General features: G+C 41.2%; 3 protein-coding genes and 1 long non-coding RNA gene across 5 annotated transcripts in view; 2 read left to right on the forward strand and 2 right to left on the reverse strand.

The window, feature by feature from the left end:
* Positions 1 to 3,197, forward strand: part of LOC146362351 (uncharacterized) — a 17,005-nt gene extending 13,808 nt beyond the window's left edge. The window contains exon 5 of the mRNA XM_084919949.1: positions 2,471 to 3,197. Within this exon, the coding sequence (XP_084776075.1) occupies positions 2,471 to 2,477 (7 nt within the window). The 3' untranslated portion in view covers positions 2,478 to 3,197. The remainder of the gene's footprint in view (positions 1 to 2,470) is intronic.
* Positions 3,198 to 13,099: 9,902 nt separating this feature from the next.
* Positions 13,100 to 15,205, forward strand: cart4 (cocaine- and amphetamine-regulated transcript 4). Its single transcript, XM_084919784.1, has 4 exons — positions 13,100 to 13,208; positions 13,281 to 13,443; positions 14,050 to 14,133; positions 14,908 to 15,205. The coding sequence occupies exons 2-4, from the start codon at positions 13,303 to 13,305 to the stop codon at positions 15,013 to 15,015; spliced, it is 333 nt and encodes a 110-aa protein (XP_084775910.1). The 5' UTR covers positions 13,100 to 13,208; positions 13,281 to 13,302; the 3' UTR covers positions 15,016 to 15,205.
* Positions 15,206 to 28,012: 12,807 nt separating this feature from the next.
* LOC146362353 (dynein axonemal heavy chain 6-like) lies at positions 28,013 to 49,689 on the reverse strand. The gene is made up of 31 exons (XM_084920118.1): positions 49,613 to 49,689; positions 49,407 to 49,527; positions 48,230 to 48,381; positions 47,907 to 48,059; positions 47,542 to 47,784; positions 47,264 to 47,392; positions 46,970 to 47,083; positions 45,788 to 45,931; positions 45,472 to 45,627; positions 45,229 to 45,279; positions 44,665 to 44,757; positions 44,442 to 44,561; positions 43,967 to 44,153; positions 41,675 to 41,771; positions 40,698 to 40,923; positions 39,753 to 39,887; positions 39,460 to 39,608; positions 38,546 to 38,653; positions 36,756 to 36,882; positions 36,409 to 36,621; positions 36,025 to 36,312; positions 35,798 to 35,887; positions 35,512 to 35,709; positions 35,132 to 35,365; positions 33,915 to 34,050; positions 33,537 to 33,703; positions 30,736 to 31,037; positions 30,103 to 30,224; positions 29,715 to 29,866; positions 28,436 to 28,658; positions 28,013 to 28,209 (listed from the first exon to the last, which is right to left on the reverse strand). The coding sequence occupies exons 2-31, from the start codon at positions 49,480 to 49,482 to the stop codon at positions 28,106 to 28,108; spliced, it is 4,689 nt and encodes a 1,562-aa protein (XP_084776244.1). The 5' UTR covers positions 49,483 to 49,527; positions 49,613 to 49,689; the 3' UTR covers positions 28,013 to 28,105.
* A 6,439-nt stretch (positions 49,690 to 56,128) lies between these two features.
* Positions 56,129 to 57,471, reverse strand: LOC146362354 (uncharacterized). Of its 2 annotated transcripts, XR_014799310.1 has the most exons (4): positions 57,305 to 57,471; positions 57,142 to 57,230; positions 56,644 to 57,060; positions 56,129 to 56,508 (listed from the first exon to the last, which is right to left on the reverse strand). It is a non-coding gene; the product is annotated as an uncharacterized LOC146362354 (long non-coding RNA). The 2 variants fall into 2 exon arrangements; XR_014799309.1 differs by lacking the exon at positions 56,129 to 56,508 and having other exon boundaries at positions 56,573 to 57,060; positions 57,305 to 57,470.
* Positions 57,472 to 58,780: the final 1,309 nt, after the last annotated feature.

A 58,780-nucleotide genomic window follows, 5' to 3' on the forward strand; every position in this document is an offset into this window, starting at 1 on the left:
TTTTGTTTGTTTTTAGTTTTAGCTATTTTAGGGGGATATCTGTGTGTGCAGGTGACTATTACTGTGCAGAATTATTAGGCAACTTAACAAAAAACAAATATATACCCATTTCAATGATTTATTTTTACCAGTGAAACCAATATAACATCTCCACATTCACAAATATACATTTCTGACATTCAAAGACAAAACAAAAACAAATCAGCGACCAATATAGCCACCTTTCTTTGCAAGGACACTCAAAAGCCTGCCATCCATGGATTCTGTCAGTGTTTTGATCTGTTCACCATCAACATTGCGTGCAGCAGCAACCACAGCCTCCCAGACACTGTTCAGAGAGGTGTACTGTTTTCCCTCCTTGTAAATCTCACATTTGATGATGGACCACAGGTTCTCAATGGGGTTCAGATCAGGTGAACAAGGAGGCCATGTCATTAGTTTTTCTTCTTTTATACCCTTTCTTGCCAGCCACGCTGTGGAGTACTTGGACGCGTGTGATGGAGCATTGTCCTGCATGAAAATCATGTTTTTCTTGAAGGATGCAGACTTCTTCCTGTACCACTGCTTGAAGAAGGTGTCTTCCAGAAACTGGCAGTAGGACTGGGAGTTGAGCTTGACTCCATCCTCAACCCGAAAAGGCCCCACAAGCTCATCTTTGATGATACCAGCCCAAACCAGTACTCCACCTCCACCTTGCTGGCGTCTGAGTCGGACTGGAGCTCTCTGCCCTTTACCAATCCAGCCACGGGCCCATCCATCTGGCCCATCAAGACTCACTCTCATTTCATCAGTCCATAAAACCTTAGAAAAACCAGTCTTGAGATATTTCTTGGCCCAGTCTTGACGTTTCAGCTTGTGTGTCTTGTTCAGTGGTGGTCGTCTTTCAGCCTTTCTTACCTTGGCCATGTCTCTGAGTATTGCACACCTTGTGCTTTTGGGCACTCCAGTGATGTTGCAGCTCTGAAATATGGCCAAACTGGTGGCAAGTGGCATCTCGGCAGCTGCACGCTTGACTTTTCTCAGTTCATGGGCAGTTATTTTGCGCCTTGGTTTTTCCACACGCTTCTTGCGACCCTGTTGACTATTTTGAATGAAACGCTTGATTGGTCGATGATCACGCTTCAGAAGCTTTGCAATTTTGAGACTGCTGCATCCCTCTGCAAGATATCTCACTATTTTTGACTTTTCTGAGCCTGTCAAGTCCTTCTTTTGACCCATTTTGCCAAAGGAAAGGACGTTGCCTAATAATTATGCACACCTGATATAGGGTGTTGATGTCATTAGACCACACCCCTTCTCATTACAGAGATGCACATCACCTAATATGCTTAATTGGTAGTAGGCTTTCGAGCCTATACAGCTTGGAGTAAGACAACATGCATGAAGAGGATGATGTGGACAAAATACTCATTTGCCTAATAATTCTGCACTCCCTGTAAATGCGGCTCAGGTCTGATCCCAGTTCAGTTAAACCTGAAACTTTTTGCTGTTGGAGTCATAAAAACAAAGACTTCACGGAGGCCCGATGAGTTCAGTATTAACAGAGTTTTAGCTTTAATAATGAATCCAAATGTTACAACAACTTGATAAAAAGTTGGAAGTGTGTCTGTGGTTTGTGACAGATTTTGTGTTTTTAGGATTTAAATCAAAGATTCTGAGTGTGAGTCTGGCATTTCCAATGATTCAATCAGATAAAAGTTGTTGAATGAAAGTTTGTCTGCTGTCAGGAGGAAAGGTTTCCCCTCTTCTTCTTCCATGTGGAGTCTTTTGTTCCTTTTAGTTCATGAATAAATGAAAATCATAGAAATGTCAGATTTTCTACTTTCAGTATTTTTCAGCTTCCACTGGAGCGTCTTTGTTTAACGGGCTGACCACAGGAAATATATTTATCCAAAGCTTGTTTCGGTAATTATATGCAAATTATTTAAGTTTCCAGATTTGTTTGGGCTGACTTTGCTCTTTTCGGTCACATGTGTGTAATCTTTAATATAGTTGATTTGTCAAAATATAATATGTGCTTAAACATGGAAATGCACAAATTTCAGTCTAAGTAGATGAAAGCTGCTGACCAATCAGCTTCTGTTGTCACAGCATGAATGGATGGAAACAAGCATTCAGGCTGTAACAGTTGCTGTTGTGGCTGTTGTAATACAGTGTATCGCCACATGGTGGCGCCTCTTGTGTCATGGCTGGTAGGTCGCCCCCTTTTTCTTCCTCTTCGTTAAACCATCTCTGATATGGATCCTCCGTGTGTAGGTGCACTAGTGCGCTCTCGAGTAAGGTGAGGTAGAGCTGGCTGTTTTATTTGTAATATTTCAAACAAGCGAGTACTTGTGGAAAGTCGTGGCTCGTTGACTATCCACCTGCACACCTCCACGGCTGGCTTCATCTCCACCACACGTTACAAGGTGTTTGGTTTTCTTTGAATTTGCACAGTTTGATGTTTGATTTGATGTTTTTCATGTTGCAGCTGGTGACAGGTGTCGAGACAAGCCCCTCAGCTCCGTCCTCACTGAACATGGCTCCTCATGAGCGCAGCGTGGGAGCAGGTGGACCAATCACAGAGCTTCTTTCCTGAATCACTTCAGAGAGAGAAAGTTTGCAGACAAACGCCTGGAAGATTTCACTACGTGGTGACATTTTTATTATACGTAAAGACGTTTTTTAATGGAACTGCTGATTAAGCCATACTTTAGAAAAGATGTTTATATTTGTAATAAAAAGATGTTTTTAAAGACAATATGAAGTTATTTTGTGTCCTTATTGTGCAAACAAACAACATAAGTGTTTGTAGTTGAGTGCAAACAGTCACTGTGTTACAGAATAAACATGTTCATGGACGGGGTCAGCGGGGGCCTGGAGCTTGTCTCTGCTTTCATTTTTTCTCCAAATCATAAGTGTTGTTGGCTGAACTGTGAAACGTCAGCTGAAAGATTTCTATTACAACAGAACCGTCACTGTGCAAACGTTTGCATCTGTTCATATTCAGGATCCAGGAGCGGATTTGGAGCCACAGTTTAATCACAGATTTATTTTACTTTTGATACATTTTTGATTGTGCTGTTTATAGTTTTCCTCTAAATCCTGTTTGTTTGCATAAAAAAGACACAAAAGTGACAGAATAAAAACACGATTGTATGAACATATTTGCAGATACATTTATATATAAACATATTAAAGATGAAGTATTTAAAGTGGCCCCCAGTATCCTCCGTGGTTACAATCATCAGTTTGTCAGCAACATGTTTCATTGTTTATTTGGATGTTTGATCTTCCTGCTCGAAAAAACAAAACTGCAGTCCATCGACAACATGCTGAAAATTATTTTTATTAAAAAATAAACATTTTCCAAAACGTTTCAGATGTAGCAGCAAAATAAGTTTGACAGAAAATCAGCATGAAGAAGAAAACACCTGGACTTCTATAGGTTTGTGAATGTGTCAGCTCGCATCCAAAAGGGCTTCCTAGCAGCGGCAGAGATGAAGAAGACGGGCGTAGCGATCGATGTAGCGGTTCCCAATGACAGCAACATCAGGAAGAAGGAACACGAGAAGCTCGAGAAATACCAAGGGCTCAGAGCGTCATGTGAAGGCTGTGTGCAGGCAGGAAAAGGACCCAAAATGCAGACTCACAGAAACCAAAGGTGAACTTAAATACAGCTTTAATGCTGAACTCAAAAAGTAGCAAACTTCCAAATCAACTTACACAGACAGCCAGAAAACACAGCATGAATGAGGGTAGATCACAACACAGGCACAGAGAAACACAGGGCTTAAATACACAGAGGGAGCAATCAGGGATGGGAAACAGGAGGGAAACACAGCTGGGGCAAATCAGGGCTAACGAGACAAGGGAAGCACAACCACACACATTAACAACAGACACGGACTTTCAAAGTAAAACAGGAAACACAGACTGAACTCACAGACACAGACTCACAAGCAGGCACTGCAACAGAGGGAACAGAGACGTGGGACCAGGGCAGACAGACACTGACTGGACAGAGAATAGAGGGAGTAAGGAAACCAAAACCTGAGAACCACATAATCACACACCAAGAAGAACTGGGGAAAAATAGAAATGCAAAACAGAAACCAAAACCTTCACAAAAATAAACTAAGATAAGAACACAAATAAAAAGGTACAAAACTGAAACCACTGGGTCAACGACCCAGGTACCCTAACACAGAGAAGAGCGCGAGAAAATGTGGAGGGTGACGGTAACAGTGGTCCCAGTCGGAGCACTCGGTGCGGTGACTCCCAAACTAGGCGAGTGGCTCCAGCAGATCCCAGGAACAACATCGGAGATCTCTGTCCAGGAGAGCGCAGTTCTAGGAACAGCTAAGATACTGCAGGACTCTCAAGCTCCCAGGCCTCTGGTAGAGGACCCGAGCTTGAAGGATAGACCACCCAGTCAAGGGTTTGGACAAAGCTTCTGATTTAATGGTTTTTCTTTATTTTCATGACTGTTTACATTGTAGAATCTCACTGAAGCCATCAAAAATTTGACCGAACACAGATGGAATTATGTAGAAAAAAGTGTGAAATAACTCCAAACATGTTTTATTTTTTAGATTCTTTGCTTTGATTGCTGCTTTGCACACTCTCAGCGTTCTCTCCATGAGCTTCATGAGGTCGTCACCTGAAATGGTTTCCAACAGTCTTGAAGGAGTCCCAGAGATGCTGAGCTCTTGTTGGTCCTCCATCTCATCCCAAACCATCTCCACTGGGTTTAGGTGACTGTGGAGGCCAGACCATCAGGTGCAGCTCCATCTCTCCTTCTTGGTCACAGAGCCCTCACACAGCCTGGAGGTGTGTTTGGGGTCATTGTCCTGTTGAAGAATAAATGATGGGATGTGGCTGCAGGATGCTGTGGTAGCCATGCTGGTTCAGTCTGCCTTCAGTTTTGAATAAATCCCCAACAGTGTCAGCAGCAAAGCCCCCCCACACCATCACACCTCCTCCTCCAGGCTTCACAGTGGGAACCATGCATGTAGAGACCATCGTTCACCATCGCACAAAGACACAACAGGTGGAACCAAAGATCTCAGATTTGGACTCATCATCAGATGAATGTATCCTCAGCAGCAGAGGGACTCTTGGTCTTCCTTTCCTGGGGCGTCCTCATGCCAGACAGTTTCATCGTAGTCTTGATGTTTTTTGCGACTGCACTTGGGGACACATTCAAAGCTTTAGCAATGTTGCAGACTGACTGACCTTCAGTCCTTACAGTAATGATGGGCTGTTGTTTCTCTTTACTTAGCTGATTGGTTCTCGCCATAATATGATTTCTATCAGTTGTCAAACAGAGCTGTCAGCTGTGCACCAACCTGACTGCTGCACAACACAACTGATGGTCCCAACCCCATTAAGAAGGCAAGAAACTCCACAAATGAACCCTGACAGGCTCACCTGTGAGATTTCAGGTGACGACATCATGAAGCTCAATGAGAGAAGGCCGAGGGTTTGCAGCGCTGTCAACAAAGCAAAGGGTGGCTACTGTCAGGAATCTAAAATACAGTGGCTTGCAAAAGCAGGACTTCATGGTGTTGTTGCTCCCAATATTCTCTTAGACTGCGTTCACACTGCAGGCGAAAGCGCATCAAATCCGATTTTTTTTACCCTATGTGACCCGTATCCGATCATGGTGTGACAGCGTGAACGGCACAAATCCAATATTTTCAAATCCGATCTGGGTCACTTTCGTATGTGGTGCTGAATCTGATACATATCCGATGTTTTAGAAAGCGACTGCTGTTTGATGGTCACGTTGCATTAAATCCGTCTTTTACGTCACTGACACAAGACAGACGCCGATTATCAGCGCCGGAGAAGACATCATGAACGCTTCCATCCAGTGAAACTGCTGGGAAGACAACGTTGGAGAAACGTGAACATTTTCTTTGTACTGTATAATCTGCAGATTCTGACAGAAATCTGCAGCTAGAAGCAGCGCTCCTCTAAAACAGCAGTAAGGATCATTATTAGGACAAATGTAAATAACAAAACTTTATAACTTAAAGCAAAACTGGGAAACGTAAAGTCCGAAGTCTTTACATTAAGGCCATCAGTCAAACATGCTGTTGGTCTGGGTCTAAACAGAGCGCGTCGTGTGTGACGTCTTCTTTTGCGCATGCGGCTCCTCTGAGCGTTCACACTAGAGCGCGTTTGCTGTCGCATTTTATTTGTAGTGTGAACGAGCAGAGAAAAGAATCTGATTTGATCAAAAAATCAGAATTGAGCATCAAGACCTGCGGAGTGAACGTAGCCTTAGACAACCTCTGAGGCCGTCACAGAGCAGCTGTATTTGTACTGACATTAGATTACACACAGGTGCTCTCTGTTTAGTCATTAGCACTCATCAGGCAACGTCTATGGTCAACTGACTGCACTCAGACCAAAGGGCTGAATAATTACGCACACCCCACTTTGCAGTTATTTATTTGTAACAAATGTTTGGAATCATGTCTGATTTCCGTTCCACTTCTCACGTGTGCACCACTTTGTGTTGGTCTTTCACCTGGAAGTCCAATGAAATTGATTCATGTTTGTGGCTGTAATGTGACAAAATGTGGAAAAGTTCAAAGGGGCCGAATACTTTTGCATCCACTGTATAAAACATATTTAGAGTTATTTATCAATTTTCTCTTTGCTACATAATTCCAAATATTTGATGTCTTCAGTTTGTATCTATAATCAAATTCAAATATTGTTTGTCTCACACACAACCATACACAGTATGACATGTGTTGAAATGCTTGTTGCTGTGCAATGGCAGACCATTAAAGAATTTACAGATTTACAGATCATGACAGAATTGACAGATTTTAACTTGGAAATTTACAGTAAAAAAATGTGCAAATAACAACTTAAGAGAGAAATGATAAGAAGTGTGCAGATAAACAGAGTATGTGCGGTGAATGAGAGTCCAGTCCTACACCTGGACAGCAGGTCGGAAAGCTCTGATCGAATGATGCCTTCACCACTCTTTGCAGATCTGTCCTGCTTGGTGCTGTTTCCAAACCAGGTGCAGATGTTTCCCGTCAGGACGCTGTTGATGGTGCAGGAGTAGAAGTTCTTGAGCACCGTCAACCGCATGATGAAAGTCTCTAAGTCTTCTGAGGAAGAAGAGACGCTGGCGGGTTTTCTTAACCAGGGTGTTGATGTTGCAGGACCATGACAGAGTGATGTGGACACCCAGGTACCGGAAGCTGTCCACTCTCTCCACTGACGTGATGATCAGGGGCTCGTAATTAAACGTGGAAAGTAAAATAAAGAAGAACCATTAAATGAGAAGGTCCAAACTTTTGACTGGCAGTTACTCATACAGACATGTGTTTGTATGACAGCTTATAATCAATAGCAGATCTCAGGACCGCCTCCTGTGTATGTGTGTGTAATTTTAATAGTAGATGTTAGCGGGTTGTACATGTGTATATCAGAAATTACAGCATGTTAGAGGATAAGGATCTTCTGTTACTGTTATCATTTAAAGTTCTTTCTTTTATCTGACGACTGACAGAAAAACATGTTAAGTTAAACCTTCTCACACAGCAGCTCTTTGCACCTCACACACTGCACACATCCCTGCCATCCTCCTATTCCAAATACTGTTTCACAGTTTGTGTTGTCTTTGTCTCATTCTGCTGCTATCCTGTTGTGTTAAAAGGAAATAAAATACAAACAACCTTTTGTGCAAAACCCAGCCAGAGCCAACTACACTATACAGAATTCCTGCAGAGCTTTTTCAAAGCTAAATCCATGAACACAGTGTCAAAAATGTGATCACTGGATAAAATCATGAAAACAACTTTTAAAAAAGTCTTTCTTTTTTTCTCCCAAACATACGACATGTTTACCTGTGATATACTCGTGTTCGTTTTTTCAATTCAGGCTTATATATCACAGCAAATCACACCTCACTGTGCTTTTATAGTGTAAGGTACAAACGCTTCAGTAACACAGAGAAAACCAATCAAACAACAGGAACTTGGTGACAGTGGAAAAAAGCCACGACCATCTGGGGCTGAGGGGAGAAGGACACGTGTTCCTTTATTTTCATTAATTATATTAGTACTAAATTTTTCTCCATTTAAATTAAACTAATATAATAATATTAAACAGGAAACGGGACAAACGTGTGTTTAAGGCTGCTGGTCTGCACATTTTCTGCATGTAAATATTTGTTCGCTTACATTTTATTTCTTTATACCTGCTGTGTATTTATCTACAGATCAAGACGTTATTTCTCCTGCTCCAGATAAATGAGCCTCTGACTCTGACAGACTGCGTGTAATAGTGACAAGGAAGGACATTACAAACTCAGAGCAACACCCTCTTATTCTCTGCATGAAGCCTTCCAGCTTCACACATTTTGGGTTTATTTCTGGTGTCGGCCGTGCGACGGCGGTTTGATCGTGATCGGAGGTGTCTGCTGACCAGGAAAACTACGTCAGTGTCAGAATTCACAGTGAGTGTTGATAAAGATGCAGAGGAGGAGAAGCTGATGGATGCCTCAGGCGGAGAAGTTATTTCAGTCCAGGAGGAAGCTGCACGACAACGCGAACCCCAAACCTGCGCACGAGAAGAGTTTGACTCTGGATTTAAAGATTTCATCATGTAAACACAGAAAACAGGAGAAACATTCAGACAGGAGAAGAAATCAGCTCCAGCTTTTATACTGACAACAGCTCAGGTTTATTTTCACAGAGCCAAATCACAACAACACTGGAAGGTAAAGACCTTAAATATTCACACTACACAGGATTAAACTACACAAAGAAGAAACTGGTGTCTGTTGTAGTGTCCTCCTCCATGTGGGTCACAATCATGCCCACGGTTTCCACAGCGATGTCCTTTTAATCCAGGACTGTTTGTGCAGAAACGTCCTCAGTATGAAGGTTAAGGTCTGACATGTGTCCATGCAGAGTCCTGTAGACACACACACACACACGCACACACACACACGCACGCACACACACATACACGCACACACACACACACACACACACACACACGCACGCACGCACACACACTCACGCACACACACACACGCACACACACACACACACACACACACATACACGCACACACACACACGCACACACACACACGCACACACACTCACACACACATACACGCACACACACATACACGCACACACACACACACATACACGCACATACACGCACACACACATACACGCACACATACACATGCACACACACTCACGCACACACACACACGCACACACACACACATACACGCACACACACACACACACACTGAAGATGAAAGGTGTGTTTGATGTGTTGGGTTGTGTCGCTGACCTTCATCATCATCATCATCCTAGCTCCAGCTCTAACATCCTCGTCGCTGTGATGATGAAGTCTCCTGATGAAGATAATAAAACATTCCTTGCTCCTGGCCGTTTGCATGTCCGTGTGCAGCTCAGTGAAAGTCTGTTTTATCTGCAGCCTGAAAGTTCAGTCATTATGGACGATAATGAGCTCACACAGCTCAAAGACCACAGAGGAGCTGACTGTCAGACCTTCCTCCACGCTCACCTGACCTTATCTGTCCTGATTATTTATGAGGAAAGATAACGCTCTGAAACGTGGCTGAAGTTCTGTATGTGTGTTTGAGGAGGACAAGGACTGCTGCTGCTATTTGTTTGATTTAATCTGCTGCTGCTGCTGTTTCTCATTTCTCTCCCAAGGTCGCTGAAGCTGCAGCGAAACAGGTCGAGCTGTCTTCTTCTTCTTCTGCTCTGCTTTCTGAGTAAACAGCATCTGCGTGACGTCAGCTTCAGCCTCAGAAATTTATCTTTGTCTTTATATATAAATAATAAATGTAATAAAAAAATGTTGTTCCTGTGATCTGCTGGAGCCACTCGCCTAGCCTGGGAGTCACCGTACCGAGCGCTCCGACTACCACTGGGACCACCGTTACCTTCACCCTCCACATCGGCTCCAGCTCTTCTCTGAGCCCTCGGTACTCCTCCAGTTTCTCGTGTTCTCATTCAGCATCATTACATTTGTCACTACGGCCGTCTTCCTCTGCTTGTCCACCACTGATACGTCCAGTATATACACAGTCTCTTGACCTGTGTCCAGTGTGTTCAGTTTTGCTTTCCCTGTTAGTCTGTATTTGTTCCAGCTGTGTTCCCACCTGTTGTCCATCCTCTCATTATCCTGTGTGTATTTTAGTCCTCAGTCTCCCGCCGCTTGTTTCCCTCCTGACCTGAGTTTTTTGTATCTTTTACTTTTGGGTGTTTTTGTCAGAGAAATAAAGCTTTCTCTTTCAGCTCATCCTTTTCTGTTTGAGTCCTGTGTTTGGGTGCTGTCTTACCGGCCACACCGCCCCCTCGGCCTGTGCTTCGAGGACTCTGATAGTTAGAATGACTCGGGGGTGTTGATTCATTTAAACTAACATGATCATCCTGCTGTAACCAGGTTTCTGTGAGGCAGAGTAAATCGATTTGTTGATCAATTATTAATAATAATAATAAGAAACTTTATTTATAAAGCACACTTAAAACCAAGGGTATGCCAAGGTGCTTAACAAGTAAGATAGAGAATAGGAGGAGGATAATAGAAATAGGACCAAAGCAAGTACTAAGTATGCAAGCAGGTAGCTGTCACTGATACATAGGAAAGCAACAGGTACAGAGCAAACAAGAATTTAAATGAGCATAAAAGTGCATGATATAAAATCATAAAAGAAATATTAACTAGAGGGAAAGGCAAGATTGAATAAGTGGGTTTTTAGTTGTGATTTGAACAGTGCAATGGAATCAGATGCGCGGAGGTCGAGAGGAAGGTTATTCCACAGTCCCGGGGCAGCCGGAGCAAACGCACGGTCACCCCGGGACTTCAGCCGAGATCTGGGTTGGGTCAGAAGTAGTTGAGTGGCAGATCTGAGTGTTCTAGCAGGAGTATGTGGCCTGAGAAGTTCACTAAGATAACTTGGCGCTAATTTATTAATAGTTTTGAATGTAAGGAGTAATATTTTAAATTGAATACGGTACTTTATGGGCAGCCAGTGCAAGCCAGCTAGAACAGGAGTAATAGGGCAAAATTTCCTGGTACCAGTCAAGAGGCGGGCTGCTGCATTTTGGACTGTTTGCAGTCTAAGAAGAAGAGAAGAGGGACGACCGTCGTACAAGGAGTTACAATAATCCAACCTGGAGGTCACAAAAGCGTGAATAAGCTTCTCCAGGTCCTCATGCGGAACATAATGCCTAACCTTGTATTTTTCAAAGATTGCGCCTACAGGGAGCAAATACAATGAGAAGAGAATAGGGCCTGAAACTGATCCTTGAGGCACACCACAACAGACCGGAGCGGAGGAAGAGGAGAAGGTGCCTAATAACTGATAAGGATCTATCAGCGAGATATGATTAACTCATGTAGCAACAGGGACCTAATGTTTAATAATCCACATCTCACAGTTTTTCTCTTTGGTGCTGTTGTGGATACTGTGTTGTTTTTTCTTGGTGATTTTGTATTTTTAAATAATTTTTTGTCGGACACTAAACGAAACATTTGTGTGACAAATATGCAAAAACCTAAGGACCCCCAAAAGTCGATCCTGTTCATCTGGACGTAACGTTTTCAGCATCATCACACCCACTGACATCATCCATGATAACACATGTCAACAATTCAAACAACACAAACACAATAACATCAGACAGAATCATCAAGAAAAATCCCTGAAACCATTAAACACAAAAACATTCATGAATAAAAACAGTTCTTCATACATATTTATGATCTACTGTGTGATGTAATGATATTAAACATCATTTACATGCCGCTGGCCTGATGTTCAGTAATTCCGTTTCTGTACTTGTGGAATAAACACAGGGAATGTGAGTCGATGTGGCATTCCTAATGAAGCGGTGCGGCAGAGCTGGCGTGGAGAGGTGAGGTTTTCATCCGTCAGCGCGGCTGTGGTGTGACATTTAGTGGTTAATGAGAGTGCAGATGAAAGCTGAGCGTGAACGAGCGGAGCTGCAGGTCGCAGCGTGATGCAGATCAGACAAAGAAAAGGGCACAAATGGTTTCTTCTGCGTCATCACCAAACTCTGAGCCAAGGGCAGCTAAGGTGCATCACGTACGGCACATCACTAAACAACACTGAGTGAACAAAGCAGTGAGCAACACCTCTGACCTCTGACCTGTGACGAGAAGGTGCGGCCGTTTAATGAGCAGATGGAAACAGAAGCTGCTAAAGAGTCCAGGTATTAGACATGGCCCCTGGAGAGCAGCGTCTTTTAACAGCAACCACATGTTTTCATGGTTTCAACTAGCTGATCCCAACAACACGTTTGTTAGCCATATACAGCCACATATTTCAAGATTAAACTCTTACACATGATGTGTTTTAGCGATGCCATAACATTGAAGCAGCACAGCGTGGTCAGTAAGTCAGAACAAACTACAACATAAGGAACACACATTTACACACTAACTGATTTCAAGACCATCCAAGAAGTCGGAGCTCCGGTCCGTGATATTCGACTCTTTGATTTGGATGGTGTTGAGCACGAATTAGCAGCTATCTGTGTGAAGTCCTTTAATATCCAGGCTGGAAAACTTTAGCTGATAACTTCGCCGTCTCATGCAGATGCAGCGGTGATGTCACATGACCACATCCAGCTGTTATATGCAGTGTTTTGTTCATAGACACATGAAATGTGCTCACACTGACAGTGAGGAAAACAGCGTTTATTTGTTTAAGTCTGCGATTAAAGCGGCTTTAAGTCAGCACGAACGCCCGAACTGAGCGTGATCATTAAGGACAAAACACTTCCACCTGATGAGCAGTCACACGAGTCCTCCTCTTCTTCAGCTGTGCGTCACACGGTGACCTTTTGACCTCTGTGCAGCAGGTAAACATTCATGTAAACACTCAGTATTGACCTGTTTAATATGAACTCACGGACACGCCATCAATCACAGCAGAGCACATCCACACAGTTTATCTCATAAGCTGCATACATGAATAATCTGAGCGACGGAGAGGAGGCAGAGGCGGAGGAGGTGGAGGTATAAATAGAGGAGACAGACAAACCAACACTCATGAGGAGGAAGGAGAGGGAGAGGAAAAGCTAAAGAGAAACAACTACCTGACTGAAACCAGACACCACAGAAGAAGAGTTTGTGACACCTTCCTGGAGGACCTTTAATTATTAGTTTAAAGTGAGTTTATTCACCTTCTCGTGACTTTAGTGACAGTTGACATGAGAAACTCATTCTCTGATTGTTTTATAGGTTTTTAAAGGTGCTTTTGGAGATGGAGAGCAAACGAGCCGTGGTCTATCTGTCCGTCTGTCTGTCTGTGCTGACATCACTCTGTCAAGGCCAAAGGTCAGGCAACAGCCACCTGCTGTCTGCGCCCGATGACCCAACCCTCGGACTCACAACCAGTGAGCTGGTGAGTCATCTGTCTCATACGTGATCTTTGTATGTCTTTTATTTTGAAAAGGTCTGCTTGTGTTTTCTAATCAAATAAGATTCAAATGTTTAATCTGATGACATTTGTGCTTCATTTTAAAGACTGACTAAAGGAAGCAATAAAATACAGTTTTTGACTGTAGGTAGAATATCATGTGATGAGAAACCTGATTCTGACTTTTTAAACTAGTAAAAGAGAAAAAAATTGAAATCAAAGAGACAAAGTGTGCTACGAAGCACAGTTAAAATAAAGATCATTAACAGCAGTTTTTTTAGAGTGAAATATGAAAAATAAATTAAAGACGGTAAAACTGAAACAGACTGAAACCAAAATATACATGAAGTCACAGCTATTACTGAGTCCGCAGACACAAACTGAACGAGATTCATATTTCTGAGGATTTAAGGAGAGAAAACATTCATGTTTTATTTTTTATTAAATATTTGCTGTTTTTATTTTCTGTAAGTTACTTTTTAAAATTTATAAAGTTTCCCCATGAAGTCTCAGAGATGAATCTGTGACACCAGTAATATTTCATTTTACAAGTGTGTGTGTGTGTGTGTGTGTGTGTGTGTGTGTGTGCAGGCTGAAGCTCTGCAGGGTCTTCTGGATGAAGCTGACAGCTCAGCCGGACTCTCTGTGGAGAAAAAAGCCAGCGTGATCCCGCGGGTGAGAACACTTTGACACGATGTTATTTATTTATTTTTTTAAGCATCTTCTGAAAAAACGTTTCCAAAGTGCTTCGACTGAAAGCAGCGAGCGCAGATCCAAATAAAAAAAGTTCTGATATGATTCAGGATCATGAATGACGAGAGACGATCAGGAAGATCAAATCTCGCCTCTGAGGGGTCGTGATGGAAAAAGACCACGTAAAGGACCCGAGGCTGAGAACTGACTCGCAGTTCTGAGCTGATGAAGAGCTTCAAAAGTGATCAGTAAAATCTCGCAGGATGGGGCTGATGTGATGATTAAACCCATCAGAGGCTGAGAGCCCGGATGGACAAATAATAGACGAACTGGAGCCCAGTCCAGAGAAAATACAGCGAGCACTGGTTTTACAGTCCAAAGTTTAGAGCTGCTCAGCTGGACTCAGGACAGAGAGGCTTTTTACATTTACTTTAGTTAGTTATGTAACTCTTTTTTAACAATATAGATTGACAAAGATTACAACTCAGAATACAAATTATACAACTACATCATAGTTTTGACTCTACAGCAGAGGAAGTTTAAAAGGCTGTGAGGACAAACGCAGCCGTGAGTGCCTGACTTCACCAACCCTCGACTCATGTTGTGACGGTGAGTCCAGGACCTGTGGGCAGTCAGTGCTTAAGCTTCGTGACCCTCAGATGTTTCTCAGTGTTTCTTTATTTTTCTGAGGAAACGTGTGATTCTGCATCGGTCCATTGTGATACACCCTGAATCCTCTCTCTCTGTCTTCATCAGTGTGATGTGGGTGAGCGGTGTGCGATGAAACACGGACCTCGGATTGGTCGGCTCTGCGACTGTCTGAGAGGAACAGCCTGCAACACCTTCTTCCTGCGCTGCTACTGACCACTCGCACACATTTTCCTCATGAGGACCTAAACTCGGTCTGGGCGCTCACACAGACAGTGCTCAGAAAGACAGAAGTGCACTCTCTCACCAATCGTCTCGCTCCATATTTTAGTCTTTGTTTTAAAGTTTTTGGTGTTTGTCCTTCAGATTAATTTATTTTTGTTAATAAAGATTCTTCATAAAGCTGCACGGCTCCAAAGACTTCATGATTTACAATCTGTTCACGTCTTCAGCCAACACCTGCAGTTCCTCTGACGTCCAGCAGAGGCAGCAGTGAGTCTGTCCCCATAGACTCCCATGTTAAAACAGCAGAAAGAAATATTTACAGTCTGATACACAAACTGGTCTTTATAGATAATGTCTCCCTTCGTAACACCTGTACAGGGGGACAATTTATATAACTCACCTGTGGATTAAGGTTTGCAGTTTGTTAGGGGTGTGGCCTCTTTGACTTGCAGGTGGACGGTGACACAGGTGTCTGTAGCTGCTAGCTGTCTGCGAGGCTTGACCTCAGCTAAGTGGAGCGATTGAACTGGACCTCTGGACCATGTTTGTGCTGTTGGAGCCTTTTGGAGCATTTTAATGGCATTTTCATTGTAATATCATTTTTGTAAATAATGATCTGACAAGTAATTATTGTTTATCAGACCATCATCAGACCATCCAAGAGCTCAGTGCTCCAGTTTGGTGAAGGAAATTCATGGATTTTATTTGAAAGTCCAAAGATTGAAAGTTTTGCAAAATTACTGAATATTACCTGTAATATTTAATATAACATTACACCCTTATATGTACTGATGGACATGACGATACTAAACATGATGAAAGTGATGCAGTTTTATATCGAAGCAATAAAACACAATCGTCTGATGCATCAGACGTAAAGAGCGCCATGATTAGATTTACAGGAAACCTTGAAGTCATTGGGTTGGTCAGGCTGGTTGAGCTCAGCTGTCAGAGCTGCAGGTGTGTGACGGTGTAGCAGGAATCTGGCATTCAATGAGCTTCAGTTTGAAATAAAAAATCAGGAGCTCAAAGGGGATCTGCCCAGTGAGACCAAACACTTTCCTTCCACATTCATCTGCTGCTCACTGAGAAGTCTCTGCCCCCCCGACACAGTTTAGGATCCTTGTTTCGATCATTCACACCCACTCTGAACCTTAAATCAGATGATAACATGGAACTGAACATTTACAGTTAAGGTTTGCTTGTTTTTCTCCAAAGTTCATGGTTACATTTGTTTCTGCTGTTTTCATTTTCAGCTGCTGTTTCAAGTTTAAATTATAAGCTTATAAATGTATGAACCTCCTGAACATGTGTTCACTTTAAACCGGGACTGTCTGCTTTCTCTGCTGTTGTTATCTGACATCAGACTTCCCCAATCAGTCTTCTCTGATTAGACCTCCGGAGAGGCTGATTGGCCCCGAGGGCTCGTCATAAACTCTGCTAAAAAAGACCGACAGCAGCAGCACGACATTGCCTTCTCATCAAACCTTTATTAACAGTCATGCTGGTGACAGACTTAAACCAACTGTGAGAATTAATCAACCACCTATTAGTCAAAATAAAGACACATGAAAATATTAAACTTAAAGTCAGATTCTTTCATTGATATCAGACTTACACATAAAAAAATCACAAAGAAAGAACAATACAGTATCCTCAACAGCACCAAAGAAAATAATTCTCGAACACGTAGCCTAAAGCAGATGACTCGTAAGCTGGAGAGGAAATGGCGTGTCACAAATTTAGAGGATCATCATTTAGCCTGGAGAAATAGTTTGCTGCTTTATAAGAAAGCCCTCCGCAAAGCCAGAACATCTTACTATTCATCACTGATTGAAGAAAATAAGAACAACCCCAGGTTTCTCTTCAGCACTGTAGCCAGGCTGACAAACAGTCAGAGCTCTGTTGAGCCAACCATCCCTTTAACGTTAACTAGTAATGACTTCATGAACTTCTTCACAAATAAAGTTTTTATCATTAGAGAAAAAATTACCAGTAATCATCCCACAGATGTAATATTATCTACAGCTACTCTTAGTACCATTGATGTTAAGTTAGACTCTTTTTCTCCAATTGATCTTTCTGAGTTAACTTCAATAATTACTTCCTCCAAACCATCAACGTGTCTTTTAGACCCCATTCCTACAAAACTGCTCAAAGAAGTCCTGCCATTAATTAATGCTTCAATCTTAAATATGATCAACCTATCTCTAATGGTCGGCTATGTACCACAGGCCTTCAAGCTGGCTGTGGTTAAACCTTTACTCAAAAAGCATCTCTAGACCCAGCAGTCTTAGCTAATTATAGGCCAATCTCCAACCTTCCTTTCATATCAAAAATCCTTGAAAGAGTAGTTGTCAAACAGCTAACAGATCATCTGCAGAGGAATGGTTTATTTGAAGAGTTTCAGTCAGGTTTCAGAGCTCATCACAGCACAGAAACAGCTTTAGTGAAGGTTACAAATGATCTTCTTATGGCCTCTGACAGTGGACTCATCTCTGTGCTTGTCCTGCTAGACCTCAGTGCAGCGTTCGATACTGTTGACCATAATATCCTATTAGAGCGATTAGAACATGCTGTAGGTATTACAGGTACTGCACTGCAGTGGTTTGTATCATATCTATCTAATAGACTCCAGTTTGTGCATGTAAATGGAGAGTCCTCTTCACACACTGAGGTTAATTATGGAGTTCCACAGGGTTCAGTGCTAGGACCAATTCTGTTTACATTATACATGCTTCCCTTAGGCAGCATCATTAGAAGACATAGCATACATTTACACTGCTATGCCGATGACACCCAGCTCTATCTGTCCATGAAGCCAGATAACACACACCGATGAGTTAAACCAGCGGTCCCCAACCTTTTTTGCGCCACGGACCGGTTTATGCCCGACAATATTTTCATGGACCGGCCTTTAAGGTGTCGCGGATAAAAAAATAAAAACTAGTACCGGTACCGAAAAAAAGAAAATTTATTCATAACACACGTGAAAAGACCCAGGAAAACAGAGTAAACGATAAAAATGATAACAAAATAACGCTGAAAACCGATAAAAACCCTGAAAATTATACATTTCACACCTGAGCCTCAACTCTCGCGACCCGGTACCAAACGACTTACGGACCGGTACCAGTCCGAGGCCCGGGGGTTGGGGATCGCTGAGTTAAACTGCAGGAATATCTTAAAGACATAAAGACCTGGATGGCCGCTAACGTTCTGCTTCTTAATTCAGATCAAACTGAGGTTATTGTACTCGGCCCTGAAAATCTTAGAAATATGGTATCTAACCAGATTCATACTCTGGATGGCATTACCTTGGCCTCCAGTAACGCTGTGAGGAACCTTGGAGTCATGTTTGACCAGGACATGTCCTTCAACGCACATATTAAACAAATATGTAAGACTGCTTTCTTCCATTTGTGCAACATCTCTAAAGTTAGAAATATCCTGTCTCAGAGTGACGCTGAAAAACTAGTTCATGCATTTATTACTTCCAGGCTGGACGACTGTAATTCATTATTATCAGGATGTCCAAAAAACTCACTGAAAAGCCTTCAGCTAATCCAAAATGCTGCAGCAAGAGTCCTGACAGGGACTAGAAGGAGAGAGCATATTTCTCCTGTTTTGGCTTCCCTTCATTGGCTTCCTGTTAAGTCCAGAATTGAATTCAAAATCCTGCTCCTCACATACAAGGTCTTAAATAATCAGGCCCCATCTTATCTTAATGACCTTGTAGTACCATATCACCCTATTAGAGCACTTCGCTCTCGCTCTGCAGGCCTACTTGTTGTTCCTAGAGTATTTAAAAGTAGAATGGGAGGCAGAGCCTTCAGTTTTCAGGCCCCTCTTCTGTGGAACCAGCTTCCAGTTTGGATTCGGGAGACAGAAACTATCTCTACTTTCAAGATTAGGCTTCAAACTTTCCTTTTTGCTAAAGCATATAGTTAGGGCTGGACCAGGTGACCCTGAATCCTCCCTTAGTTATGCTGCAATAGGTGTAGCTGCTGGGGGATTCCCATGATGCACTGGGTGTTTCTACCTCACTCACTATGTGTTAACAGACCTCTCTGCATTGAATCATACCTGTTATTAATCTCTGTCTCTCTTCCACAGCATGTCTTTATCCTGTCTTCCTTCTCTCACTCCATGTTGTTGTCATTTGGTGCTGTATAAACAAAACTGAATTGAATTGAACTTAGCATTTCACGTCAGTTAGCATTGTTAACATAAAGTACTTTATTATAATTCCGATTTTTGACTTGTTTGCAGAGAATGTGTGTTTGAATAAACTTCATTCACCCACCTCTGATCGTGCTCTACCTCCAGCTGTGTTTTCAGTTTGATCGTCCAATCAGAGACGAGCAGCGTCTGCTTTAAAGGACCTTTCCTGCGAGCATGGATCAGACAGACGGAGCTTATCAACCCCCATCACAGACACACTGGCATTTAGCTCCCAGCGTGCACCTTATCCAGAGATAAGATGGGTTAATTATTGCAGCGAGTGCACACACACACACACACACACACACACACACACCTACACACACAGACGCAGAAGCACATGAATCATTACAGCGAGTAATGAATTATAATATGAATTACTGCAAATATGACAGTGAGACACTTTCAAATAATCACTCTCAATTTTCCTCGTTTAGTCTCTTTCTTCTAGCGTAACACACACACTGACTTCCTCTCCTACTCTCAGTAAGTCAGGCAGTAAACAGCTGATTCTTTGTGTCACCTGTTCATGTAAGTGACAAACTTATTTACTTTAATTAATCAGAAAATGTCATGTTCAAAATGTCGTGCACAATTAGAGCACACACGTCCAATTTTTGAAAAAGAAACTTTATTTATAAATCATAAAAGTGCAAAATAAAACCATAAAAACAAAAATAAAACAGTTTTGGCAGGAAGTAAACAGAAATCATTTAGATGCAGGAACAAGAGGAGCTTGGCAGAGCGACATGGAGTGGTGTGAGACACACTTGAGCGACTTTGTGAAGAGAAATGAGGAGGAAGAGGAGGCTGCAGGAGCAATCAGCTCAGTGAGGAAGAAGGTGCAGGTGAAGCAGTGGCTGTGGGCTGCTAGGAAGTAGGAAGTAGTCCTAAATGAATATGAGGAGAAGTGGCCTACACCTTCCATGTCTGGGAAGTGGATGGAGGCTTGATGCTCCTTTCAGACTGGTTTCATTCACAGCTGACAACTGTTATTTCAAAATAAAAGCCTTGGCTGTGTCTGCCAACACACATCGTATCTGTTTCTGCTGCTCTTTATTGTGTTACACAGAAAAGTGTGAAAACACTTCCAAGTATCCTATTTTAAATCAGTGTTTAAATAAAAAGCTTATTGTGTTATGACCCAAGATCATGTGGATTATATGCAACGTTCCCTCTAATGTTTCATGTGTCTGAGCGAACACACAAACTCCCTGAGCGTCCCTTGGATCACTGTGAGCGACAGCAGACGTGTGCACTGTGGTCACGCCAGCATCGACTCCATCCAAGCTACATGTTTAGTAAAATAATCAAATTACAGCATTTATGTTAGACTACTTTTAATTAACTGCTTTAGCTCACTTACAATGAAAATTAAAACAATCTTGTTCCTGACCTGTAGCATGTTAACACTATTGGAAGGAAAAATAACTTGAACTCCAATTTTGAAAACACAACTTTCTTTTTTTTTTTTATATATAGAAAGCTCTGACTTGTATTATGAGTCTGTGGTCTGGGAGAGAGTCTGTAACTCTGTCTGCAAAATACAGTAAATAATGACCAATGTTGGGCAATTAATTATATAGTTACTCCTCAAAAAAGTAACTGAGTTTTTCAAACAACAAAGGTTTTTGCAGCTGTTTACCTGAAAATGCAGCCAAGGCGTTTTTTTAAATAAACATTTCAAACTATTGACAGAACAATCAGCTGTTCTGCATCAAATCTGATGCCACACAAATTATTTGTGTCACTCCAAAAATAATTTCTGTCCACTATGAGATGAAGGAGAACAACAGCCTGATACCTGCAGGCCTGACAGCAGCAGATGTATCACTGCTGTAACACCTGTAACACTCAGCAGTCGCCTCATTGTTCTGACACACACAACAAAACTATTGACCACACTACACACTAACTACACAAGATTTGTGCTGAACGTCGCAAATCTCTCACATCTCAAAACACCACTGGTGTCGGCACATAAGGACGCTGTCATAGCCTGTCAGCCACGTTGATCAGCTGCGTATATACGAATGTGAATCACATCATTGGCTGGACTTTGGGATAAGGTGGCATCGTTCTGATCCCATACGGGAGCAGCCGGTCACTCACTGACTAACACTGCAGAACAGAATTGTTAAAGTTTTAATTTCAATTCAGGTTAGATTTTTTTTTTTGTCAAATGTATATCGTGATAAATATTTCTGGTCATATCGCCCTGCTCTAATCTGCAGTATGCAATTTACTGAAAATTGCAGTAAATTTAACGCAGAAAGAAATCCTGTTTTTTTTGTCAGTGACACGTCTCCAGATTAAACCTCCCAGCATGCCTCACTGTTGTAGACCTTAATATTCACTTTAGCCGCTGTCCTTCTGTCACAAATCACACCTGACACATGTGTGCACCACTCCACCCTGCCTATACTGTAACTTCACCTCTCTTGGACTTTTTTGCTTGTTATGGTTCACTCCATGTATTGAAGCTGATCTACCATCACTACTCCTCCATCCTCACTGTCATATCTATCTCCAGCTAGTTCACACATATTCTATACATACTGTACGTCACATCTGAAGTGCTCTTTGTTGTCATGAAGCCATACTGCTGCTCACACATCCCTTTTCCACTTTCTCAACACAATCTTTACAGTGTATTTCTTTCACTGTTTCTTGCAAAAACCTGACTTGTTGCCCATAAAATGCACGTAACTACAGGGTACTTGTACCTTATTCGAAGGTAGTGTTATAAAGTGTTACGTCTTTTTTCATTTAAATTAATTTTTCTTTGATTAACTTTTCATATTTTATTGTTCAGTTTCTTTGCCAGGTGAACGGTTTTGCTGTACTGCGCAATGACATCTAAAAATAGATCAACTAATTTCTTGTAAACACATTATTGGGCATTTTTAGAAGAAACCTCGACCTGTTTTGTTAGTCTTGTAAAGTTGTCATTTGAAGCTGTAAATTCAAATTCAGATTTTATTTGTCACACATACAATCATACATAGTACGACATGTGGTGAAATGCTTATTGCTATGCAATGCCCAACCATTAAATGTCAGTAAGAATTGACAGTAAGATTTACAGATTACAGCAAAATTTACAGATTTTAACTTAGAAATTTTAAGTAAAAAGAATGTGCAAATAAACAGAGTGCATGTGGTGACGTGATGTACAGTGGCTTGCAAAAGTATTCGGCCCCCTTGAACTTTCCCACATTTTGTCACATTACAGCCACAAACATGAATCAATGTTATTGGAATTCCAGGTGAAAGACCAACACAAAGTGGTGCACACGTGAGAAGTGGAACGAAAATCATTCATGATTCCAAACATTTGTTACAAATAAATAACTGCAAAGTGGGGTGTGCGTAATTATTCAGCCCCCTGAGTCAATACTTTGTAGAACCAGCTTTTGCTGCAGTTCCAGCTGCCAGTCTTTTAGGGTCTGTCTCTACCAGCTTTGCACATCTACAGACTGAAATCTTTGCCCATTCTTCTTTGAAACAGCTCCAGCTCAGTCAGATTAGATGGACAGCGTTTGTGAACAGCAGTTTTCAGATCTTGCCACAGATTCTCGATTGGATTTAGATCTGGACTTTGACTGGGCCGTTCTAACACATGGATATGTTTTGTTTTAAACCATCCCATTGCTGCTCTGGCTTTATGTTTAGGGTCGTTGTCCTGCTGGAAGCTGAACCTCCGCCCCAGTCTCAAGTCTTTTGCAGACTCCAAGAGGTTTTCTTCCAAGAGTGCCCTGTATTTGGCTCCATCCATCTTCCCATCAACTCTGACCAGCTTCCCTGTCCCTGCTGAAGAGAAGCCCCCCCCAGAGCATGATGCTGCCACCACCATATCTGACAGTGGGGATGGTGTGTTCAGAGTGATGTGCAGTGTTAGTTTTCCACACATAGTGTTTTGCATTTTGGTCTCATCTGACCAGAGCAGCTTCTTCCACATGTTTGCTGTGTCCCCACATGGCTTGTGGCAAACTGCAAACGGGACTTCTTATGGTTTCTGTTAACAATGGCTTTCTTCTTGCCACTCTTCCATAAAGCCCAACTTTGTGCAGTGCACCACTAATAGCTGTCCTATGGACAGATTCCCCCACCTGAGCTGTAGATCTCTGCAGCTCGTCCAGAGTCACCGTGGGCCTCTTGGCTGCATTTCTGATCAGCGCTCTCCTTGTTCGGCCTGTGAGTTTAGGTGGACGGCCTTGTCTTGGTAGGTTTACAGTTGTGCCATACTCCTTCCATTTCTGAATGATGGCTTGAACAGTGCTCCGTGGATGTTCAAGGCTTGGGAAATCTTTTTGTAGCCTAAGCCTGCTTTAAATGTCTCAATAACTTTATCCCTGACCTGTCTGGTGTGTTCTTTGGACTTCATGGTGTTGTTGCTCCCAATATTCTCTTAGACAACCTCTGAGGCCGTCACAGAGCAGCTGTATTTGTACTGACATTAGATTACACACAGGTGCACTCTATTTAGTCATTAGCACTCATCAGGCAACGTCTATGTGCAACTGACTGCACTCAGACCAAAGGGGCTGAATAATTACGCACACCCCACTTTGCAGTTATTTATTTGTAACAAATGTTTGGATTCATGTCTGATTTTCGTTCCACTTCTCACGTGTGCACCACTTTGTGTTGGTCTTTCATGTGGAATTCCAATGAAATTGATTCATGTTTGTGGCTGTAATGTGACAAAATGTGGGAAAGTTCAAAGGGGTCGAATACTTTTGCAAACCACTGTATATCACTTTAACCTTTCAGTTGAATTCCAATTCAATTACTTGGGCAGTAGCAACCATACGGCACCGTCTCTGAAAATGCCCCTGGACCACATTGACAACAACCACGAATACTCTCGGGGTCAGTGAAAGTAAATACACTGTGTGGGCGTTATTTATTTTTCCCTCGATCAGGACAAAGGTAATCTTTACTTTTACCCATGTTTGTTTAAGACAGCAACTAGAGTTACATGACCTTTCATTTTATCAAGCGGTTTGCTTTGCACTTTTGGGACATCAAACGTACTCTGATCATCAAATCCCAGCTATATTTTCCCCCTACTTTCTTTCCAGTCCATTTCCTGTCCCCATCCTCTATGAGAAATGTTAAATAAAAAGTTCTATTGTGCCTTAGTGAGATCTGATCAGACAGAAATAAGACAACAACAAAAAACATGCAGTGATTTGCACAGAAAAGCTGTACACCACATTAATGATGAAAATATGATTTAATATTTTGATACTTTGCATCTTTAGATTAGCTTTGATACTCACCCATTGTTCTTGTCAGACAGTAACTGAAGCACCTTGTTTTGGAAGAAATCTTTTTGTTCTGTAGTAAAGATGCGGGTGGCTGTCGTATCAATGTTGAAAGCCAGACATACTGCAGTACGTCATAAAAAAAAAAAATCATGATTTCATCTTGTGTAAAAACGTTTGGTTGGCAATGGTAACACACTGAATTTGAGATCATCGGTTTTAGAAAGTTACAGAAACGGTTCGACTGAGGCCGTAAATCAAAATTGGGACGATGTGGCGAGAGGGGGTCCTGATACACAACACACATCTGATTAAGTGTATTGGCTTCTTACGAACTTTTGTCTACAGAGTATTTAAAAGTAGAATGGGAGGCAGAGCCTTCAGTTTTCAGGCCCCTCTTCTGTGGAACCAGCTTCCAGTTTGGATTCGGGAGACAGAAACTATCTCTACTTTCAAGATTAGGCTTCAAACTTTCCTTTTTGCTAAAGCATATAGTTAGTGCTGGACCAGGTGACCCTGAATCCTCCCTTAGTTATGCTGCAATAGACGTAGGCTGCCGGGGGATTCCCATGATGCATTGAGTTTTTCCTTTCCAGTCACCTTTCTCACTCACTATGTATTAACAGACCTCTCTGCATTGAATCATATCTGTTATTAACCTCTGTCTCTCTTCCACAGCATGTCTTTTATCCTGTCTTCCTTCTCTCACCCCAACCGGTCGCAGCAGATGGCCCCGCCCCTCCCTGAGCCTGGTTCTGCCGGAGGTTTCTTCCTGTTAAAAGGGAGTTTTTCCTTCCCACTGTCGCCAAAGTGCTGCTCATAGGGGGTCATATGATTGTTGGGTTTTTCTCTGTATCTATGAAGCGCCTTGAGGCGACTTTTGTTGTGATTTGGCGCTATATAAATAAAATTGAATTGAATTGAATTGAATACATACAAAGAAGCTCATGACAAAAACATACTACAAATACTGTTTCTAATTTGAGCATCCAGAGGATCGGAGGATAAAGTGTGACCCATTTTCCACAACATGATATAAGATGGTTAAAAGAATAAAGGCCATAGTATTCCTAACATTTCTCTCTGTTGTTGATTTTAGCATGTATCACCCACACAAAAGCTTTGTTTGTGCACAGGTCTGAACTTTAAACTGACACAGTTACAGTCGGCCGTTTTCTCTTTTACATTAAATCAGGTCAGATGCACACTGACTGGATCTTTCTACTTTAAAAACAGACATGAGATTCCTCTCAATCTTTTTATACAACTCTTAAAAAGAAAATCAGTAAAGACTAGGGATGGGTACCGGTATCCGGTGCCATGATGGCACCGGTTCTGACATAAACGGTAGTAACCAGACCGAAAAGCAGCGCACATTTCGGTGCTTTTTTTTTCCTGAGCTGTGATACACTTTAGATTCTAGCCAATCATTTTACGTTTCCGAGGATAGTAGGCGGGTCCAGGTACGTACGTTCTTTTAGAGCAGAGCTACAGATTAAAAACGCCCAAGGCGAAGCGGTCAAAGTCTGGCTGTACTTCACAGCAAAAGATGCAAACTCAGCAGCAACAAGTGCTTTAAGCTGATACTGTGCAAAGGAGGCAACACCTCAAATCCGATGAAACACCTGGCGACGTATAGCGTTTTTTTTAAAAAGCCGAGAAATGCGCCGTATTTGATAGCTTGCTGCAAGACCTCACACCGTGCACATCTACTGCAGGTGGGTTACCAGTTATCGGACCCGGAGCAACATCCCCCAAAAACCCGAAGAGGAGAGTCCTGGCCCCTAGCCCTGCCAGTGTAGCAGAAATGATGAGGATGATGATGCAGCAGCAGCCGTTCTTCTCTGCGTCAGTAGCTTAATGTTGTTCGTGTGTAATTTACGTTGAGTAGGCTAACCACGTTATTACATTAATGCATGTAAGGTGAACTAGCAAACATCATCATAGTTACATGCGGCTGTCTTCTTGTTTGATGGCAGATACTCCCTTCACCCTGGACAAAAAGGCTAAAATGACCAAAGAAAAAGTGGAAAACAGTTAAACATGAGAGGTTTTTGGACAAAGTTTGTGTTTTTTCCCATTGATTAAGCACTGCTTCCAGCCAAGAGTGATACCATATATGCCCCATAGCTGCAGAAAAGGCTAACATGGTTATCTTTTTACAAAAAAACAGCTGAACATGAGAGGTTTTTGGACAAAGTTGGTGTTCTCCATTCTTTAAGCACCGGTTTGAGCACCGGTTTGAGCACCGGCACCGTTTCAAAAGTACCGGTTTGGCACCGGTATCGGATAAAACCTAAACGATACCCATCCCTAGTAAAGACATTTCTCCAAATGCTGAATTACACCTTCAGACAGTCAAATTGAAAAGACAACTCTTTCCACACTAAGGTTCTTTTTTGATATGATCTTGTAGAAATGTATTTGTTTAGATCTTACCAACAGCCACTGCGCAGATGAGCCAGACTAACTTCATCTTTTCTACTGGTCTTTTCCACAGAATGGTAGAAAATGATAAAGGCTAAGGAGGAGTCAGAAAATGAGGAGGGCCCACGCAGTTTGAATTAATTTTTGAGAGGAGTCCTTCTACACATCACGTGCATGGCTTCGGTTTTGACTGAATTATGTATTGACAGAAATATACAGTTTAAATGTTATGAACTTGTTAACTTTGTGCGCCACTTTGTGACTCCTGACTCTGAAAAGTTGAAATATAGGTATAAATAATTGTCTATTGTTTGCTAAAATTCAGATTCTCACAGTTTTTAGGTCTTTTTGTTAATATTTTATGAATAATCACAAAGCATCCAACCACCGCAGAGTCATCAGAAAACCTCTGAAGATGGAGGTCTCTGTGCAGTGGCTGAAGTCTGTGGTGTTGAGGGTGAAGAGGGAGAGGACGGTCCCTTGTGGTGCCCCTGTGTTGCTGATTACCTTGTCAGACACACACTGTGGATGACGCACATATTGTGGTCTTCCTGTCAGCTAATCAACAATCCAGGACACCAGAGAATTGTTGATTATATTTGACTAATCTCTGAGAAGTCCAGTTTCCTGCTTCAAATTTGGGTATATTTGTCTTATAAATGCCTAAATAAAAAATAAATAAATAAAAAAATAGAATTCTTAGTTTTTCTAAAACATTTCTTTTCTTGTTTTCATGAAGCCATCAACTTAAAAAAAAATTTCCTTTCACTTTTACAGTTATCCTTCTGTCACTCGTCTCCACCCACTCCACCTCGCCTCTCTTGTTCACCGTGTGCTGCCTTGGATAGTGATGGCTGACACCAGGTATTTAAACTCATCTACCTTTGCTACCTCTGCTTCTTGTGACTTGTTAACTTACAGATGAAATGAAGCAGTGTAAGGCAGTGTAGTGCTTCCACTGTGAAAATGGGACGTCTTCTTTCTAAAGAGTTTGTTATATAAATAAATGTAGTCAAACACATGTACGAGATGAAGGACGCAGAAACATCAGTTAGGGTGAAATTTTTATTACGGTCTGTGTTGTACACAAAATTAATTCAAGTTTGTGCAAATGTTTTGGTGCCATTCAAAATTCTGCTTTGCACTTGAATAAACATTTAATCATCCAACTGGCACAGGAGTGCGGAGGCTTTGGATATCCAGTAGTCGCTGGGTCGCTGGGAGGGAAGCATTACTGTCACCACAAAATGAGTTGAGTGACCTGAAGGGAGAGAGACATGAAGGGTGAGGAAACAATCTGAGCAAACATCCTTTTTCTTTCTTTTTTTGACATTGTATGTTGGTAACAGGGACGTGCGCTGTATCCCACCAAAACTCCCAGCAATGCCCAAAAACTAACTCTTGGCCTTATGATAGTATAAAATGTGTCATGACTTTAAATGTAAAAAGGTTTCCAGGGAGTGACTTTGGATACCTCAGGTGTGTACCTGTGGTGGACAGAGTGCCAGCTCTGGCTGAGGTCTTGTACAGAGGAGCGTGGTAGAGGTCAGGCTCTGGGACGTAGTTCTGCTGTGGCTCAAAGTGCACCACCGGCAGCATGGCGTTCATAACCCGAGGCAGCGCATCATCAATCACCATGCCGACATCACCCCAGCGACAGGCATCCATGAACATGCCGTGAACAAGTACACCGTCCTGTGGCTCAGGGAACTGTTTTAACAAGTAACCATATTAAAGGAATTACCTTTTTGCTTTACTTTTCCTTTTTACTGACAAACTCTTGAAACAAAGTAAATACAAAGACTTTCTTTTTGCAGGTTGTGCCTTTTCAGAAAAAATGGTGGTTTCTATAGCTGCAAAGCCAGAAACTAAAACAAAGAACATGTGGCTTTGCTTTTATCAGATGTATCCAGAGCTTTTTATTCTTTAAGGATTTCATTTTCATGAACAGAGATTTAAAGAAGAGTTGGCAAGATGTTTGCTGGGGTTGATATTCACTATTTATGACGCTTAAGAGGGCATCGATCTGATATCTCATCAGGAAATAAACTCAGTATTTTAAAAAAGAAAACAATACTGGTGGCTGTACTGCCCTCCAGATTCACACCGGAGTCAAGTATAACAACCTTACTAAAGAAATCAGTATGTAGTCCAATCAAAAATAATGGATAACAGATTTAATTTGATCATTTAGGATACATTTGCTCTGTGGTGCTAACTTTGAGACCATCAGATCAGATTTAGAGATTCAGGATAAAGTAATGTCACAAAAACATTAATCAATTAATACAAGAATTAGAGACATATATCAAATAGGTCATGATCTCAGGTTCCTACAACTTTCTAATTCACATTTTACATTGACCACTTCAAATGCTTGCCTAAAAACAAAACAAGCTAGTGGTCATATTAATGGTAAAAGCATTTATCTTCAGCCCGCTAGGTTTGTTTTGCTTCCAAGGACTAACTGAAATCATGCAAACACAAACACAATTTAAAAACATAATTGATAACATAACTGATTTTGTGTGAAAATGTAAGAAGTTTGAATAAAATATTGCACATAAAAACCAAACTGATGTAGTGTTTTAGATTGCATCTTGAGATTGTTGATCTGCTCTTCCACATTAGCTCTCCTGCTATTAGCCAGAAAAATAGCATCTTAAAGTACTGCTAATATTTGAAGGGCTGGAGAAAAGAATATTTGTGCCCTTTTTTTAAGCACTACTGAAAGCATTACTAAGAGCACTGCTCCTCTTACAGTACCTCCTCATCCATCTTCAGTTTTGCACCAATGGGAAGAGTGCGTAGAGCCTCACAGACTGCTTCCTCATCCCTGTACGCCGGCACCACGCTGAAGCGGAAATTAAGCTCCTCAATAGGCAAACTGTAACGCCGGGCATGATTCTGCAACACTCCTACAGGCCATCAAAGACACAAGAGCATTGAAACAAGTCACTGTGCTGTTTAGCAAAATCTACCAATAAACACACATTTAATTAATATCTCTCTTTTAAACTTAATTCATTTATTTTTACACTGTATACTTGAAAGAGTAGTCAGAGTGATCATTGTAATCCTCAAGCTCAGCTCTAAAAGTTTGCCTTACTGTTAGTGTTCATTAAAAAACATAGAGCATGTTTCAGTGTGTTACCAGTAAGAAAGCCTTGAGGGAAGAAGAACCCAGAGATCCAAAGTGATTTGGGCTGACCACGTGTGATCCAAGTCTTGCAAGAGAGGAAAAGAGAAGCAGAGATGCAATTAAAATATATGTATCTTTAAATGACAATTTCTTTATGCAGTATCTTCTTCTTTTATTCGATATAGTGCATTACAGGCATCCTATTACTGACGGGACCTGAAGTGACCCAGTGAATCAGTTTACATTGGATTCTGTTTCCTAAGATAATCAGCATGTGGAGTGTGACTCAGTGTTTATCCACTGCTGTATAAACTAATAGGACTTTACCCCGTTTGTGCTTGTTTAAGTGAATTATAGTGACTGTACGATACACATGTTCAGAGCAGACTTAAGGAAGAGCAGCTTAAATCAGGGGAACCAAACCCTAAACCAGGATGTGCAGGAAGGGAGAAAGATGAACTCAGAATGTACATGTGTTATTACAGTTTTCCAACCTAATGAGGTAACACACAAATCAAATGTGTGCAAAAGTACATATGCATGCACACAGACACACACACACGTGCACACATGCACACACTCGAACCAATAAAATACAGCCAATATGCCAGACCTGAGCTAGAAAAAGACTTCTATTCTAATCCAATTTCCCCCACATAATTTATGTTGGCTTTATAAAGACACATTTCACACAAACTTCTATAATTCCTCTGGACTGAACTTGAAAACGTGTGTGTTTTTGTTAATATCTGTATGCAAACCTGGATAAAGGAGGTTCTGAGAGTCAAGTCTCTGACCCAAGAAGACAGCGGTTTGAGGGAATGGTAGGCAGAGTTTGCCCAGTGGGTGGGGACCTGGTTGTTCAGAAAGCTTGTGTAGATTCGGTCCATTTCCTCTGACATCACAACGAGACCTGCTATTGCCTTTTGCAGAGTGATAAGAGACATCTACGAAAAAGAAAGTGAGAATAACACATCGCAGTAACGACAGATTCCGAGAAATGTTATTTCTGAAACTACACAGAACGCATATTTTTGATTGTTTAGGTTTTTTTGTTTTTGAATTTTCCTCTAAGATCAAGTAAATAAACTATAATCCAAAGAAAAGAACTCCTGAAGTGGTCATGAGATGATCTCCACCAATTAAATGTGTGTGGTTTTTACGTCACCCTGAGAACTTTAAGCAAGTCAGGGCTCTAGAGTGCGACCAATTTGGTCGCAAATGTGACCAAATTTTTCAGTGGTGCGACTAAAAAAAAAATTTGGTTGCACCGGTGCGACCAACTGTTCAGGTAGCAAAAAAAAAAAAAAAAAAATCTGCAACCTTCCCTGTGGTCAACAACAGACACACGTTATGCCCCTATCGTGGACTAAACCAATCAGAGATAGTAAGGGGCGGGACCTCTCTGATTGGCCGTGGTCCAGTTGAAAGCGCAGGTGGAAGTGGGAGGTGAGTAGCTTGAATAAAGCGATATCAATTCATTAAATCCTGAATCGACTTAAATATAACTGTGTTTTGCCAGAAACGCCAGATTCTCAGATTAAAGCTCACAAAACCATTTCAACAACAACCAAACAGCAGATGAGAGCAGGTACACGGATTCCACACAAAGACGTAAACACAGAGCGGACCCGACGCATCAGAATCAGCTTTGTCTTTCTCGGCTTTCTCACCCGACGGCCCGCAGACGGACACGCTGTCGGAGCTTAGCGATTCTGATGCGTCCGGTCCGCGCTGTGATTACGTCTTTTTGCGCTGATTCTGAGCTGCAGGTTTTGTCTCTCCAACCAAAATTCACCGAGCCAGCAGCAAAAGAAGCAGCAAACTGCGCTTCACATTTGATCAATGTCGTCATGAATTTTGCTGTTTTGCTTCCACGACTATTAAACTCACACTCCATGCACAGCTAGCTCTCTCTATCTCTCTCTGTACTTCAAGAACAGTTCCCCGTCTCCGATCTCTGTTTTCTGTATTATTCATTCGCTTATTACCCACCAGTCTACCGTTGTTTACAGCGCTGTCGGCTGCTGTCTTTTTCTTTTCTTTTTCTTTTTTTCACTTAAATGACCTCGGACAAGAAAGCCTATTTTTCTGTTGTTCAATACTGAAGAAATTTAAACTTTATATGCAGAACATTGTAGAATATTTTTAAGGTTATCTGCCATAAAAAGCCAGACCAGGAAAATCTCCTTCATGTTTCTGTGTTTTATTCTCAGTTACTTTCACACAAAGGCATCTGCTGTGATGTTCACAATTCTGATGAAGTCAGTACTGATAAATGATCAGAATTATAATATTTCTGACTGTCTGAGGCTAAGTTGAATCGAATCGGGACTTTGAAAACCAGAATCAAATGGATTATAGAAATCAGTGATGATACCCAGCCCTAGTGAGCAGCCTAGGCACGACAGAAGTGGATGTAGCTGTAATAGGAAAAGAACTATTGCTAACTTTTCTGTTAAGTTAAGGCCTGATCCTTCTGAAATTCATAGCCAGTGCTCTGACACGGTGTCATCAATCTTTGAAAGCTGAAAAAGCACAGTGTATCCAGAAAAACACATTATATTATATAAATTATTATAAAATTTGTGTGCGCCTAACTTTTGTGCCGGTACGCCTAACTTTTTAAAGTTAGAGGTGTAAGAGGTGTCCAGAAGGCCTCCTGGATGTGGATGAGTAGTGGCTCTACTCTGAGCCCCTCCCCAACTCCTCATCCTATGTCTGAGACTGAGCTTAGACACCCTTTATAAGACAGCTCATTTCCACTGCTTGTATCTGCAGTCTTAAACTTGAACTTGTTCATTTGAGGAAGCAACTCGTCCTCAAACTGAAGAGGACAATCCACCCTTGTCTGGCAGAGAACCACATGGCTGAACTGTCCCAGTGCAAGTTGCAGATTATTGCTTGGTGCAGTCAAATTGACGGCATCATCCACAAAAAGCAGAGATGATCCTAAAAACCTTCCACTACTTGGCTTACAGAAGACAGAAGCTACTGACTATTAAAAATAAAAATAAAAACCCAACCAGCTATATATGTCTATAACTCAGATGTCACAGCCTGGTGAACAAAACAAAGACATTTTGTGAGCCATGTTGGAGGGACCTCTAACCAACATGTCATTATAGAGATTAGCCAGGTCAACTGGAGGGTTTTCCACAAACTCCTTCCCCAGGTTGACAATCACAAACTCAGTTGCTGCAAAAACCACCTGGATGGAAAAAGAGGATATAAGTCACAGAAAAGCTGGGAAAAATTGACCAAGCTTTGGCGGTGATGGGAAAGCTCCGCGGAGAGCTATAAACCCATGTCATTTATTTATTTTTACTGAGATCCTTTCTTTAATACTGACAAAAGTTACACTTTTTTAAAATGATCCTCTTCACCTGGAAAACAATCATGAAAACCTCAGTAAATATCTTTCCCCGGACTTCATCCAGGCTCACCTTCTCTTCCATGAAGCTCTTGATAAGAACTAGTTTCTGGAAAGATCCCAATCGCTCATTCCAGTAGCCTTTCATCTCCTGTTTCTCCTTTTTGGACTCCTCGAGAGAAGGCAACTCTGACACATAGCCTTTCCATTTTTCTGGATTTAAAGATGCTTCAAAATGCCCTATAAGAGAAAAAGAGTTCTATGGAATCAGACATAGGATTTGTACATAGTTTGGTAAGTTAATGATAAGAATGATTAGAACACCTCTTTATAAAAATGAAAAATGACAGAGTGTATGTAGGTCAAACATTCTAGTTTTATATTTAAAGTAACATGCTGACATATACAGATCCTTATCAGCTCAACAACAATAACAATGGGGATAGGGTACCTAGCTTAATATGGATATGGGTTCTAGTGATTTCTTTGGAGATGCCCTTGAAACAAGGCAGTGTGTCCTCCAGCTCACAACATGTCTGCCAGTAAAAATCACTTAGCCATGGCACATCTGGTCGCTCTGGATACTCCTGGAAGATGCAGAAAAAGAAAGTTTATGGCCACAAATTTAGTAGACATATTGTTATCGACTGGTTTTAAGTAAAGAGAAAGTTAACTAGAATTATAAAAGAGTGAGGGGATGATGACGAATGGTTTCTATGACAAGCAGCAGCTTTAAAAAGTAAAAATGACAATTTAATCTGAAATACTTGGGATCACTAAAAAATTTCTTGTTTCTCATTCAAACATTGCTTTTGTTGAAGAATGACCAACTAAGATTACACCTGCAGGCACCCCACTAGTCAGATGTATTCAGTGTTTACTCGGCTTAACAGCTTTCAGATATTTGGGTGATGAGTCTGAAAATCCGCTTCTATACACCTGTGTAAATATTTCATTAAAATCCCTTATACTTAATGATTTGATTAATCATTGCTCCCTTTTAGCGTATCCAATCAAACTACTATTATTTTATTTTGGTTTTTAAAAAGCTTGCTTTTTGTCAGAAACATACATTTCCATGTTACTCCAAACCTTTGAACAGTAAATGCCTAAGAGGCAATAAACGGGAGACCTAAAACAGAGGTGTAGGAGAAAGAAGAACAGAACTAGCATGAGGACTGTGACTGCTAACAATCAGTGCCTCCAGTCTAGTGGCATAAAAAACAAATGGTGGGTTAACACCATCACTATATACTTTTTAACCTCCTAACACCTGCACTCTTCCACAGCAGCATTTTTAATTTCTCTTTGATATTTGGGCTGATTGGGACCTGATGAATGTAAAAACAAAGAATTGCCAGATTTTTTTTTCACCTAATTTTTGTTCCTAAGAAAAATGAGAGCCACGTATCAGGATATTCATATAAAATTTCGATAGAACAGTAGCAGTATAATGTTCTCGTAAGTGGATATCAGGCCCCTGTAGAGCAAAATTGAGTATTTTGGTCTAAATAACCCAAAATGTGATGTCCACATATGTGGACGCAGGTCCTAGGAGGTTATAAAAAAACATGAGCATAATCATAGGAAATCTTTTTTTTAGTTAATTATTTTATTCATTATTGCTTTTATCAAGCTGAACTTCTATGGCTGGATTTCCCACCTCACCTTTTTCAGTGAAGAAGCTCCTTTTAGGAAGCGCCACCATTCCCCATCAGAGATCTCGCCACGCTGCCTCATGATTTCTACGCATAACATAAAGCTGTAGATAAGCTTGTGTTGCTCGAAGAGTCCACGTGACACATTAATGTAGGAGTTTAGCAAGATTTGATTCAGGAGGATCTGAAGGCGCTCTTCTAGCACAGTACTCTGCTCTGATGTCTCGATGGTGGAATTAATGAGCTGAAGATGAAGGAAGAAATAAACAAAAAAGAGAGAAAAAAAAGAAAATACTTACTTTAAATGGGTACTTACACATTTTCATTAAACATTCCTGCACAAGTAGCTTTGTAAATCTGAGAGTAAAGCCCAGCTCTTTTTTCCCTCACCTGTTTAAAGTACTTGAGTGAGAACTGGTACATACGATCGATCTCCGACAGACTGGCAATGACAAAGTACAAAACAGATCCTCGAGTGGCCACAGGCCTGTAGCGCTCCCTCGCAGAGTTTATCATCAGCTCAGTTGCTTCTGCCTCTTCCAGACGGTGCTTTATGGCCTGTGAAGTCACCTGGAGACAAGAGGATGCAAAAAATCATGGAAATAAACAGGATGAACATCAGAAAAACAGGAAAGGTTAAAAAAAAGTCCCCTAGACCAGTAATCCATGTGTGCACGTAGGGCATCCACTTGAGCTCATCAGGATCAACATAAACCATTCCACAGCGACTTACTGTGGCTGGAGATGCCACAGCCAAGTCCTGAACCTGCAAATACACATTATGAAGACGACTTAAGATTTACAAGCTTCTATTATAAGAGAGTCCATTATAAACCAGCTTCATATTCTTAGTAAAGCATTAAATGTTTATTCTTGAGCTCATGTTTAAGACCCTGCAAATTAATTTATAATCCAATTTACTGTCAACAAAAGTGATCCAGTTCCACTTTCACTCTGTTTGGCTCTAACCTCAAACACTATGTGTATGGATGGAGTAAGTTTGATTCGCTCGCTGTTGGCCAAACAGAGCATCTTGTTGTCATCCAATACAGTGTTCATGTTCTCGATCCAAAGGGCATCAACTGGTCCATCACAGACAACCCACTTGTGGTCATCACTAGTGTCACTGACTGCGTCACGGACACTCAGTGCCATCAGTCCATCACGCCACTCCAGTGTCAAAGTATTAATCTGAGAGGATGACACGACACAAAAGTTAAATAAATAACTGCAGTGAGAGAAAAGGAAATACTGCTGATGCCAGATTTAGTCTCCTGTGTGCTGTACCTCTCCATAGAGCTCTCCCATTGAGACAGATTTTGGATTGAGCACATAGGTCTTGACAGGCTGATAGAAGGGGTTGACAGCCTGGTGCCCTTTGAGATGGAGGGTCTCCAGAGTGTCTGCCAGGATGGTGTAGACAGTGGTCTTACCTCCACCACTTGGTCCAACCAACATAACTCCATGGCGAACTAACATGGTCTCATAAAGCTGGATCACCTAATAGGAAGATAAGAGGAACAGGCTTTTTAAATACTCAAAATATTTGTGATCTTTTAAAAAGATTTATGTCTGCAGCTGGAATTAACTGAGCTGAAGTGTCTGTCTTGGAATATTTTCCACTTGTACTCTACCTTCTTAGTCATGCTATCCAACGGTTGAAGGCTTCGCTTAACCAGAGACTCCACAATGGTTGAGTGTAGCACACCATAGTCATGTTCAGGGATACAAACACCAGGAAACAGGTCTGACAGGATACCACTGGAAAGGAATGGAAGATTGCCATGAACATAAACATACAGATATATATATATAAAAAAAAGAAAGAAGAGGCACCATACAAACTCTTACGTTTAGAACTTAATGTTCTTACTGTTATCGTGCAGTTTAACAAGAAATAACAAAGCTACTTCAGCTGCTCCCTTATTCACCACGGTGGGTAGCTCCACATGTTTAATTTGGCAGAGGACACAACCCCAAAAGGATTTGTGTCTGCGCCCAGGGTTGTAATAAGGATCTTTCGCTTGTCAGGAAAATGTATAAATCCCTCTGCTGCAGAGTAGGGCTGGGCCATATTATACCGTTAATACCGGTATAATGTTAGGCAACGATAGGAAAATGAAATATCGCGATAGAATATGAGTAAAACGCGCATGCGCAGTGCCTTTGCTTTCATGCGCACATGGCCGATTGTTGAGTGAAACAGATGAACCAGAATTGGTTTGTAAAAATGCTGAAACTTCAGTGATGTGGAACTGGTTTGGTGTTTGTCCGTCAGATACACGACAAAGCACATTTTTTTGCAGAACATGCAAGCGGCCGTCGTTATATTTGTCGGACTAAGATGCTCTTAAATCTGGGAGTAATCTGGGTCCTAAACTCCGTATGCCTCAGGTCAAACGAACACTGCAGCATCACTGAGAGTTAAAAACTATCTAAATTCTTTCATCTTTAATAAAACGATCAGCGTTGCTGCTTTACCAGGTGTAACTATGAAGTTTAACTTCCAGGCATCCATGAAAACAAAATTTATTACATTTAACGGAGTTAGAAGTTAGCAGGAAGCTAGCGGAAGTTAGCTCGCTAGTTTCGCTAGTTACCTAAACATGATATAGCATGTTCTGACTGAGAGATTTCTGAAAAAATTCAAACGTCCAGCTCTGCTATCACTTCCAACATAAATGAAGACAGGAAACTAAACAGCAGTGACGTTTGTAGGGTTACTGAAGTTGGGCTAGCTGGTATATAATGATGTGCTACGTGATCGCTAGCGACACAGCTATGTTAGCATAACATAAACAGTGAAGCTGCAGGATGAACGCTAACACTTTTCCACTTATAAAAGTTAACGTGAAGGTTCCTGATGGTTAGAGACAAATGCAATCGCATGGCAGGATGCTGTAAACGGACCAAACTTCAGTCAGGAGAACAACTGAGATAATCCATCCACAATACCAGGTTAGTCATTAATATACTGCAACAACATGGGAATAGAGCAGCTGCCAGAGAATTCAACATTAATGAATCAATGGTACAGAAGTGGAGGAAGCAAGAAGAATGAGTTTAATAAAGTTTGATTTATCTGACTGCTTTGTTTCACTTAATGTGCCTTATAATCCCGTGCACCTTATGGTCCGAAAAATACGTACTGCACACTGCAGTTTAATGTTGCAAAGCACCTCTTTTTAACTTCAGTGGATATGATACATGGTTATGCTCAGGATATGTCATCATCGCAAAAAGATAGGTTGTCTTTTTGCACTAGTAATGTTGTGGAGTTGTATTTTGTCTCACATCAATTATATCGTCAGTTATATCGTTATCGCAAATTTTCAAATATATATCGTGATAAATATTTTTGGCCATATCGCCCTGCTCTACTACAGAGCAAGAAACAGTCCCTTACAATGTCAGATAGACTTACCCAAACAGCATGGCATCATCAGTGAGGAACTTTGGCAGGTTGGAGTCTCTCAGTGCTCTAATTAGAACCACATCCTCACTAAGGTGAGGGTTCTCTCTCTTCAGTGATCTACGAGCAAACATTAAAAATTATATGGATTTCTTTGTGACCTAAACATTTTTTTATATTTAACCTCCTAAGACCCGAACTCTTCCACGGCATGCACTTTTAATTTCTCTTTGATTTTTGGGCTGATTGGGGCCTGATGATGGAAAAACAAAGAATAACAGATTTTTTTTTTTTTACCTTATTTTTGTTTTTAAGAAAAATGAGAGCCACATATGAGGACATTCGTTTAAAATTTTGATAGAACAGTAGCAGTATAATGTCCTCGTAAGTGGACATCAGGCCCCTGTAGAGCAAAATTCAGTATTTTGGTCTAAATAACCCAAAATGTGATGTCCACATATGTGGACGCCAGGTCCTAGGAGGTTAATATTGCAGAGTCACTCCAGGTTTGCAAATAATTGCTAAACAATGAAAATAGTTCTGTGTTAGTAATGGGCATCCTAAAATCTGTCTTTTGTCTGTATATTGGTCATATTCACAAAAAAATTTATAAAATATAAATAAATAAAATAAAGTCTGATTCTGATTCTAAGCTCTTAGCCTCTAATCTGAGTAATCGCCAGTATCACTGCTCTTATTGTGGACAGCAGCACTTTGTCTTGAAAAGCAAATTATCTACTTAAAATGTGAAACATGTCACAGTAAACATAATGTACATGTAGCTTTGGAATACACAAAAGCTAAACATATCCATGTATATGTGTGTGAGACTATTTAAAATCACAGCAATCACAGAAAGACATTTCAGAGAAGATGGTTGTCTGCCCTGATTATTCAATGCATATGTGTCCGTGTAATGCTCTGACCCTGCCATGACCAGGACAGATTTGACAGCTCTCATCCCAAAGTCATAGTGGTCCTGCTGGGACAGTTGCTCTGAGCACAGCTTGTACATCTGGGTCATCTTCCTTGCAAGGGTTTTACTAGACTCAAATCCTTCTGAGTACAAAATCACCTGGATGGAGAACAGAGGAACAGTTATAGCAATACAAATGCAGCTGAGCTTAAGTCAATAAAAGAGGGAAAATGATAGCTTATTTTGTGGAGAAATTTCAGAGAATTTAGAATAAGACACATAAACACACAAACTGGAAGTTACCTCTGCAATAAGAGCATAGTTTGGAACCATCATTGCTATTGGTCTAAAGAGAGCTTTAAGGTTGTTGGGTAATTCTGTTCTTCCAGCATAGCCTGGGTTGGGTTGGACGGGTGTCCAGCCACCACCCATTCCTCTCTAGACTTCTTCTGGTAGTCTTCAATGGCAGCCTCGCTGAGCTGTCGCAGTGAGGAGAACATAGCCTCCTCCACTTTGCAAAGCCAGTCTTCCACATTTCCCTGTGCTTTCAGACCTTTAGCTAAACCCACCTTCAAGCACAGAACCACAGAATCAGTTCGGGTTGAGGATTTGATTACAGCTCTTGTTGCTTGTTATGGTATTTTGTAATTTACACCTGAGCAAAGACTGGAGTTTGTCATGCGAATAAGAAAACGCAGAGCAGCAAACAGATGTCAACAAAAGAATTCTTGTAAAACAAATGTCCATGATAACATCACCTTTCATTTCTTATTATGCTTCTAGTTTTGGGTGCAAACTAAGACTTGGGATGTCCCTTTTATGCCTTAATTGGTACTTGCTAAGTCCTTGCACTTGAGATAGTTCTTACTATACTAAGATGGTTGCCAAGTGAGAGAGAAGTAGTATTTATTAAAGAGAGCTCAAATTATAAAATCCACACTTGCATTAAAAATTACATATACTTTGTGATTAGGATATAATATTATCTGTAAGACTGTTCTCTTAGATTTTGTGCATGTGAGCTTCTTGCTTTCAAATGACTGGATACCTAAGAATCATATCTCACTTGTATCTCAATGACTGGTTCAATGTAGGAATTCTAACCTGCCAAATGAGTAAAAAACATCAGAAAGATTTTTGTTGTTGTTTTTCCTCTCTACTTTATAACAAAGACCTAAAGAGAGAATAACATGCAGAATAAAACAGAGACAATAATGACCAGATGACTGAAGGTTCCTCAAGCCTGACCTTTTCTCCCTCAGGGGACACCATATTCAGGATGTCTGTGCTATATATGGTCTTCTGCTCTCCACCATCCACAATTTCTGAAGCACCAGAAGGTTCTTCAGGCAATAAAGCAAACTCCAGTTGAGTGATGGCATCAAAACACTTCCTGAGGTGAAGCTGCACTGCCTGAGGGTTACGTGTCTGAGCAAGAATCTTTAGCAGTTCATCATTGGATAAGAAGTAAAACCTGTAAGTCACAGACAAAAGGTACATAGCACAGCATGCAAACAATCTAACAATAATGTTTGTCATTTTCTAAAAACAAAAAATGTAAAATGTAAAGAATTAGACATTAAGAAACTAGAGATTGTCTTTGAAACATATCTAAATGAAGGAAAAAAAAACATTGCCATGATCTTCAATTAGATGTCGATAGACTAAACATAGCTGCAATTATGTAACGCAAATTGTTGCATGGTCTCAGGCATGCTTTCAAAATTTACTTTTGCGGCATCCACAAATAATATTTCAAACTCTGCATCTTTAATTGCATTTAAAAATTAAACATGCTGCCGATTTCTGGGCCTGAGATTTTTAAAACGGTCCATTCAAAATTTGTGTAAATTCAAAATTTACAGTGCTGTTGTAGAAGTCTCAAAAACTCAAAGAATGCACAAAACTTGCATATCAAATATGATATACTTGGTGTGGTGGAATAAGGGATTTTAAAATCGCATACAACCATTTTTATTTACACAACAGAAAACATCAAATGTCACAACAAATTTTAAAAAAGTGAGGACAGGGCCGTGTTTATGACTGTGTAGCATCCCATCTTATTTTAACTGGGATGTCTGGGAACTGAAGATACTAGTTGCTGGTGTCTGGTGCTGACAGCATTGTTTTTCCATTCTTATCTGAGGCTTCTAGCTGCAGTACAATGTAAAGGCCTGCTTTTCTCTCATGTAACAAACAAACAAATCATGTGTACATAGTACCTTGGGAAGATGACTCTCTTGGACTCCAGGTAAGCTTCCAGACACTTCTGTATCTCATCCAAAAGAGCATTGTTCTCCTGCAAAGTCTCCAACAGACCTGTTTTGGATAAAACAACAGGCTTGTATGCAGTGTCAACATAGTCGCCTTCATGAATGCATGTGTTTGCATGTACAGTAATTCTGCCTTCATCTTTCAGCATTAACATCCCTACAATGCTGTTTCCATGCATCCTGTTTGGTCACTGTGGCGTGGTGTGGCCTGTGGTGCCGCTGCAGGGGCACCGCAGACCACACAGACGACACCTGAGCGACATCCGCAATCATGCCTCACCGGCTTAAAGTCTGAACTGGGTCCTGTCTGTCTTTTGTTGTTGTTGTGGGTGATGTGCTCAGCTGTGAGCTGCAAAGCTGCAGCCGTGTGTGTAAAACAGCAACCATGAAAATAAAGAATGCTGAAAAGATAAGATAAGATAAAACTTTATTAATCCCTCGGGTGGGTTCCTCTGGGAAATTCTGTTTCCAAAAGCACAGCACCGACAGAAGTTACAGAAATATATTATATATATACACACACACACATACACACACACACACACACATATATAAATACAGAGACATATATAAATAAAATATACGAAGGGGATAAATAGAATAAATAGGAATAAAAATAAAAATACAAGTGAATTGCACATTTCAAGTATGGAGTCTATTGCACCGTTGACTATTAACAAAAGTATTGCACAGTGAGGTGAAGAGGCACTACAGCTTAGTTGTTCCCCCCTCCTTTGTCCTCCTGTCTCTCCTCCCTCTCCCCTCCAGAGAGGAGTTAAACAGTCTGATGGCGTGTGGGACAAAGGAGTTTTTAAGTCTGTTAGTTCTTGTCTTGGGGAGAAGCAACCTGTCACTGAACAGATTCTTCTGGTTGTTAATGGCCGTGTGCAGAGGATGCCCAGCATTGTCCATAATGTCCAGCAGTTTCTTTAGTGTCCTTTTCTCTGCCACTGTCACCAGAGTGTCCAGCTTCATGCCGACCACAGAGCCAGCCTTCCTGATCAGTTTCCTGATTAGTTTCTCCAGCCTGGATGAGTCCTTCTTTGCTGTGCTGCTCCCCCAGCACACCACAGCATAGAAAAGTACTCCAGCAACCACTGACTGGTAAAACATCCTCAGGAGCTTCCTGCAGATGTTAAAAGACCTCAGCCTCCTGAGGAAGTACAGTCGGCTTTGGGCTTTTTTATACAGGTGCTCTGTGTTGCATGACCAGTCCAGTTTGTTGTCCACCCACAGCCCGAGGTACTTGTACTTGTTGACCACCTCCACCTCCTCCCCCTCTATCTGAACCGGCAGTGGACCTTCTCTGGACCTCCCGAAGTCCACAACCAGTTCCTTAGTCTTTGAGGTGTTGAGTTGCAGGTGGTTTGTGTGACTCCATGCGACAAAGTTCCTCACCAGACTTCTGTACTCCTCTTCCTGATCATCCCAGATACACCCCATGATGGCCGTGTCGTCTGCAAACTTCTGAATGTGGCATAATTCAGAGTTGTAGCAGAAGTCAGAGGTGTACAGGGTGAAGAGAAGAGGGGACAGCACAGTTCCCTGTGGTGCTCCTGTGCTGCTGACCACAGTGTCAGACGTGATGTCCTTCAGCCTGACGTACTGTGGTCTGTCGGTGAGGTAGTCGGAGATCCAAGCCACCAGGCAGGGGTCCACCTCCATCCTGTTCAGTTTTTCCTGGAGCAGACAGGGCCGGATGGTATTAAAGGCACTGGAAAAGTCAAGAAACAGGATCCTGACCGTGCCTTTTCCCCCATCCAGGTGTGAGTGGGCTCTGTGTAGGAGGTACAGGATGGCATCCTCCACTCCGACACCCGCCTTGTATGCAAACTGTAGTGGGTCCTGGGCATGTTGTACCTGTGGTCGGAGGAGGTTGAGGAAGAGCCGCTCTAGAGTCTTCATAAGATGTGACGTCAGTGCCACCGGTCGGAAGTCATTCAGCTCATTGGGCCGGTTCCTTTTGGGGACCGGGACGATGCAGGATGTCTTCCATAGGGCGGGCACTCTCCCCAGTCGCAGACTGAGATTGAAGACTCGTTGTAGCGGCTCCCCAAGTTCAGCAGCACACGCCTTTAGCATCCTAGGACACACCTTGTCTGGGCCTGCTGCCTTTCTGGGGCGAAGCTTCCTCAGTTGTCTCCTGACCTGATCCACTGTGACACTGGGAGATGTTTGGGAGGAGGGGGGGGAAGAAAACCGCTGAAACACAGTCGCGTCTGTCATGAATCATTTACAGTCACATACCAGTCTGTGTGGCTGCATCAAAAGCATTGGGCATCCAGTTAACTTTAGCCATGATCTCTTTCCAGGACTTGTCAACTTTAAGAAACATTTCTGACTCAGCAGGCAGCTGTCTCTTTATGTCTGGAGCCAAAAAGATACTTTCTAGGTATAACCAGTTCCATTGACATGTAAGCCACTCCTCCTAGAAAGGAAAATAAGAATTGTAGAAACACAGTGAGCAGACAGAGTATTTAAAATGCATAGGAATTAATGAAAAAGACAAAAAACTCAACAATGTTCCCTTAAACCATCTACTGAATTCAGTAAACTGTGAAAAATCATATATTTTACAAGTATTTTGTTTTATTTTCTGTAGCCACTAAGGAAAGCCAATGTGAATGAAACTGGATCTGCATTTAAGAAGGCAAACCTTTATTACAGCTGAACCAGTTTCACTTAGAAATAAACTTAGTTTTTTAAAAGACTTTACCAATGTTTGGTTAAAAAGGATCAGCTGTGTCAGCAATTTCTTGACCCTCCCCTTGATGGGAGCTACATAGTGTGAGGATGCCACTGCGCCCACACTGATAATGCTGTCATCCAGGAGTACCTTCACACATAAATAAACACAGAGGGATGAAACAAACATTTAGAGATACTGAAACACTGGTGATGTTTTACAATAACTGCATGAAAGTGCAACTCATCACAACCTGAATATCATCCGTGCCTCCCAAGATAAAGACATCCTTAGTGTCACCATGAGACAGCACAGTAAACTCTGTGTTCTTCCACAAATCCTCCACCTGCAAGACCCATTAGGAGTGCTTCATCAACACGCAGTAACTACAAGGAATTTCTTAAATATCGTTTTGCATGCATGTTTATTCTCCCACAAACATGAATTTCCAGAGGGAGAGTAGATATTGTGTTTGCTAAATCTGACACTGCAGCAAAAACAGCTAACCTGTCTATGGTGGAAACATCTGCTGCATTAGACCTCTCATGCTATTATAGTTACAGCCATGTAAAATGTAGTATCTTGTCTTGTTAATTGGTTAAGCAAACATAGCTAACTGTTTCTTCCCTTTTACACTAATAGATTAGCATTTTTTCACTGAAATCAAGTAACATTTGAGTGACTTTTACTCATATTTGGGTATAAAATGGGGGGGGGGGTAGTATATTAAATAGAGAGATATGTAAATGTAACTTCTACTGTAGTACTTTTAATGAGATATAATATCTGTATAAATAGTTATATTTAACCCACATACCTTTGTGATAATGGTCTCCACTGATGCCTCACCTGAAGCTTGTCCTGAAACCTAAAAGTTAATATTTGTGTCAGTTCCTAAGGAGTTTGCCATAACTATAGTTGCAATTTAATGATGAGCCGATAAATTTGGGATCTCTAATCAATCTGTAACTTTTATTAGGCATTAGGATGTGTTGTGTACTCAGTAGTACCCAGAGTCTCCTAAGCAGAACAAGCAAATCTCATATTATATACATTTTACCTCCTGAATCTCCTTGCCATATGAGAAAACACTGAGCTCCTCTAAACCAGCTATGCTAAGTTCATCCACATTGAGGTCAGTCCCCACCAAAGACTCCAAAGTCTTCCAATGTTCCGGTTTCAGACATGGGTTACGAAGATCAGTGATCACAGGCAGCTAAAAAAAGAACACATAAATACCACTTGGGCAGTCACAAAAACAGTCTATTACTTTCAGCCCATATTTTAATGTGCTATGATTTTATAAAGAGGCTGCTGGCAACATTATCTATGCCACAAAAAACATGAGATATTTCATGACACTTTTTTCTACCCACTCTGTGCATCATCACGTCCACCTTGTTCTTCAGACAGGGAACTATATTGTTACGTGGCAGACCCTTCTCAAGCTGGTTGACGTACTTGTTGTATTTGTTGACTTGTGAGCTAAACTGCTCCATGTCCAGTTGTTGAAGTGTGGTCTAGTGATGGATAAAATGAAAGAACACAGTAGAGCTAATGGCATTCATTTATAAACTGTACTTTATAGTGTATGCATGGACAGACTTGCAATACAGTGGAGGAAATAATCATTTAATCCCCTGCTAAATTAGTAACTTGGCTCACTTACAAAGAAATCAACAGTGTCTTGTTTTATGGAGAGAGACGGAATATCATCTAAATATCCATATAAATAAACAGTGCATAAAAGTTATAAATTATTTTGCATGTAATTAATTGAACTCATTAAGTGAAAGTATTTGTTCCCAAAGAAAAACATAACTTTGTACTTTACAGAGAAACCTTTGTTGGTAAGCACAGCGGTAAGATTTTTCTCGTAATTTATCACCAGGTTTGCACACAGGAGGGATTTTGGCCCACTTCTCTTTAATGGAAAACTCCTAAAAGATTCAGAGGTATCTTAACAGTCGCATGGCTGTTCCTTCCATAGATTTTTCTATCGGGATTCAGGTCAACAGACTGAATTGGCCATTCAATAACATTAATGTGCTTCCTATTTAGCTGCTCCATTGTTGCCTTGGTGGTATGTTAGGGTCATTGTCATGCTGGAAGGTCCCTCCACAGTGTTCTTCAGTGTTCTGGCTGAGGGAACTAAATTTCCAAGATTTTGTGTATAGGGCCCTGTCCCAGCTTGATATTACTTTTATCCAACCACAGCAATTTCTTCAAAGTCTTCTCTCAATCATTTAAATGTATCTGTGATTGATTGCAATCTTAGTGCACGCAGTGGATCAACAGGAGTCAGGCTGGATTTTAGGGGATCAAATATTTATATCACAAAATGACATGCAAATCGATTTATAATTTTGATGTAATGTGTCTGTGTGTGTGTTTAGATATATATTCTTGCTTGATATTCTGTTTCTCTATTAAATGAAAGTACCATATAAATTACAGACTGATAATTTCTTTGTAAGTGATGAAACTTACAAATTTAGCAGGTGGTGAAAGAATTACTTTCACTGCTGTAGATATAGAATTAAACATTTGCACCTCACCTCCTGCCATCCGTTCTGTAAAGGGTCCCATTGCTCCACAGAGGTCCAGAGCAACTGCATTAGCTTGAACATTGCCGTCAGCTGCTCCAATGACTCAAATCTGGTCACCTCCATCTTTATTAATTAAAAACAGAGAATGGGAGAGTAAGTTGTTTTCAGGTGGTCAGAAGTTTGGCTTACAAAATTAAAGTAACATGACCAGTTCTCTACTGTATCACTTTTTTAGCACACGTTGAAACGGTTATGGCCTGATCTACTTTCTATGAAATATGTTTACATTGAAAGAAGAAATACCTTGAATTTCTTCTGGTAGGCTATGCAGGAGGATGCTTTGGCCTGTAGCTTTTCTATGGAAATCTTGATCTCCCTCAACAGCAGATGCACTTGTGATGAATCAGCATTGATGTCTAGAATTTGTGCATCCTGCACATTGAAATCCACAAGCTTTTAATTATACCAAATGTAGTTGTTTTTTTTGTTTTGTTTTTTAAATTGTCCATTGACCATTAGTTAGCATTATTAAAAAGGAAAATAACAACAAAATTAAAAACAAAGCCATCATCTTTTTATACCTGCAATTTAAGCTGGATTTTCATGTCCTCCTGTTTGATTTCCTTTTGCAAGCAGCTGCACAACTTTTCCATAGTACCACTCCGCTGTAGCACTGCCTTTAGCATGACAGAGCTTAACGACTCAATAAAGGGTTCCAGTGCAGCAAACTTCACAAGATCTTCTGGTGGTGTGGGAACTGAGTACATGTTGATCAGATCGTACATTTCGGATACTGATTTCTGCTCTTCTTTTATTTCTATAATCTAGCAAAACGAAAATGGAAATATGGAGTCAAGTAAAGCAGAGAAAGGAAGCTGAGGAAAAAGAAAACAAGCTGCTGTTTTATTGGTTTATCGCATTTAATTATTAAACAGGAGCATCTCACCCTCTCTTGAATCTCATCCACAAATTTGAGAAAGTCAGCCAGCTGAGCTGTAGTAGAGGGACTGGACCCTAGTTTAACTTCGGCCTCACAAACTTCAGTCACTATGGCATCTACTTTCCTCTTAGCAAGTTGGGTGAGCATGTGATTGATGACCTGAAATCACATTTTATGGTCAAAAACATTTCCACATTTTTACACAAAAACAATCAAGAGTAAAATTTAGATGAAAAACAAAAAACAAAGCAATAATGGGAAAAAAATACATTTTAGTGGAATAACTTATTGAGTGTATTGCATGCATGTGCAGATAGGCTAATCCTAACCTCCAGATTTCGGAGGGAAGATGACACAAGCTTCTCTTTGAGCTGTCCTTTGTCCACAAGCAGTAAACCGAGATGTGTCTTCTGCTGAATACCTGCGGCTTCCTTTTGCTGTGTGGAGTATAACTTGAGTGCTTTTTCAAAGAAGGATAAATCTGTGAGACAAAATCAAGAATTATCAGCAAAAAAAGGAAATAACATGTATCTTGTGGTTTGTTTGCTTTTTGTAAACAAATCACAAGAACAATATGTTAACAAGTACAACTTGTTAACATATTGTTCTTCATGACTTTATTTTATTTTCTCCTATTCAGAAACATGTCCAATATCCCCATTTTGCCTTTTTAGACCGAACATTTTCCCAAGAATATTAAAAGCATTTATAATGTAAGGTGTTCTAAAATAAACATAACAACCATCAAACTAAGAATGAAAAAAAATGTTTAAAGAAAAATCATTATAGTATAGGCTACAACAATTGATTGACCCTGTACTGTTACCTAAACCTACAGTGATAAGAAAGATTCCATGTGTATATCATTACGTACACTGACTTTTACTTGTAGAGAGAACTCTGCCAAACTTGTGCAGAACAATTTAATTTGCTGAGAACAATCAAACTCTGGGGTCTATGATCCAAGCTATGGAACTGATTCACATCATAGATAAAGAGGCTTCAACAGAGAGTGGGATGAATATTGCTGCAAACTGACTGCTGGCTACAAGAAGAGAATAATCATTTTCTTAATGGAGTAGAAATAATAATATGTAATGGTCTCTGAAGGTATGTGAATTTGGTGACAGCTTGAAGTATTAAAAGACAAAATGAAATATGTTTTGTAAGGACACAATTGAAATCACACTGAGTCATATGGATCCTGTCAGGGCAGTAAACTATAAAACATTTCCATAACAAAAGAAAACGCATTAAAGAAAAGCAGCAGGCCAAGAAAGGACTGAAAGGACCAATGCAAAAGTTAAATAAATATTAAAAAGCATATTATGAGGGAGGACATTTGTCATATTTCAACGATACACCCAGTGACAACACATGAATGTGCTGTTTTTAAGTGTCCAATTATCTGGCAAATAAAACCTTTATCTTTTCAAAACAAAGAGAAAAAACACAGAAATTGACAGAAAGCTCTGACAGTGTTGATGCTGATGTACTGCACATTACCTTGATCCTGTCCCTGCAGTGCATCCAGATCCAAACTTTCATTCTCCTTGTAGATTCTCAGAAAGCGCTCAAACATGTGTGAGTACACGTTTGCAGCAGCAAATACAATCTGGAATGACCTCTGAAGGAGAAAAATACATCAGCTCAGTTCAAAGCTATCAGGACGCCATGAGACCTTAGGAAAACAACACAGTAAAAACACTCACCCGGATGCTTTATACTCAGGTAGACGTCATTGTTTAGGATAACTTCCAAAGAGGGTGCATTTTTATATTTATTTACCACCTTCCAGAAACATATAAAACATTCAAATAAAATCCCATATTAACTGCAAAGTAAAATTCAACATAACCATAATATTTCAATCATATCAAAAAATCTGACAATTTTAAGCATAAATATGAGGGCAGGTTGAAAATATGTTGAAATAGATTGAAAAACTTCACTAACCTCACCACTTTGAGGTTTAGTCACTGAATTAAAAATAGGATCTTTAGTAAGATCCTTAACTGACGTCACCATGTTCTCAAACTGCTTGATAAAATCTGCAACAGTCTCCTGTAGGAAATAGAAACATAATGTTGATGGGTATTTTCTGATTAGAAACAAAAAACTATACAGTGTAAAAACTAATCATACCTGGAAGTTCTCTTCAGAGGGTTTATAAGTCAAGCTGTTTGTGTCCAGGATCAACTCAGACATGAATACAGGATGGAATTGAGGAGCTTCTGACTTAATAGTCTCATGAAGATACATATATTGGCATAAACAAGAACGTGTTCTCTTGACATCTCGATTTCTCATGGCTACAGAAATAAATGCAGTATTTATACAGTTACTTGTACTGAATAATTCCCCTACCTTTTTATCCATCTCTTTTTCAGTACAGTCAGTGGCAGCGTCTGAGTCAAGGGTCCAGCTTTGAATGATGGCATTGCTGGTTGTTTGACCTGCCTGCACTTGCAGGAGAGTCAGTATTTCATCCACTGCATTCACTGCACAGCTGTGCAAGGTGGTGATAACCAAATAGTCAACAAGTCGAACAAAGCTGTGCAGGTGAGAAACAAAGACATTGTTAGTGTGACAGATGTGCTTGAGCCATGATTATCTGTTCTGTGTTTTTGCCATTTTGCTTATTTACTTATGTGAGTGTTTTGTTATTAAAACAAAAAAGTACAGTATGCTTAATATACAAATCAATACAGAAAACATATTACATTTTGGGAAGCAAAGAGAGAAATAAAATGCACCCACTGGATGACGTGGTTGAAGAAAAAAGACATGTTGGTCCCTGATGCGATGATCTTTTCTTGTTCTGTGACAAACCAGGCATGAACAGGCTTTGAACTTTGTGATCTACATCTGGATATACAAATCAACGTTCTCTATTGTGTCAAGACTATCTCTCCAACCTACATCCCCACAGCGCAGCATGGATACGCTTTAAGTACCTATAATGTGTGTAGTGTACGTAACATCAGCATGTCTGCTTAAATTGTAAGAAGAGAGCTGGTCAGCCCGACCTCTCCAGAGATGGCTGTTGTCTCCCCCTACACAAACTAGTGAAAAGCTTGGGTGCTTCACCAACCTGCTGTCGTAGCCATTTTTCCCACGTGGAATCTGGCCAGTCGCAGGAAAAGTCAGGCTGCTTTCATTCATTCTACCCAACTCACCACACAGTTACAAAAAAACATTGTGCTGTTGGCAATTGCTACCTGACTCTCAGAGTCACATTTCCACAGTTGCAGCGACAGAAAACTGCATCACACCCATAGTTTTTAGAACCTGTATAACATTAAGTATATGACGTGTGATTGTTACCCAAATTACTCCAGCACATTTCCCAGACAGAATATGGCTAGCCCAGTGGACGACACCTGTTTAAGTTGTAGAATAAATATGCCTATAGAGGGTGGCCATGGTAATTGTGTGCATTACTTAGGCCCAGACAGTGCCCATGTGGCTAGCAGGGGTCTAGCCTAATGCCTGAACTGCCTGAACAGCTGCATATGAGCCTATGGACACATGGAGTTCATATGGACTCTTAAATATGAAATATGTAAGACAGAGAGATGAAAGAGAACAGTTGGTTACATTGTAACCAGATTCTCAGAGTGAAGAGACTATCTCTCCAGTTCCAACCTGCTCAGAAAGGCCTTGAAACCAAGGTTAACCTATGTGGCTTATATAGCCACAGTGGCAAGTAGTTCATGGCCACCAGTGTGTGTCTTAAATAGTATCCACATCATGTACGCACCAACACGAGCTTTAGCATCCTTCAAGTAGCGGCCACAGGTATAAACTGTCTTCTCCTTTACTAGTTCATGAAACCTCTTCAGGTCGCTGTATGCCTGATAATAAGAAAGAAAGCAATAATGTAATAATAACCTTATAACCAATGTAAAGAAATAGACAATATCAGTATATACATACACATATACATACATATATGAAAAGTTCTTATACAACTGCACCTCTCGTAGTTGTTTGATCTTACTGTCCTGGAATTCCTGCAGTGTGTATGCATACTTTTTCTTCATGTGACAGAAGCCTGTTTCAATAAGTTGGCAGCACATTTTCCTAATATCCATCAGTGCAGGACTTAGATTCTGATTAACATAGACAAATGTAAAGAATATGATAAAAGAACCACACTCTTATTAAAATCTGTATAATTCAAAGACTTTCTCTCTCTGAAAATATTTCGAGATCACTAAAAACAGACCTCAATTTGTACATGCACATACTGGAATGACAATAAACAAATTTTTTTGTAGTGACTTCCTGGCCAAAGTCATCTTGTTGGCACGAACATTTCTGTGCCAGACATAGAAAGGTTTCCATAGTCTGTAACTCTTGATGGGAAGCCTTGGGAGAGGAGGGGTTGACATCACACCCTTTAAGGGCTGAGAAAAGAAGAGAGAAGTTAAATTTTCCAGTTATAGTGGCAATTATGACAGAAAATTGCTTTAGACATATTTTGGAACTACCTATTCACTGTACACTATAGATACTGTTTACTGATGTACTACAGCACTATATTGTTTTTTAATGTAAAATATGCTACCATGATCACAAATTCCTCAAACAAGCTTTATTTGTCACATACACAATCATACAGAGTACGATACGCAGTGAAATGTTTTGCGTCTGAGCTGCTGACAGGCTGCAGAAGTAGCCACACCATTCCAGGGCTTGGTTTTTAGCATGGGGGGGGGGTCTAACCAGGACCCTTACTTAATGGATACTGGGTGGAAATCGAACTTCCGACTCCCACTCCAAAGGTGTGTAGTGTTACCACTACATTATCAAGCTGCCTGAATATGTCAAGGGACCTCTTTTATGACACAGTAGTTACTTTAACTAACTTTAACTTATAAATACTAGACTAGAGTACTTTCTGTACTGTGTGTGCAATGCTTGCGACATCAGACAAGGACTGGTCACACAATATTTTAAAGGGCAAGCTTTTTTAAAATCATACCTATTAACTTCTCATACCTGTTGGACATTTTTAGTGGATGGCAGAGGAGGTAGGTGGACAGCTTCATGGTGCCTTTGTTTCAGATCTTTTGGTTTGGATGACTGCTCAGAGGCTTTTAAGTGTTGGAGACTCGGTTTCTTAGGTCTCACAAGTCTCTTTGGCACAACCTACATTAAAGGTAGGGCTGCACGATTTTGCATAAAATGAGAATCACGATTTTTGTGCTTAGAATTGAGATCACGATTCTCTCACGATTTTCTTTTCCAGTATAAATATTTCTTGCACTTATTAACTGCACATCAACTTCGTAACAGTTGAGACTGAACATAAAAACAATAAATAAACATAAAAATAACAAATGTCTCACATTTTGTCGTTGCCGCAAAATGTTGTACTGCTTGAAATTCCGTCTCCACCGTTGCTCGACACTGCGTGTGTAGAGCAGGTAGTGCAACAATAGAAAAATAGTTGCGGGACGGCACTGTGTAGCGTTTGTCTAGGCTGTTGATCGTTTTCCTAAATCCCTCGTTTTGCACAGTGTTGATGGAGCCATATCTTTGGTCAGGTGATAAGTGATGGCCTCCGTAATTTCTTTGTGCCTGCGGGAGTTCGACGGGTATGGGGAAGCGCTGTACAAGGTTCCCGTTATTGATGTTTGGGTGGTTGACCGGGACGGATTTTCTCCTGTCACTTTCTCGTCATCCCTGACCTGCTCTCCGTTGTTTTTTCCCTGCTAATTTTAGCAGCCAGCTTCTGTATCACGTGGTATAAGGCTCCGCCCTTGTCATTTGTTGAGCAGGAAGAGTGAGCGCTTGTTTTCATGCAGATTACGTCCCGGATCAAAATGCGGTACAATAGTCCTCGTCTTTTTTTTTTTTTTTTTTTTTTTTAAATCGTTGTCATTTGGAAATGAGATCGCACATAAGTATGAATCGAGATCGCGATTTTCTAACTATTAATCGTGCAGCCCTAATTAAAGGTAAGCAAAAAACTGCATAAGCTCATAATAGTTTGATTCTTTTATGGATGTGAAAACATTTATAACGATAGCTTGAATAACTTCCTAAAGAAAATGCAGTGTGAATGCTGAAAGCTGAATGGTTTGAGTTGAACTGCTGTAATTATTGAATTATTTAAGGAACACGTTGAAGCTGTTGAAATATACTAAATCATTCCAAAGCGCAGAACTGGTGAAAGCCAAAGTTTGTGTGAGTCAGCAGGCACAGGTGGGGGTGGAACCTGTGGACCAGGTGTAGGAGGCCCTAGGCTGACCTGTGATTCAACATGTCACGATGGACATGTCGAACCTTCTCCAAGTCTCCCACGGGGGCGATGGTATAAACAGCCCCGTTCTCTTGGGGTGCCCTCAACACCTGATAGACCACAGAGCTCCAAAGGTCCTGGATCTTGTGCCGGCCCCGGGCACTGTGATCTCGAAGATACACCAGCTGACCGACCTTTAAAGGAACAGGGTGGACTCTCTGGTCATGCCGCTCCTTGCGACGGTCAGCCGCCAGCGACAACCGTGCCCGAGCTCCCTCAAAAGCCACCATTACCCTGGCTTGGTGCTCGGCCACCCAGTCCTGCACCTCTCCAGGCACTGGGTCCTGAACGCGGCCTAGAAGGAAATCAATAGGCAGCCTAGGATCCCTGCCAAACATCAAGAAAAACGGTGACTCTCCAGTGCCCTGATGCGGCGTGCTATTATAGCAAAAGAGCACATGCGGTAAGCATGCAGCCCAGTCGCGTTTCCGAGATAATGGCAGGGTCCGGAGGAGGTTATGGAGGGTTCGGTTAAACCGTTCGCACTGCCCATTACCCGCTGGGTGGTAAGGGGTTGTACGGGACTTGGCTACCCGATACAACTCGCATAGCTGTTGCATATAGGGAGTGCCTGAATCAGAACCTGCTCTGGTGCGGCGTAAAGCCCGCTCCCCAGTGCACTCCCTAGCAAAGTGTCCTGGCTGCTGACACCGGCGACAAATCACCGAGCCAGCCCGTGAAGGCCGAACACTTCTTCGGGGGTTCTGTAAAGAAACCACTGTCTCAGTGAGCTGATTTAACTGCTCTTGTTGGCGCTTTAGGAGTTCCTTTAGCTCACGCCACTCGGACTCGGGTGTACCAACAGGAGCGAACCTAGGGCTAGTGTGCACTCCACACTGGAAACCATATGCCGATGGGTGAGAATAGCCACGGTCGCGAACACCGCCTGAAAACCCTTCTCTTTCCCATCTAATTGCTTCCCCACGCACCTCTAACAAGGTGGCAGTAGGCATACGGCGAACGTATTGTTTAAGCTCTCTGCGGAGAGCACTGTCAACAACATGTTCTACAAACTGGTCTCGGAGCAACACCTCTGCGTTACGCATACCATCAGGTGCACTTTGTTTTACTTGCTCCATCAGAGCCATTAGCGCTAAGGAAAACTCCTGCAAAGTCTCTCCCTCCCGCTGTCTCCTCAAAAAGAAAGCCTGCTGCAGAGTGACATAGGACTGCGCATTGCCATACAGTTCCTTTAAAATGGTCAACACCCGAGCAGGATCCCCTCACTCTAAATTAGGGTGAAATTTGATCTCCTCCCTTGCTTCTCCCTCTAAATGGTCAAAAATAAAGAAAGCTTGATCAGCAACAGACAGGTGCCGGGCACGCATGCATGCTTGAACCTCTTCGACCCATTCAGCTATATTGATGCCCGTTCTGCCATTGAACATGGGACATTTACGGTCCCTAGGCACCACCACCAAACGCTCTGTAACGGCGGCCTGGCTACCAACATTTGGTATGCAACCAGCTGGTGCGAAGGAGGACGACGCGGCACCACCACCAGACTCGAGCACAGCGCCCCCATCCCGGCGCAATTGCTCATTATCTGCCTTTAACTGTGCTACCAAGTCTCTAAGTTGCTGCAATTCTTCCTCCATAATAAATTTTGACCAAAAAAAAGTAAAATTAAATCAGCAAGGTGCTAAAATCCTATTACTCTTCCTCCTACCTGGATACTGCTGTCTTGTCTATAATCACACTCTAAAAGCACCTTGAGGCGACTTTTGTTGTGATTTGGCGCGATATAAATAAAATTGAATTGAATTGAATTAAAACAAATAGAGCCTTCAAACAGGTAAACTGATCTTTGCAAAAAAAATAAATAAAACAATTTACAAGACCAAACATCTACCTCAAATGTGCATCCTGTCGACCAACACGTATGTGACCAAGTGGTCGGCAGGGTTATGAAAGAAATAATAAAATGACAACGCCACCTGGGGGGAATTCTAGCCCCCAGGAAATATGAACTTTAGAAATGAAATGTAATTAAAAAGAACGTTTGCACAGGTTCAGGGATGCACACTGAGGCCGGCTCAATGTATTAACACCATTTTATTTATTAAAAATAAAAAATAAAAACAAAACAACCAAGACAGCGCACTAAATGTCTAAAATAGTGTCCCAAATTACAACAAAATAAACATACAACTGGGACTTACCAGCAGCGGTGGACCAAAAGAAAACCACACAAAAAACCCCCACTATAGTCTATTCACCTGGTGCTGTACAACAAAAGTGTGGAAAACGACCCGCCACCTAAGGTCCCACGGCCGCTGGTAGATCCTCAGTTCACTGAAATAAAAGCACAAGATATACACGTTAAACAGGATTAAAAAAAAAAAAAAAAAAAGCATGGGACATAAAAAGGCTCTCTATATACTAAAAAAAGAAATTAAAAGGAAAACTGAGACCTGCAATAAAACACACCCACATACACACCACAGAGCACAGATTGGAAATACTCGTGCTCTGCGAGCCAGCCCACAGCTGGTGCTGGTTCCGATTGTCCGTAGCCCTACTCAGTCTCGTGCAGCTCTCCACAACTGGGAGAGGGAAAGGGAGAGGCGGTACCAGTTTTTGTAACACCAGCCCAATATGCAGCTGAAGATCGCCCCGACCAGCCGCGAAAGCTGGAGTAAAACGATAGTCCAAAAAGGGGCTTAGCGTGAGACCCAAAGCCCCCAGGGGCAAGGTGAGGCCAGCAGCAGGAACAAAACTGGACGGCCAACAGATCGGAACACAAGATAAAACAGGGCAAGACAAGACAGCAGCTAGGCAGGCGTCTCGACTCTTTGCTTAAAATCAGGCAGTTGGTCCCTGAGAGGGTGCGGCAGCAATCAAACCCTACAAACAAAAAAAAAGGCAAAGATAACCTTAATCGTCTCTAATTTACAAATACTAGCAGCTATAATATAAGCGGCTTACCCCAAGACTGGAGGCGCTGTACTGTACGGTGAACGCAACTCACGCGTCTCTCCACCACAGCTGGAGTAAAGAAAAGAGAAACAGCCGCGCTATAGCGGGCCGCAGAATTATGACTACTAGTTACCGACTTTTGAGAGAAATCAGAGGTCGAAAGGAGGCCTACCTGTAGCAGTCACACAATCCGATTGTATCGGTAAATTAACCAATAGGCCAGCATTTACTGCTGTATCGCACCAGAAGCTCGGGAGGAATGATCCAACAAAAAAAACCCGGCTTCCCTTTATACAGGTAAACACCACCCTGTAATCAATATGCAGGTGGGTTCCTAATTAACCCAATCACATGATACAAGGAGCGAGTGCAGCGGAAAGAGAGCGAGAGAGAGAGAAAAAGAAGGGCGAGTAGCCCATCCGGCTACATTTGCACACAAAAATGTAGACGAATGAGTGTTAATATTTCATCTGGATTTGATTAAAAAACTCAAAGAGTGTACTGCTAAATATATAAACACTGGCAGCCACCAGTACTACCCCTCAGCCTCCTAGTAGATGTAGCTATGACATACATCCTCAGTGACTTCCTTTTCAGTTATTGCATTCACATGATTTCAGAAAATAGGGCATGTTTATGCCTTTATTGGATTGTAAACTGGATTTCATACCATCTACCATTTGAACTTAATAAGCCAAGTCTCACCTGGGGATCTCTGAATGGAGGCTTGGGTGGGACAGGGGGCTTCTGTACTTCAGGAAGCTTTTGCAGCAGCTCTGTGACAGTATCAAGTAGAAACCAAATTTATTCCTAACATTTGCAAAAGAGGTTGACTACCCGAGACTTACTGGTTATATGTCACTCACTATAATTTTAAAGACATAAAGGCCTAGATGACCTCTAATTTCCTGTTTCTAAATTCAGATAGAAATCTTAGAAACATGGTGTCTAACCAGATTCTTACTCTGGATGGCATTACCTGGGCTCCAGTAACACTGTGAGGAATCTTGGAGTTTTGACCAGTAAATGTCCTTCAATGTGCATATTAAGCAAATATGTAGGACTGCTTTCTTGCATTTATGCAACATCCCTTTAATTAAAAACATTCATGCTCAGAGTGATGCTGAAAAATTACTTCATGCATTTATTACGTCTAGGCTGGACTATTGTAATTAATTTGATGCGGAGACTCCAGCAACACTACACAAGCAAAAGTAATGAGAAACAACTTTATTCAGTGACCAACTGAATAAAGTCGAAACGTGACCAACACATTTCGGCTTGTGGCCTTCATCAGGGTCATTGTAAAATGTGAAACAGTTTGTGTTTAAATAAAAGCCAGGAAAAAGATTTATTTTATTTTATTTTTTTTTTAAATGGACCAATCACACCTTCACAAAAGAGGTGTTGTCCGATGGGGACATTTCTCCAAAGGAGAAAACATTTTTGCTCAATGAACTTAAGGGCTTTCTTATATATATATATAACCGAAAATCCATAAAAACCTAGAAGAACCGCCTGGCAGATTCATTGTTTCTGGAATTGGAAGTTTAACTGAGAGAATATCAAGTTTTGCAGACTTCCACATCAAGAATTTTGTACCAACTTTGAACTCTTACAAAAAGGATAGCTCCAATGTTTTGCTTTT

This window comes from Perissodus microlepis, chromosome 22 (assembly GCF_051167445.1).
Source record: "Perissodus microlepis isolate ML-2025 ecotype Zambia chromosome 22, ASM5116744v1, whole genome shotgun sequence".
Classification (NCBI taxonomy): Eukaryota; Metazoa; Chordata; class Actinopteri; order Cichliformes; family Cichlidae; genus Perissodus; species Perissodus microlepis.

Bases quoted from the DNA above. Each gene is read 5' to 3' on its own strand.
- cart4 (XM_084919784.1), top strand. From the start codon at position 13,303: ATGGAGAGCAAACGAGCCGTGGTCTATCTGTCCGTCTGTCTGTCTGTG. The intron at 13,444-14,049 runs GTGAGTCATCTG...GTGTGTGTGCAG, and splicing joins GACTCACAACCAGTGAGCTG to GCTGAAGCTCTGCAGGGTCT. The intron at 14,134-14,907 runs GTGAGAACACTT...TGTCTTCATCAG, and splicing joins AAGCCAGCGTGATCCCGCGG to TGTGATGTGGGTGAGCGGTG.
- LOC146362353 (XM_084920118.1), bottom strand. From the start codon at position 49,482: ATGTTTGAGCGCTTTCTGAGAATCTACAAGGAGAATGAAAGTTTGGAT. The intron at 39,888-40,697 runs GTCAGGCTTGAG...GAAGAAGTCTAG, and splicing joins TGTCCCCTGAGGGAGAAAAG to AGAGGAATGGGTGGTGGCTG. The intron at 36,622-36,755 runs GTAGAGTACAAG...TCTTCCTATTAG, and splicing joins TGGATAGCATGACTAAGAAG to GTGATCCAGCTTTATGAGAC.